This window comes from Carassius auratus, chromosome 29, assembly GCF_003368295.1.
Source record: "Carassius auratus strain Wakin chromosome 29, ASM336829v1, whole genome shotgun sequence".
NCBI classification, from domain to species: domain Eukaryota; kingdom Metazoa; phylum Chordata; class Actinopteri; order Cypriniformes; family Cyprinidae; genus Carassius; species Carassius auratus.
In genome coordinates, this window is record NC_039271.1 from 22,861,230 (window position 1) to 22,933,318 (window position 72,089).

A 72,089-nucleotide genomic window follows, 5' to 3' on the forward strand; every position below is an offset into this window, starting at 1 on the left:
AACTTTAGCTATGCTTCTGTAGCCTTCATATGGTATGAGTCATATCAAGCATTTTATAATGCCACTGTAAAAACAATATTTAGCCTAGGCATGTGCATTTACTAAACATTTGTGTAATGGCAACGACATGTGTAGACAGAGTGATTGCAGTCAGGTACAAAGCACTGCACCATGTTGCTGACGTTGTTAACAACTTTCACACACGCACACAATATATAAAATACACAATGATAAATATAAAAATCAATACATAATACCTATATAAAACTCTGTTTATTTTTTATCATCTGATTTGGATGTTGCTCAAAAGGCTCGTTGCCTCGTTTGCGGCTGTGGGCTTCAGTCGAATTCAATGAGGTGCGGTGGTTTATGGGATGAGTAGTTCCTGCGCTCGAAATGAAAATATGTACACAGTCTTGTACCTTTGACTTTTTTTGGATTTTCTCTTAATTTTTTCACTCGAAATGATATGTTATATGCTTATGAGTTCAGCTGTAGCTGGCTATCCAAACACATGCTATAAAACTCTTTAGATACGGATTTTTCCGAAGGTCAATGGGAGAAATGAATGGGAAATTTACTTCCGGCTCCAGAGCTCTCTCTGGCTGTGGGCGGGACTGTGATGCTCTATTGCAGGTGATTTTAATATTCACATAGACAATTCCGAAAACAAAACTATAAAATAAATAACAGTTTTAAATACTTTTGACCTGATTCAGCATGTGCATGGACCCACACACAAAGGTGGACTCACTCTAGATTTAATCATCAGTAGGGGTCTAAACATTTCATCCATTGTTATTAAGGACGTAGCACTATCTGATCAATTCTGTATTGATCTCTGCTACCTCTGTCAGAAGGAGATGCATGAACGAGAACACAAGTGTACTATTTATGGAGGCTATATCTTTAACACAAAGCATTTCTGCAGACTCTGTTGATATTCTCCTTGATTCATTCAACTCAAAAGTTAAGAATGTTATTGATGATATTGCTCCAATAATAGTCAGTAAGAAAACAAACAGACAAAAATCAATTAACAAAAATCTAAAATATTTAGTGTTCAAGAAAATTTACTCTTTGGCTTTACTGACTATTGTGAAGAAGAGGAAACCTTCTTTTACTTGATTAATTTACTTTTACTGCTGACTAAATTTTACATTCATACGAATAAATATACCAATAAAAAAACAGTTGAATGGTTTATTTGACTTGTTGGCAGTATCAGAGACGAGATAAATTAGAGAGCTTTAAGAATTTTTAAAGCTTGTGATCTTCATAATACATTAATTTTATTTTTATGTATGCATTTATGTATGTATACGTATATCTTGTATCTGTGTTTTGAATACTTTAATAATGACCTCCCCCCTAGTTATTTTAGATTTTCCTTTTCTTCTTTTTTAATTGCTGTAAAGCAAAGCAAAAGTTAGTGAAATTGAGGAAAAAGGCGGGCTTTATTTATTTATTTGCTAAGAAGGTGCATAGAGGTATGTAATTTTACAGATCACCTTTCACAATCTTCGGTTAATTATTATTATTATTATTATTATTTTTCAAAAATTACATATGGTGCGACCCTGATTATTCAAGCCTTTCTAATGTATTTCACATAAATAAATAAATACATAAATACATAAATAAAATGTATAATATGTGTGAAACAAAGAATGCAATAACGTTATGAAATCGAGTCAGTAAATTTAATCTGATCGCAGGGATTTGTTAACATGTTAGGGACTTTAAGCAACAGCCTCTGGTGGAACCATAGACAGTAAAAGAAATGGACACAGCGACCCCATTGAAACTCAATTGAGTACTTCCGTTTCTGACGCGCAGACTCAAACGAAGCTTGACGACGTCAGCAACCTGTCTGACAGATGTAAATCTTCTAGTAGCTGTGCGTGCAAACTGCCATCGTTAATCTTGCAGAGACGGCGAGCTTGAGCGGGGAGTTCTTTGTCGTGAGTGAGCAGGAGTAAGTATTCTGATTCATTATTTTGTATAGTATTTTAAAATGTAACGCCAGTACGCCATATTAAGTTAATTGCCTGCGAGCTTCTCCTCCTGCCTGTACGGTAATGCGACAGAGAGACGAGTGGTTATGACGCAATCGTTAGCCTATTTTTTACAAAAACTGTTTATACGGGGCCATAATGTAACATAGAAAGTAATGTAGCCCTTTATACATTGTCGTGTATCTTTAGAAATAAATAATGGACAAACGGAGTCTTTAAACGCCTCAGATGTAAAGTTATTCGCTGTCAAAGTGACGCCAAAATGAATGGGAGTCAATGGGAATGCTAACGCAAGTGAAGTTCTGCTAAAAGATGGCAGCCCCCACCCGACTTCAACTTCCGGTCGAGTTCCTTGCCCCCTGGGTGGAACGGCAAGGCCATTCTGGCGTTGTATTGCGCATGCGCGAATTTAACTGCTACTTTGTGACGTTCTATTTTAACGGTCTAGTACGGGAGAACAGCTGATTTGCCGGAGTCGCTACAACGTGAGAGATTAGGTAAATAAACGTTATTTTTTATGGCATATGACACTGTAATTTGCATCAATTTATGATTGTACCACTAGTGTTTTATATAATATGTGTTCAAATGTTTTAAACTTAAGCTAATTTTAAAGATTTTTTCCGTTTGTATAAAGATATGTCTGTTGTTAGCAACAATACCTCAGGCTGCATTGAGATTAGAGATGATGTGAAGCGAACAATGTAAGTATTGCATTTATCCTTCTCAAAATCCATGTTAAATGTATTACTATGCTATTAAAATATTTTTAATTGGGTAAAGTAGATTAACAGATTAGAAATAGATTATTAGTAGATGTAATAGATGTATTAGTTATTTTTATTAGTTATCTATCAAGACTGTTAATTATACTTACTTTTCAAAAATTAGCTATATTTACTTCATGTTTCTTGTTGATTAGAGTCCCTATGGAGTGGAAAGAGCAACACGATGTGCTTCTCTGTAGAGAAATCCTGCTCACAGAACCATACAGGTACAAAAAGGGAAGTGTTGACAAGGGCAAGGCCTGGTCAAGTATAGCAGACACACTGAATTGCTCTCAAGAACCCAAATTCAGAGTTATGCAGAGGTCAGTGAGGGAGAGATTCAACTTGATTCAGACGAAATACAAGGCCAGAAACAATAAAGACGAGAAGAGCAGTGGAACATCTGCAGAAATAACAGAACTTGATGAACTAATTGAAGAAATAACAGAGAAAGAAAGAGCAGCTGAGGAAAACAAAGGGAGTGATGAGAGTATGAGGAAGTTAGAGACGGACAGGGCCAAAGCAGAAGAGGCAAGGAAGAAGGCCATGGAGATGGTTAGCCAGACCAACGGGAGGCTTAGTGGAGAGGGAGAGGACTGGACAAACAACAAACGTAGGAGAAGGAGTGGGAATGACACCATTGAGTTTTTGGGGGAGAGAAGCCAGACTGAGAGGGTTCTAAGAGAAAAGGAATTGGAATTGAAAAAAATACAGGTTGAAGAGCAAGCTAAAGCAGCACAACAAACACAAAAGCAGATGAGTGACATGATGCAACTAATGCAACAACAGCAACAGCAAATGCAGGCAATGCAGACTATGCTACTTCAGCAACAGCAAGGGCAAGCATTACTTAGCCTCATTGAAAATATGTCAAAGAAATGATTATTCTTTTGCAATTTAAAAACATTTATTTGTGATTTCATTCATAAAACATTTCAATGTATAAATCCTTCTATTAATAATAAAATATTAAATCTGTTAACATAAAATAGCATATTTTTAATAACATGTAGCCTATACTTATTACTTTACTTTATGTATATTGTGTATTTGTGTAAACTAACTATGTATACTATATTTTTGTTAATAATAAAATAAAAAATGTGTTATTAGAAAATGTCTCATTCTTTTTAAATACAATTCTGGTTTTATATTGTGTGTTTGTATACTATGTAATATTTATTTATCTTTATTTTTAAATGTATTTATATATACATAGGCCTACATAGCAGTGTATTTTTGCATGTATGTGTTACCTCATGAAAAATAGTCACGAATGTGTGGAGGATCCAAGTTAAAAAACTGCGATGTCTGATTACCGTACAGACAAGTTAGTGCATTTCTTAACAAAGCAGATACAACATACAATTTTCCAACACTACTCAAACCAATTTTTAAATTCTTTTTGAAGTCCATGAACTTGAAGTAGTTTGCTATGTCCCCAAACAACCACTCCACAGACACTCTGACATCACTCATTCGTTTGTTGTATTCCATCATTTTAGGGGTGAGATGAACATGTCGAAATGGGGCTTGTAGATGCACACGCAGTGGGTATGCTGGGTCCCCATACACACACATTGGATGGCCATCTACAGAGATGGCATGACGTTGCAGCAATGCCAACAGCCCAGACTCTGCCAGCATTCCAGAGTCATGCTTCTTTTCCTCTGTTAAAATATATTTTTAAATTAAAAAATGTTTTTATTTTTTGTTTTATAAATTTTAAAGGGAATGACAATGTTTCCATAGATGGTAAATTATTCAGACATACCTACAGGGCCGTACAGATGGGCAATCAAACCATTAGGGATGGCTACAGCCTGGTATTTTAGACTGTGGATGCGTTTGTGTCCATTATATAGGATCCTCTGTGTTACACCTGGTCTGGCAATGGGTCGTACGTACAGTGCCATCAATAAACCCAAAGCAATTATCCAGAGGGGCTCCCATTTGGAGGATGCAGTCAGCATAGTTTCTCAATGCTACAGGGTTCAGTATGTTTACATTCCACTGCGTGATCCTGTGATGATGTGCAGAATATATATAGTCCAGCACGGAGTTTGTGGCCATACACAGGACTGGGACTTGTCAGTGACCAAACCTTTGCATCATGTCACTGTACCGGCAAGGGTATGCCAGCCTCTTAAGGAGCATACACAGCGCCTCGACTCCTCCCACAACATTTCTCTGATCACAAACGATCTCATTGGGAATCCCGGGAACATCTAGCAGAATTGGTAGGTCACATTTTCTGACACGCAATTCATTTAAGCATTCGTCTTCCTCCATGTAATCAAGGTTAAAAGGCAAGTATTGCTTACATGGTAAATCTAGGTTTTTAGACTTATTTACATCATACAATATTAAAAACTCCTCTTCTGACAAAAGATTGTCATTTAATGCCAAAAGCAATCCTTCTCTTGCTTTTTTAAATGACATTTTTTTGTATCTCAATAAATGAATTAATGCTGCGTTGCGCTGTCCTGTTTACCGTTGCTTAGTGATTTTTACGTTCTTGGCTACGGCGGTGTGACAGCAAACGTCCGGTCGCTGTAGCCGTTCCATTCGCAGCTGTTGCTTAAAGTCCCTATTTCGTGAGATTAAACTCCGCTGTTTTAGCAAACATCCTGTTTCCATGGTAACTTTGGAACTACTAGAAGCGCCGCTTGATTACGTCATAGAACAGGTATACGCGCTTAGAAACGATCAGTACAGACCACAGAAACAGACGCCAGCTCATTTAGATAGACTGTATATTGATTTATAGACCATCTGTACAGACACAGAGTGAAGTGCTGGGATTTGAAGGGATCTGAAGATATGACTGAGCCAGCAGGAAGCAGCAGTGGGAATGATCAGGGAGGCATGGACACTTCTCCTACAACCACTGAGAAGACCAGCCCAACAGGTGAATGTCAATAAAACATGTGAAATACATATTATAGTGAAATGTGGACTTTATTACTTAGCTCTGCATCAGTACATTTGATTGCCACATTGGCCTCGTGAAAATCACCAATGTCAAGTAGCACAATATATTAGGCCAATTTTATAAGATGGACTAGTTTTTAGTGTTTAATCTTTGGCTAGATATGTTTAAGTTAGCTGCTTATTTGGTTGTCTGGTTTTCTTTTGCTTCTTCTTTTGTCAGAAAATACCAAAGTGAGGAAGAGCAACAAAATCTGTGCATTCTTCCGAAGAAGATGGAAGGCTGTGAAAAAAATCTTCCAGAAAAACAGAGTGGCGCCCATTGGGAGCTCAGCACAGCCTGATCCAGAAACAGTATGTGTCCCAGGTCCAAGCGATCCTAAACCAGAACTTCAGATGGATCTGGTCGAAGCAGAGCAATTGTGTGTCCCAGGTCTAGTCTGTCTTAAAACAGAACAGCAAGTGGAAACAGAGCTTTCAATATTACAAATGTATATCCCACAAAGTGCGATCCAACTTCAGGATCGCTTGGAGCAATGTACACTGGACTGGACACCTATCACCGAGGTCTGGTGCAATGTCTTCATTGGAAATGAGTAAGTCATCACATTTAATGAAACATATATGACATAATACCAAACATTGTGATAAAGTAATAATGTACTGCAGCAGCAAGCACAATGCAGTTATGTTTATCTCACTGTCAGTGGTGTTTTATACATTGTACATATTTATTAAAAGATTGGGGTGTGCTCAATCATCTTCCTCTGTCTCAATCGCAAAATCCATGCAGCACACTGAAATTTTCGCTCCCTAAAAATCCCACAATGCACTGAAAAAACAAAAGAGCCGAGCTATGTTTTTTTGACTCGTATTCGATCACTTTTTTAAAGCATGATTGTTCCTGTGGCTCAGTGGTAGAGCATTGCGTTAGCAGTCTAAAGAGTTGTTGGGTTCCCAGGGAACACTCATACTTGTAAAAAAATAAATAAAAAAGATATAGACGGAATGCACTGTAAGTTAAAATCATCTGCTAAAATGCATAAATGTAAATAAAACATAAATTGAACAAGCCAACTCAATAAACATGACACATTACACATTGACACATCTATTAAAAAGACAAACAATATAAAAAAAAGAAAAGAAACTTGAAATAACACATTGCTAGGCAGGTAGTACACATACTCTACTTAATATTTATGCATACAGTTTGACAAAAATGTTGCAGGAACATAACATAAACAAAACATTTAAAAAGCACATAAAACAATGTCAACCTGTTTTAAAAAAATTCCAGAGGTAATGTTTTACAACATGAACGCATTTTCATGTCACTGGAATCAGTGTCTGTGGAATCATTTAGCAATCAGTGTCCCAGTGTGTAGTGAGCTAGGACCCTGTACTAATGCCCAAATTTGTATACGCGATTTACTGGTTCACAAGCTAGGGAGCTGATTGCAATGTAAACCTAATCTAGCCTGTTGGGTTTTGTGCAGGGAGACAGCAAAGGACCGAGCAAAACTGAAAGAGATGGGTATAACCCACATCCTGAACGCTACAGCAAGTGAGGAAGATCTTTATGGAAAGATCAGTTCAAGGGAGGAATATTACCAAGGTATGAACATCACTTACTACAATGTGCCTGCAGTGGATGAAGTCTTGTTTGACATCAGCAAGTACTTCTTCCCAGCTGCGGAATTCATCCACAAGGCCCTGAGTAACCCAGAGAGTAAGAGTTGACACACACACACCATGTATCATCTATTATTTATCAAGTCTCTTATGATGATAAATAGTCTGGGATTTGTTTTGAGTGTTGAGATTTGTTTGAAATTCTGTTGCATTTCCACAGATAAGGTGTTGGTGCACTGCATACATGGTGTCAGCCGCTCTGCCACACTTGTCCTGGGATACCTGATGATTTACCATGACATGATGGTGGAGGATGCCATTGACCATGCCACAAACGTGAGATGGATTGGGCCCAACGTGGGCTTTTTGAATCAGCTGACAGTCCTCAATTCAGATCTTGTAGAGCAGCAAAAACTACAATTAAGAAAGCAGTTAGACAAATCTAAAGAAACAAGGTTTTGAAACAAGGTTTTGAAGCCTGTTTTAAAGCCCCAGGCCCAAAACAAGAACCTCAAGGTAAAACAGAACTTTTGCTGTTAAAAAAGCATGGACTGGACACCTGTCACTGAGGTCTGGCCCAATGTCTTCATAGGAAATGAGTAAGTCTACAACACTTTAACTGGCATGTAAGTTACCATAAATTATAGGAAACCAAGTGATAGAGTAATAATGTAATGCATCATTGTCCTACAGTGACAAACTCTTAAGAGTTTTTGTTTTGTTTTGTTTTCTACATAAGGTGTTGGTGCACTGCATAGATGGTGTCAAAAGATCTCCCACACTTTCTGATGATTCACCATGACATAATGTTGGAGGATGCCATTGACCATGTCATAAAGGTGAGACGTATCAGGCCCAACATGGGGTTCTCGAAGCATCTGATAATCCTCAATTCAGAACTTGTAAGTCAGAGAAAACTACAGTTAAAAACTACATAAAACACACATATAAATAAATTACATGAGCAAAATTAAAACAATTATCCAGCAATCATAAATACTTAAAACCTTTGGACAGAAATTTCAAAAGGAATATATATATATATATATATATATATATATATATATATATATATATATATATATATATATATATATATATATATATATATATATATATATATACCGTATATATATATATATATATATATGAAAAAAAGAAAAAAACATTACATATATAATTTAATTAAAACATTAAATTATACTTAAAAGAGCTTTATTTTTTAAACTGTTTCTCTAACTGTCAGAGCACTTAATCTTTCTTGGGTTTTAAAATAGCTCTAAAGCATTTGCATATGGGAACGTTAAGATCCTACCTGTCCGATCGCTTCCATTTTGATTTTTAAATGGGGAGTCATCTCATTTATCACCAGTAAAATATGGAGTGCCACAAAGATCTCTTCTAGGTCCCTTTCTATTTTCAATCTACATGTTGCCCATTGGTAATATTATTAGAAAATACGTTATGCTGATGATAATCAAGTATATAGCTCAACGAGACCAAATGAAACGTCTAAATTATCTAAGCCAACAGAGTGTTTTAAAAAATGTAAAAGATTGGATGACCAATAATTTTCTCCTATTAAATTCATAGGACAGAAATATTTCTTATTGAACCAAAAAACAGTACACACAATTGAGTAGACTACAGTTTGCAACTAGACGGATGTGCTATTACTTCCTCTATAGTCAAAAATCTGGGTGTTTTATTACAGCAACTTGTCTTTTGAAAACCGCATTTCCCATGTTACAAAAACAGCATTTTTCATCTTACAAACATTGTTATGAAATATGTTGCCTGTTTCTGATGCAGAAAAGCTAGTTCATGCATTCATGACCTCTAGACTGGACTATTGTAATGCACTTCTAGGTGGTTGTCCTGCTTCATCAATAAACAAGCTACAGGTAGTCCAAAATGCAGCAGCTAGAGTCCTTACGAGGTCAAGAAAATATGATCATATTACCCCAATTTTACAGTCTCTGCACTGGCTACCTATTAAGTTCCGTATCAGTTACAAATTATCATTACTTACCTATAATAATAATTGGTTTAGCTCCTGCGTAACTAACTAGCTTATATCACGTTACAATCCACTACGCTCCCTAAGGTCACAAAACGCTTGACTTTTGGTAGTTCCTAGGATAGCAAAGTCCACTAAAGGAGGTAGAGCTTTCTCACATTTGGCTCCCAAACTCTGGAACAGCCTTCCTGATAATGTTCTGGGTTCAGACACACGCTCTCTGTTTAAATCTAGACTAAAAACACATCTCTTTTGCCAAGCATTCGAATAATGTATCTCTTAAATTGTGAGTGTAGTTGCATCTGATCAAATGCGCATTCTTATTCTTTAGCTTGGGTTAAACTAATTAATCTTACTTTGTTAGAACAGCAGCTACGCTAATTATGTCTGTATTTGTTTCTCTGTTTTGCCACGGGATTTACATACTGTATGGTAACCAGGATTTACACAAGCTCAAGTCTGGATCCAGAACACCTGAGAAGAGATGATACCAACTCCTCAGAGCACCCCAGATGATGCTAACCCTGAAACAACATACAGAACTAACAAATGTTGCTACTTACTATGCAATCACATTATAATTGCTGTCAATAGTGTTCATATGCATATAAACTGACAGTCACGACTTATAAGCTACTTCTAAATATTGTAGAAACTAAATTTTCTGTAAAGTTGTTTTGCAGTGATATGTATAGCAAAAAGCGCTATACAAATAAACGTGAATTGAATTTAATTGAACGCCTCTTCTCCAAGTTCAGTTGCTGTTGAACAATAAATAAAGCAGATACCTGTTCAGTTCCATAAGCATTAATAAAAAATAATTAAGCAGCTACTATACATGCAGAAAAGCTAAAATGAGACGTTTGGGCATTTGTCATATTTCATTTATTTAATACTTTTGCTTTAGGTCGTCCATTAAGAACAATTGTAATTTTTATATCCAGCTACAGAAGAAAATTCACACTTTGTATTCAATGCATTATGCATTTAAGAAAATTACTAGTAAAGTCCAATAAGTGCCAGTAGTCTAAATACAATTTATTTAACAAAATTAGCATACAACATAAATAATTATAAACAGAGGTACACAAGTATGAACTAAAGTACATAAGTATGTCATGAAAAAGTTGTATAAAAATAAAGCATATATCTTTGCACTGCTATCAAAACTGTCGATGAAAAACAAAAATGTCTTCTGCTCTTGTTCAATATAGAGGAAAGACTTCATGATCCTGTATACAAACACAGATAAAATAGATACAATTACATAAGATCACACGGAGCCCCTCTGGTCCCACTTTGTCAAAAAAAAAAAAAAAAAAATTATAACTCTTGTTTTATATATATAAAGAATATGGATACATAAGTCTAAGTAAAACAAACACATACTTACCTTTATAACAAGTTGTTGTAAATGGGGTAAAGAGGGTTATCTTGTTGACAGTGAAGTTTTCGAGCCCTCAAAACATCCCGCACACACTGATGGATATAAGCATATTGAGACTGCAAAAGAGAAGTCCATCTTATTAGGGTGCTTATAAACCAATTCACACATTTCATGAAACCTACAGAGGCAAAATAGTGTAACTAAATTATTATGCAATTCTGAAATCACTATGTAAACTGAATTCAGGCGACTTATTATGAAATTATTTGGGTGACTATTATGAAAACTGACTTATGGCTGATTCACGCTAAAGACGACAACCCTAAGGGCCCTATCATATACCCGACACAAGGCACAGCGCAAGTGTTTTGGGCAGTTTTAGCCCGATGCAGTTCTCATTTTCACATCCCGCGCCACATTGTTTAAATAGCTAATGCATTTGTGCCCATTTGAGCACCCATGGGCGTGCTGATCTAAAAAAAGAGGTATGTGTTCAGGCGCATTTTTGGTGCGTTGCTATTTTGAGTAACTGAAAATAGACTGTGCCATAGACCAACTCAAACCTGGTCTAAAGTCTGCCATTGTATTTTTTCTTTGATTTTTGCACAACGGGTGTACACTTTGCGTATTACATTGGGATGCGCAGCAGCACACACATTTAAAAAAAAATTTAAATTACATTCCGCCATGTAAATAGCGAACCCGCCATGCTGCGAGCACAACTGGCTTTTAAAAGGGGATGGGAGATGAGACTTTGATTGATTTATCAAAAACATCCATTACTCTTTAAGAGAATAGGGACAACCCATTTAGACCATGCCCTCGGGCACGCCAATTGTTCTTCCATCATTAAACTAGCAAAAGTGAATTCGGACATGCGAGTACACCTGCAACGTGTGTATTAGTCCATGTGCTTATATCACTCAAATAGGGCCAAAATTCTATTCTATTCTCTTTAATGACAGAAAATCTATCAAAAAGGCATTTTTCTCAGTTCCAGTGTTGCCATAGATACTGTGTTTTACTCTTGTATGGCAGCAGTAATTTAGATTTACTTCAACTGAAATTATTTTGTTAAGCATTGCTAGTCTGACACCAGTATAAACGTTGCTGATGTCACTGTACAGATATACTCATACCTCAGTTTGTACCATGTATGAGCGATGCAGGCGTAGATCAAACACAGATCCATAAATGTCCACTGTGCAGTTCCTGTCAAGTTGCTGTAAAACACGATCCAGCACAATGAAAGTGCCAGTCCGACCCACACCAGCACTGAGGTTGAGAAAAGCATATCCATTGTAAATATAATTTTGAATGTAAACACCCTAAAATGTCTGTTAAAGATGTTTAGATGATACACAGATACCTGCAGTGTACTACAGTGACTCCAGGACTGGTTGTCCTGTCAATGTATTCTCTGACTGTTCGCACAAACTGAACAAGTGATTGGGTTGTTTCTGGTACACCATGATCTGGCCAAATGGTGTAATGGAACTGACGCACCGTCCTGGGATATCTCAACTGACCCTCCTGAAAAAAGACAGTGCATCATGTCACCTCATCTTCCAAAACTATCCTAAATCTACTACTAGTTGCTATTTTCTTCATTCATTCAGTCATTTCATTTCTTTATACAGTATATGCTTAAAAGTGTTTCTGTACCACTAAATTGCAAATTACAAAGTTGCAAAAATAACTTTCCAAACCTGTGGAATCTAGCAAAGAAATGTCTAGATCAAACTTTACCCCAAAAAGGAAAAATACAATTAAGCATGATTTAATTACTTGAGTACACAGTGAGTAAATGAGCGAAAAACAAAGAGTGAAAATCATGTCACAATGCAAAAAAAACCCTCATTTGTTTATATTTTTCTTTTGATTAAGTCAAATATGACCCAACATTTTTGTTTTACAGTTTACCATTAAAAAAAAGACACCATTAAAGGGATAGTTCACCCAAAAATGAAGTTTTTTATGTTTATCTGTTACCCCCAGGGCATCCAAGATGTAGGGGACTTTGTTTCTTCAGTAGAACACAAACCAAGATTTTAAGCTCAAACCGTTACAGTCTATCAGTCTTATAATGTATCTTCCTGTGTGTGTTCTCATCAGCGGGCATGTGAGGCGTCTTTTTCATCATCCACTTCTTCTTCTTCTTCATCCACCATAAAACAAGAAGAAGAAGACGATGCCTCACACACCTGCTGCTGAGAACACGCTCAGGAGAGTTGTACAGTAACTAGTTCTGCCTGAATCAGAGGTAAAAAAAAAACATAAATACTGTTCAGTTTCTTGCACAGACTGATTGTTTTGTGTCTTTATACATCAATGTATTGCCATTAACCACAGAGTTTAATTCGGTTTTGTTTGTGTATGTTTTTTTTTTAAGTTGTATGTTTTAGCCGTGATTCCCATCCACTTACATTATAATACTGATGGACTGCAACGGTAAAAATCTAAGCTAAAAATCTTTGTTTGTGTTCTACTGAAGAAACAAAGTCCCCTACATCTTGGATGCCCTGGTGGTAAGCAGTTGAACATTTTGGGTGAACTATCCAAGTAATAAATAATTGTTTTTCTGTTCAATATATCAATTTATTTGACACTTACAGATGATATCTTGAAGTCCCGAATGGTCCACTCTGGGAGGATCTTCTCAGATTGCAGCTGCACACCAACATCACCATAATACAAAGGCTCACTGTCAGTTGGCCAGTATCCATCACACTTCACCTGAATCAAATACATATCCACAAAAATATGACATGAAACCAGCGCACATCACCAGCAAAACAGCACCAGAAGCCTCTGCACTCACCATGCCCCTCTCCACACACTGGGTCACCATTACAAGGCTGTGCACTTTCTGTTCCCACACCATGCGCCAGAAATCATCCTTGGTACCTGGGAGAGGCCCTTGTGTGGCAATATACTCTGATCTGAAATTGTTTCCCTGTTAAACAGACAGAGAAATACTTCTGAGCCTGAGGACTAAAAAAAATGACCATTTACTGCTCTGAGAATACAGTCACAGCATTAACTTTCAATGAACAGGGTACAAATATCTAGTTTATTCTTTTAGAAAGAAATTGTCAGTAAAGGAGGTGGTCGACCATAAACCGTAAATGTTGGACTTTCAACCTCAGGAGGGGAAAGTTTTTATGACATTTTCTAATCATTTTCTAGTTTCTGTGGTTATTGAAGCCCTGTAACTAAAATCAAATCTGAATACAGAGTGAAGCGCTGATTGTTGTCAATTTAGTTTTGAATAAACACCAAAGTAAAATACACACACACAGACACAAAAATCTATTACATATTGAGTAACAGGGTTAAATGTTTCAGTGTTTCACAGTTATAAACTGTTTCTTGGTATGTTATATATGTTTTGTGAGTTATCATGCAGTCATTCCTACATTTTAAAATATTAGTTTGAATTTATTTTTGATTTTTTTTGCACTATAACTTGGTTGGTTGAACTTGATGAATGCAGGTAATAAACAGTGTGCTGAAATCGAAGTAGAAATGGTCATAATGTCAGAGATGTCACTCTATTACAATTTTAAGACATTTTATATTACAAATCATGTGGCAATACAAACTGTAACTGTATTTTTTTTTTTTTAACAATAGGGTCCGATGTTGTTTTGAAAAAAATTATAATATCTTCTCATGTGTTCCACAGAAGATAGAACATCACACATATTTAAAATGACATGAGGGCAAGTTCAAACCGAAAGTAGTGATTGTACTTTGAGATCACATTACTAGATGAATATTACTAGATGAATAATCCTCAATAAACCTCCAAAATCAGATGAAGAACAACTCACAGGTATGTAGTTAGCATTGATGTAGTCTGAATAGGGGTCCTCCTCCAAGTAAGACAGTCTTACCCGTGTTGAGTCGTCTGCAGTTAAATCAGTAAGAAGGTTAATGAGCAGAGGGACTAAACTACAAGTAGTCCATGTTTAATTTGACCACACAAATAAAAGGATTACAACTTTTTAATAAAAAAAATAGTTCAAGCTGCTTTGCATTTGGAAAAGACCACAAAGCACCAGCTAAACCAGCACTAACTATACTGGTATAAGTAGAAGTCTAGTATACTTTGAGTTGTAAATGTATAATACTTGTATTTTACTTAAGAATCATTTGTCTTTACTTACAGGGCAGTATATTGTTGTAGCGATTTTTGCTTCGGTTTTCGGGTAGACGTGCAGCATTCTGAGCTTGGGTCCGTCCCACGTCCTTTAGGCCCTTTTCAACATTGCATAAATGTTGAATGCAATAATCAATAATGCATGCAGATGTTAAAGTTTGGCTTATTATCTGATAAATGGTCATTTAGATTAAAGTGGAATGATGTCTTGACTAGGCTATCAACTATACTATTCTGTAACTGCTTTGATACATATTTAGTGTTTGATTTTTTATTACCTCAAACTCTTCAGATAGAAGGTAACTGCAATCAGCCTGAAGTTTAGCAAGATGTGACTCAAACTGGGCTGCGTGGACTGGGCTAGTGCATAATAGCGAAAATGCATGCTTACAATAATAATAATAATGTTTAAAATAAATGCTCCAATTTATGAACAAACTTAAAAATATAAAACATCATTATGTATTTTCCTCTCATTTAATTAAACAGATTTTGGTACCTCCTTATGCCTGAGCACATCTGTGAAGTAGGCAACTCTTTCCACATGCACGTTTTCATCACGGGACTTTCCTGCACGGCTCTTGAAGAACAGCAAAACACAAAATAAACATCAGTAACAAATGTGTGTTAACAAGAGTGTTTGCGTGTACTCACATTTTGTGAGCCCTCTTTCTGTAAATTAGTAAGGCAGTCACAGCGAACACCATGGTGACTAGTAACGTAGCAACGGTGATTCCTCCTGTTAGGCCATTTCGTGGAGCTGAATGACAAAAACTTGAGAAATTACACTACATAATAAAAATTAGGCTGGAGTCATGGCAAAGTGGTATTGCACATGGGGAACTGGTTTGTGTCTGACCTGAGTCATGTTCTCATCTCAACAACCCTAAACTCAACTGTCCTGTTGATTCTTAACACTAAAAAAAAAACGTTGACGGTGTCTTACCTGATTGAGTTAATAATGGGAGGGAAAGGTAAGTGTCGGTGTAAAGGGGATGCGCACATTCGTTGTTCTCTTCATCAAACAATTGAGTGAAGGCACGGACACTTAATCTGAGAGAGTAAAGTAAGACGTTTAAGAATTACACATCTTAAACTTAATTTGAAAACTATTTCAGTTAAAAATTGAAAGGTTGTCCTCATTTACTCATATTCACGTCACATTAATACAATAATTTAATGCTGTATCATTTTAGTGATATCACCTTTTGATCATTTTTAGAGCTTGCCATCAACATTCTCGTCACTTTACCGAAAAAGAACACCATGAACATTATTCTAAACATCTCCTTTGATGTTCCACAGAAGAATTAACATCATACAGGTTTTGAAAAATATGACTGACTATGAGCATTTTTAAAAAAAAATGCTTATTATATATTTTGTTATGCTTCAGCATACAATATTTTTATATGAAGACAAACTTATTTTTAATAAAACACAATGATATTGAAATGGATGAACATTAAAATCTTCAGTTTAAAGTAATGTACTACTACAAATAATACATAAAGCTATTCAATAGTACCGATATGAGGTTCTGGGTCTGAGCGGCCCGTCACAGAAATGTGTTCCATGTTGGGTAGATTCTGGATCTCGTTTGCAAGCTCCCCCCAGATGTTTCATCCCTGCTCCGAGGTTGATCTCAAAAACACGGCTCTTGCTGTCAGATCCCTCGGCACACAGGCTGTGAAAGTAGCCGGTCTGGTATGCTCTGATGGAGCGGTTTTGTCTGTAGTCTAGATAAGATGGCAAAGGATGTCTTTGCTCTGGGAGGATATTATCAACATCTGTAAATTAAATGAAATAAGACTGGAATCAGATTCAGAGTTAAGACATAACCACAGACAAACAGCAATAATATTGGCATAAATTCTGCTAATCTCAGTTTAAGAAACGGAAATGTAAAATGATTGGTACCATTTGACTCGGTGACGATTACTGTGAAGAAACGAATAGCCCCATTAGCATCACTGAACCAGCTGCAGTTGAACTTAAACAGGATGGAGAAATGGCTGATGGCCGTGGACTGCTCACTGACCCGTACTGTCACCGGTGGGACAGGGGGCCCTGAAAAACCAATATGGACCTCTTGAGATTCTATTGTAACATTTTGACAATTTAGGTATATCTCAATTATATATTAGAAGTATTCTATATAATTAGGCTATTAAAAGCTGGAATAAATTTAACAACTTTTAAATATGGAACAGATTTTAAAACACTTGGCCTCATAAAGTTTGTCTGCTTACTTTGTAAAGGGTTCAAGACAAAAACTGGCCATCATGAACTAAATGACTGAAGATCACACGGTACTAGACTTTTTTTTATTATTATTGTTTCCAGAAGCAGCAAACCCACAAAGAAAATGGTGCCTTGTTGCTAGGAAATGCAAGACAAATTGAAATAATATACATTCTAAAATTGGCTCAAAATATCAAACATGACTGACAGCCATGATTGAATCGGCTAAAAATCTGGGCAGAAATCAGATCAAAAGTCATATTCCAGCTGTACATATGTCATTCTTTAAATTCATTAAAAAAAATTATTCTAGAAAAGATTGTTTTATTTTCATGGAGTGGGTCACCCTTCACAATGGCTGCCATGTTGAGAACACATTATGCAGTGATGTAGAGCACCAAAGTGACCATAAATCATTCATTTCCATTCATTGGTGCTTTCAAGAAGAAATTTATAGTGTCACTTACTGTCGATCATTGTGATAACGCTGGTTTTTGTGGTTGAACTCTGCTTGTCTCCAGACATCACTGTGATGTAGATGGTGTAGTTTCTAAAGGGTTCCAACCTGTCAAAATGCTGCGAGAGATCATTGTGTCCCAGTGTGTAGTTGTACACCGGCTTCCTGGACCCTTGTTTGTGGCATTCCACGACATAAGAGTCGAAATCAGACTGTGGGGTTGCCCAGGAGCAGGAGACAGAAGTGGAGCTCAGGGGGAAACAGTGGATGTTTTGAGTTGGATGTGGAGCTATAGAGAAAAGGAATCTCTTATGAACACTTTTGTTATAATATTCCCAAAGTCCTTCTCCAAAACCTTCACCCTCTCTGCTCCTCCCAAGTGGAATGACTTGGCACCTAAAGGCATACCTCAAATGCAAGCCTTTAACCACTTAAACCAATGGTCTCGCTTGTAAGTCGCTTTGGATAAAAGTTATTTGCATGTCATGTTTGTGTATCTACCACAATCCAGAACTCACACGCACTTTTCCATAATTTAAACATGAACTGAATAAGAAAGCAAAAACCCAGGATAGAATACTTCCAATTTATGCACACATTTTGCTGAAATTGGTCTCAATTTTATACTTATTTTTATCGACCCTCAAACCTCCCATATACTATGGCTGGAAGTTGATCCAGAAAGTGTACATTATCTTAGTTACCAAACTACTGCACATTCCAGAAGAGCTGGGATGGGAATTATTCATTATGATTTGACACTTTTTTGATTTGATTCTCTTCATCAAAAACACTCATTCAGATTTATTCTCTGCTTAATTTTTAGTTGGATACATAATTACACCAGCAGGTGGCGACCAGTGCACGCTTTCAAGTGAGTGAGCTTTACAGAAATAATACTTTATTTCAATACTGTAGGATGTAAAACTCGCCACAAGTGACTTTCGGCATATATTTTAGCAATGCTGGTGTGATCTCGAGTGGTCGATGATTCTGTACTCACGGATTCTGATGGTGTGGTAAACAGGACTGCTGTAGGTCACAGGACCCTCTTTCGTCCCACTGACAGTCCAGAGGCTGATATTATAGAGCCGCCCTGGATAAAGTCCTTCCAGTGTGCGCCAAGTGGGATGAAGAACAGAAACATGCAGTACATCCTGAGGAAACCATGCCACTTCAAAATCATCATAGTCTCCTGTTTCTGGGACATGCCACTTTATCTGCACCGAGCCGGAAGAGCTGCTGACAGACACCGAAGATGGCGGTGCAGGAACTGTGGTGATATAATAGAAGTCATTTAGCTTTCAGGACTGTGATGCACTGGTTTCGCTTTGGTTTTAGCAAAATGTCCAAGTTGTTCTTTAGCTGCTGAGCTCCAAGAAGACCACAAATCAGTATACAAGCATCACAAATGTTTCATTAATATGACTTGGGCACTATATTTCAAGTCTTTTCAGATTGAATGATGCTTTGAATAACTCATTAAGTCATTATACGCTGGAAATGAATCACAGAAGACATATCTTTTAAACATATCTTCAGGGCTTTACGGTTTGCAGCAGTACTGACCTGTACGCCCTACTGCTGTCGTACTGTTGGTCAGATCTTCACTCCAGCTCTGAAGGGTAGCAGAATAAAGTCGACCAGCTACCAGCCCGTGGAAAACCACCTGTGTGCTCTCTGGACCCAACCGCTGTTTAAAACCATCTACAGTGACAGAATATCCAGTAAGTCCTCCAGGACCACGCATCCAGCTCAGAAGAAGACTGTCCATTTGACCCTGATTCTCAACATGGAGGTTTATGACAGAGGCAGGAGCTGTAAAAAAAAACAAACAAGACTTTAAACATCCAAACAAAAAATAAAGATAAAGATTTTTTTTTATTTTATTTTTTTATTAGAGAAATTAAAAAGAGTAAGAGTCAGAAAGTACCTTAAATTAGGAGGTCAAAGTGAGAAAAATGCCACAGGCTTTCACTGTTAATATACATTTTGATATACGATACAGTACTATCAAATTAAATTCTGCGCCTATTACAGTTTTGTAAATTGGAAGCTTTGGAAGTGTATGTTTTATGTAGTTTTATTTTGTTTTTGTTCAGAAACAGTTTTTAGTTTGTTTGTACTTTTGGAAAATTTGAACTTTTGTCATGTTAGATATTTTACATGCCGATCAAACAGCCATTTATTGTTTAATAGCACAGAATACTGAAAATTGGGTTTGAGAGATTGATTAATTAACTAACTTCGACCACTTAGCACTATTTGAAATTGTCAAAACTAAAGTCATCCTATGCAATTTCGTTCATTTTTATGCATATTCTAGCACACATTTAAGATTTTTTAAATTACTCTTACGCTTTACTGTAGTCAGATATAGTTTACTTCTAATTTTAGTTTTAGTAATCACTTTTTACAATAATATCTTTGATATATACTTATTTGGATTGAAACTAATCAAATATGAAGGGAAACGAAACCTGCCATCATAAAGGTCAAACTGCTCATAAAAATTAAATCCAAGTATTGGTTTTTAATAAATACAATTTCTGAAGAGTGACGGGATACCGATAGCAGGTAAATGCTGTGAAGCATTTTAACTAGGAAACATTACATACAGAGCAGAGCTTTGGTATTCACCTGTACGTGCCCATATGGATGACTGACTACTCAGCTTCCCACTCCTGCTGATGATCTTCATCTTATACAGCGTCCCCGGCAGCAGGTTTGTGAAGGACCATTCCAGGGCATCTTCTCCCAGTGTCCAGTGGGACTGTATTTCCTCAACCTGATCATACAGGTACAGATCAAACCTGTCCACCCGGCCCTCCGGTGCAGCCCAGCAGAACGAAAGTTCAGTGCTCATGTTGGAGCATATGTATAGCCCGGTCACTGCTGCTGGACCTGAGGAGATTAGATTAGGACATCAAGTCGTGTAAACTTGCCATGACGTGATTCTGGGAAACACTTGGAATCTTTGTTTTTCCACTTGTTTGGAAAATCTGTGGAATTCTGCAGAATTGATCTGTTTGAAGTAAAATGTGCTAAACAGAGCTCAAGTGTTTTAAATGCTAGATAGTAAGATATGTTATAGTGTAGATAAAAATGTCATAAGAGCCATTTTGTTCAAATTAAATACATTTGAATAAGATATATATTTGCAAGCTTGTTTTTCCTGTTTTAATACGACATTTCAATAAATCTCAATAATATATATATATATATATATATATATATATATATATATATATATATATATATTCTAGCATTTAAAATAACTTATATATATATATATATATATATATATATATATATATATATATATATATATATATATTAAATATATTTATTTTTAATGTATTTAGACTGTATAAATATTACAGGTTAGTGGTAGGTCTAAGAATGTTAATGTAATGTAATGGTTTGGTTTTATCCATGTGGAATTAACTGGATGCCTCAAAAAAATATCTAAACTCAAAATACATGTATGGGTCTAATTTTTCTTATTTTTTATCATGTGAGAGATTCAGTCATGTGGTGAACTGATGGCAAGATGAGTGTCTTACATGTTTGTCCCTCGGCAGTGATCTCCTTGCTTTTGGCAGTGCCACTGAGTGTCTGAATGTGTGCTGTGTACCACCTTCCTGGAGTTAACTTTTTAAACAGGTGGTGCTTGTTAGTAGCAGGTACAGAAGCGCTGGCGATAACTGTGTCACTCTCATCTAGTAACTGTAGACTGTATCCATCATAAACACCCAGAGCTGCCGTCCAGCTCACTAACAGACTGTGTGTGCCGAGTTCATTCAGTTGCAGGTTGGTGACTGTGGAGGGGTCTGTAACACACATTAGCACACATTAGACTATACTTTCTGGTTTCAAACACTTCTTGTCTCCCTGAGACAACATTATTGTATTAATTAAATTCATGTTTCCACTAAAAAAATCTGGTTTTGACTTGTAAATACAGTTAATATTTGTTTTTCCCACCTGTTCTGCCACTAGCTGTACTGTTGTTTGTATGCGTTCCACTGACCGACTGCACAGTAACTGAGTACAGTCGACCAGGTACCAGGTTGTCAAATTCTGTCTGTGTGATGTGTTTAGGAACATGTATGATGTCCTTGACATGTGTCTCATGAAAGAGATACACTAAGTGAAAGTCCAAGTCTCCTTCACCAGAGGACCAAGAGACTCTGAGACTGTTGTCTGTGGAGCCAGCGCTGAGACGAACACTTCTAACCTGACTGGGTTCTGGGTGGGAAAAAAAGGCACAGCTGTTACACAAAGGATATTGTGATGATGATAATGATACATTAGGGTTCAAATCCTGTCAGGTTCAACTAACATGTGATTCAACACATAATCAGTGTTAAACCTTGAACAATAAAACGTTTTCCACTGTAAAACCTTACAGTACCTGTGTGGCCCTCAAGGATCTCTGCACGCTGGTATGGCCCGCTGTGAGTAGACAGCACGATCTTGTACAGCCGACCTGGTGTGAGCGCGGAGAACGCGTGTTCCCTAGCCGTACTGCTCAGATTCACAGCTGGTGACACCTGCATGTCATTGAAGAGAATCTGAACCTCATAGTTATCGACATCTCCTGGTGCAGACGTCCAGTTCACTCTCAGAAAACTGGTTCCATACTCTGCTAGGGTCAAATTACCCACAGCACCCGGAACTGAAAAACACAAGGGTGAAATAAGATTGTTTATTGTAGTTCACTGATAACCGCTTTACTCCTACTAGAAAGTAGAAAGAAAATAAATAAATACATACATAAATACATACATAAACAGGAATTTAAAGGGGTCATAAAATGGAAAATCTGAATTTCTTTGAAATTTACACATTTGAGATCAAGAACATTTACATAGAAATATAGGATAAAGAGAGTAAGAAAAAATATCAAGAGGATACAAATAAATAAATATATAAGTAGAATATAAATAATGTTATATTTAATGCTAATGTTAGTAATAGTTGTTTGGTCTTTTTATTCATTTATTAATTGTTTGTTTGTTTGTATCTCTCAGAGTCTCAATTTACTCTGATAGGAATGCCTTTGTGCTCTGCCATTGTGAGTCGAACTGTAAGCAGAAGTTTAGGATAAATGTGCATTACATTACAATAGGTGACATACATGATCTATGTCGCCAATGTGAAAGAAGACTTAGTTCTTGTTGGTTGATTGTTGAGACTGTTCTGAACTCTAGAACTGCCTCAATGAGGACAAGAGTACGCTTTGAAATTGCGACTCTTTACTTTGTGGTGCAGAGAACACCAGATGAACTCAGTTAGCTGGCTGATTGATTCAGTGCAAGAGATTTTTCAGAATAGCTTTTCTGCTGAGATATCCCCCCCACCACACTTTAAAGGTTTGCATGACAGCCATCAACCCTTAGGTGATGATTCATTCGGAAATGCAATACAGCTCATCTTCTAAATAACACCATTCATACTATACAGCACTAAAAGTGTTCGATCCTGTTATGGGAGTGTTCCTCTGCAGCATGGACTGCAGCACTTTTCAAAAAATGGATAGGGAAAAATACCATCATATTCTTGAGAAAAATCTGCTGGTCTTCTTCAATCAAAGGAGAAAAAGGTTAATGTGCTTGCATGGCCTAGTTAGAGCCCAAACATAAACCCCACTGAAAATCTGACATGTTGGTGTTCTAGCTTTCACTTGGATGTTATACTGTAATGCCTAGTTTACACTACAGGATTTTAAGTCCTCTTTGGAAATTAACAGCTGGCCGACATCGTGGGGAAAAGAAGACAAAGACTATGATTCATCTCTGCCCCTGATAATGGGAAAGAAGCTAAAAAAGTGATGTCACTCACATGTTCGGCCATGTATAGAGACAGTCGAGTTGTACTGGCCACTCCAGGTGCTGATGGTCACAGTGTAGAGACGTCCTGGAACCAGATCACTGAACTCACATTCACTTTGTGTCCTACTGAGCTTCTGACTCTGAAGACGTGTGCTGTTATACTCGATCACCACTTCATAATAATCACAATCCCCAGATGCATGATTCCAGGAAACCTTTAGAAAGTCATCTCTGGCTGAGTGGATGGCGGTGGGGTTCTGGACTGTAGATGGCTCTGAAAGAAGAAACGGTGCAATTTTAATATTCTCAAATTATTGTGAATATAATGCAATATTTTAATTTTATTTTTTTATTTTTTTTTATAAGTGATTTATTTAATTTCGGTCCTCACAGACAATTAGTCATACAAAAATAAATAAAGTTGTACATAATAACCGAAAAGGTGTATGCTGAAGCCTCTGCCTATTAAGCCTACCCTTTGTACATAATTATCAATCAAATGAGCGGCACTTTTTCACTAGTAGTGAGTTTTACTTCAATTCAATGACAATCTATTATCATCAAACCATTTTTTAAGATCATCAATTCAATTTCCACTGTATTCAGAAGCTGTTCCAATTTTTTTCCTGAACAATATAAATTAGTGTCATCAGCAAACAAAACCATTTTTTATATTTTTGAAACTTCACGAATATCATTTATATACAGTACAAACATTATGGGGCCTAACACCGAGCCCTGTGGAACACCACAAGTAACTTTCATTAAATCTGATCTGACATAATATTAAAAACAACACATTACACTTTAATCTTTGAGGGGAAAATAAGCTTTATGGAAACCCCTCAAAAACATTAAACTTGTCAAGGGCACTAAAATATAATACTTGACAAGATAATTAATGCTACTTCAGTTATTAGTAGCCAAGTGTAAAGGTAAAGTTTAAATGTGGAACAAAATATATATTAGTTGAATTATAAAAATATATTTTTAAAGTACAACTCAAAGTATTTGGGGAGAACAAAATGATTTCATTCATTCATTAGAGTAATGATGATTTAATGAAAAGCATTGTGATGGGAAAGTATGTTCGAAGTTTTTGTTTTGATTTTGCTATGAAATTTCTGTAATTTAAGAACTATAAGAACAATATTATTGCTTACGCGTTCTCTCCTGCACACTTGTTTGGTTTGTGTAACTGCCGCTGTGTGTGGTAATGGAGATGGTGTAAAGTCGGCCAGGAACCAGACTCCTGAACACAGACTCTGCGGTTGCTTTAGACGCAGTGAGTGTGTGTACAATCTTCTCCTGGTACTTTAGCATCACCATGTAATTGTCCACATCTCCTTCTGCTGCCTTCCACGACACATTCAGAAAATCTGGACCACTGTTAGTGACAGTTATGTCAGAAACAGCAGCGGGCACTAAAAAAACCACAGAGAGAAGGATACAGTACAGCAAGAATACTACTAATAATAAATAAATGATCAATCGGTTATTCAAACAAAGGTGCTCGCTGCCATTTGAAATGATTAAACTTCTCAAAATGTTTTTTTTTTTTTTTCATTCAGACAAATCAATGCTTTATTTGGGCATCCCATAGTCCCATAGTGTTAGACTTTTTGGAATATGAGAAAATATTGTAACATAAAAAAATGATACATTACATGTTTAATCAATACAAGTCTCTGGCACATAGTGTATCTAGCTGCTGTAGAATGTGTAACTATCCTGCATTGTTTGGGCAACATCACAAAGAGTTCATTAAACACTGGCTGAAAATAGAAAGAGCATTTCAGCCCGACAGGATGTGTTTATTATGACCTACTCCTATTATGCAGGGCTTCCTGAAATTCCATAAATTCCCCTTGTACTGAACTTCATATTGTTTTGCAGCTCTTTCATAATTTAATCTGTGGGAAAATAGTTACGGGGAAATATAAAATCTATATTAGTAGTTTATTAGTAGAATATTTTACATGACTGGATATATATATATATAACATATACAGTATTGTTCAAAATAATAGCAGTACAATGTGACTAACCAGAATAATCAAGGTTTTTAGTATATTTTTTATTGCTACGTGGCAAACAAGTTACCAGTAGGTTCAGTAGATTGTCAGAAAACAAACAAGACCCAGCATTCATGATATGCACGCTCTTAAGGCTGTGCAATTGGGCAATTAGTTGAAAGGGGTGTGTTCAAAAAAATAGCAGTGTCTACCTTTGACTGTACAAACTCAAAACTATTTTGTACAAACATTTTTTTTTTCTGGGATTTAGCAATCCTGTGAATCACTAAACTAATATTTAGTTGTATGACCACAGTTTTTTAAAACTGCTTGACATCTGTGTGGCATGGAGTCAACCAACTTGTGGCACCTCTCAGCTGTTATTCCACTCCATGATTCTTTAACAACATTCCACAATTCATTCACATTTCTTGGTTTTGCTTCAGAAACAGCATTTTTGATATCACCCCACAAGTTCTCAATTGGATTAAGGTCTGGAGATTGGGCTGGCCACTCCATAACATTAATTTTGTTGGTTTGGAACCAAGACTTTGCCCGTTTACTAGTGTGTTTTGGGTCATTGTCTTGTTGAAACAACCATTTCAAGGGCATGTCCTCTTCAGCATAGGGCAACATGACCTCTTCAAGTATTTTAACATATGCAAACTGATCCATGATCCCTGGTATGCGATAAATAGGCCCAACACCATAGTAGGAGAAACATGCCCATATCATGATGCTTGCACCTCCATGCTTCACTGTCTTCACTGTGTACTGTGGCTTGAATTCAGAGTTTGGGGGTCGTCTCACAAACTGCCTGTGGCCCTTGGACCCAAAAAGAACAATTTTACTCTCATCAGTCCACAAAATGTTCCTCCATTTCTCTTTAGGCCAGTTGATGTGTTCTTTGGCAAATTGTAACCTCTTCTGCACATGCCTTTTTTTTAACAGAGGGACTTTGCGGGGGATTCTTGAAAATAGATTAGCTTCACACAGACGTCTTCTAACTGTCACAGTACTTACAGGTAACTCCAGACTGTCTTTGATCATCCTGGAGGTGATCATTGGCTGAGCCTTTGCCATTCTGGTTATTCTTCTATCCATTTTGATGGTTGTCTTCCGTTTTCTTCCACGTCTCTCTGGTTTTGCTCTCCATTTTAAGGCATTGGAGATCATTTTAGCTGAACAGCCTATCATTTTTTGCACCTCTTTATAGGTTTTCCCCTCTCTAATCAACTTTTTAATCAAAGTACGCTGTTCTTCTGAACAATGTCTTGAACGACCCATTTTCCTCAGCTTTCAAATGCATGTTCAACAAGTGTTGGCTTCATCCTTAAATAGGGGCCACCTGATTCACACCTGTTTCTTCACAAAATTGATGACCTCAGTGATTGAATGCCACACTGCTATTTTTTTGAACACACCCCTTTCAACTAATTCAACTAATTGCCCAATTGCACAGCCTTAAGAGCGTTCATATCATGAATGCTGGGTCTCATTTGTTTTCTGAGAATCTACTGAACCTACTGGTAACTTGTTTGCCACGTAACAATAAAAAAATATACGAAAAACCTTGATTATTCTGGTTAGTCACATTGTACTGCTATTATTTTGAACAATACTGTATAACCAAAATACATAAAAATGTGTTTTTCGCCTATGTGTTAAGATTGTAATACAATTATAACATGGTAACAATTGGGCATGATAACATAGTGTTCCTGTAGCTCATTCGGTAGAGCATTGTGTTATCAAGTGCAAGGTTGGGGGTTCGATTCCCCGGGAACACATTATAGGTAAAAATTGATAGCCTGAATGCACTGTAAGTCGCTTTTGTCTGCAAAATGCATAAATTAAATAACATGCAACCAATTATAATGTATAATATGTTATTATGAATGCATTGGAATCTCTATATAATGCAGTATAGGCTTAAAAGAACATGCCAATACTTATGAAGACATGAAGTCCTGCATAGCAACAGAGTAAGAGAGCATAATAACAACACTTATTTCATTTAATGTGTTCATTTTAGTTAATGTTACCTGTACGACATTCGGCCTCAGCTAGTTTGGAGGTCTGTGATCCGCTGACAGTGGTAACCATCAACTTGTATAAAGCACCGGGTCTGAGGAAGGGAAGCAGGGTGGAGGTTGTGTTTGCTGAAACAGAAATGTTGTCCACTGTGCATCCAACCCGTAACAGCACCAAGTTGTAGAAATCCAGATCTCCATATGGTTTCTCCCAGCTTGCATTCAGACTATCTGATTTCCCCTCGTTCCTTAGATTCAGATGATTCACCTTTAAAGGTACTGAGAACACATCATTTGATTACAATCAGATTCTTTAAATATGTAATTAAACAGTTCTATTTGTTAAAATTTGTTGAAATGTTTTTTTTTCAAGTTCAATTTATAAATGTTACTTTTCATTGTATAATTGACGTTAGTTCATAATGTATTGACAAGCTGAACTATGATGTAAAAATGTTAAAAATAAATGTAGACATCATCAACAACATCATCATGAACCAACATGACAGAATTTTACAGAAGTATTGTTAATTGTTTTCCTATTAGTTCACTAACAGTTCACATGCGTTTATGTTTACATACATCACCCTATTGTTAAGATGTATTGAAAATCTCTTTATATTTTAGTAAGTTTCATTTAATACCTACTCCACAGATGAAAGTAAATTAGGTATTTTTTTATTTTTTTTTACGTTTTATAATAAGGTTTCATTTGTTAGCGACATTTATCTACACAAACTAACCATAAAATACTGCATTTATCTATTCTATAGTTAATGTTAATCTCACCAATTGTTACTACATTATTAAAATCAAAAGCTATATATGTAAATATGATTTCATGGACCTGAGCGAACATAAACAAAACAAACAAAAAAACCTAGAATATTCATCATTTTTGAAATTGGACATGAGCTAGACTTTTAGACGGTTAACAGTTTTTACTTCTAGGATTAGATGAGGGACACTGAATCATTTTTCTTAGAAAATTTTAAGATAACCTTACATGTTCTTCCCATTACTGTAGCAGAACTACGCAGGTTCTTCGTGGTCGTGGTTACAGTAATGTCATACAGGCGACCAGGCGTGAGGACATTAAAAGTGCACTCTCTCATATCACGGCTCAAGGTTCGAGTCTGAATAGCTGTAGTTGTGTTGCTTTGGAAAAGCTGTATGGTGTAGCCATTGCGGGATGATGAGCCAGAGGCGTGAATCCACAGAGCACTTAGGGAGGTCTCATCTGAATGACGGATGTGCAGTTGAGATACTGGCGGAAGACCTGAAAAAAGCAGACCAAAAGAAAGCTACAAAACAACAACTACAATTTGAAACAATGCTATGTTAGGAATAACATACAAAAAATGAGGGCAATTTAGTGAGGATTTATGTAGATGCAGAAATGTGAAGCTTATGTTATAAAGCACTTAATTTTAGGGTTAACTTACTGTATGTTGTCATGAAATCAAAATTGTAAAAATGTAATATTACTTTACAAAGTTAAAGAGTACTACAGTAATAGATGTCTATATTATGGAATATATATGTATGTCAAACTATCTGTCAAACTGGAGAACAGACCACAATAACGCAGTATCTGTTGTCTTTTTCATATATGAAATATGGGAAACAAAATTAGAATATTATGGACAAACAGAACAAATTGGGCTGAAAAGGCTTACAAGTATAGCAATGTTAAAATTAATTAATTATCAACAGAAAACAATTTCAAAAACAGGTGTAATGTGTCTTCTCCTTAACAAAATTTGAGATTTTTATACATTTTTAGAGCAGAAATTCGTAACTGTGCTCCTGGAAACCCACTGCTGTGCACATTTTGTATGTCTCTAGAGAGAGATAATTCAACCATTATCATGCCGTATTTGATTTATCTTGTTTACCACAGGGCACATAATTTTATTAATAAACTGTCATGCACAAAGATTCAATAAAATTATCATAAAAGTATTCTAATTGTATCCAATTCGTCGGTATCCAAGTGATGCTTTGTGTGAGGAACAGATCCAAATTCAACTTCAGTGATATTTATCTCCTTTCTCTGTGGCGCTAGAAACTATTTAAAAATTTGCTGTTTCAAAAAGATTTACAACATATTTTAAGGCAATGATATCAAGTGCTCATTTACTCTTTCTGTGTTTCATCACAAATTGTGACATGCCGTGTTTCTGGAATGTGTGTGTTTGAATGAGAAATGTGCCCCTTCACAGAATGAATCAGGATAGTATTTTCAGTGTTTAACAACTTAAATTATGCTTTTTAAATTATTACACACTAAACTTTTATATTCCACAATGTATCCATGTTTTTATTCCAGATCTGGGCCACTCCAGGGCCATCATTCTTTGCAGTGTGTGGGCAGAGGGAAAAGGGTTTGTGTGGACCAGAAAAAATGACTATGTGGGCAGCCAATGATCTGAATCAGGTGTGTTAAATAAGGAAGACATACAAAATGTGCAGAGTGGTGGGACACCAGGACTGGAGTAACTGGAGTTGAGAACCACAGATTCAGAGTATTGACACATATTGTTACCTATTTCCTCCTCGTAATAGACCGTATTAGCCAGGCCTCCAATCTCCACACTGACCGCCATTCTGTACACTTTGCCAGGATGCAGATTTAGCCATGACAAGAGTGTTCCCTTTGCTGTTCTGTCCACTGTTTGGTTAGCAAGGATTTCACTTCCATTTGAAAGCACCACACGGATGTGTTCCCATTCTCCGGAAGGGGGTGTCCAGGTGATCTTTAGGGCACCACGATCAGACAGGTTCTCCATCACAAGGTCTGACACCTGCCCTGGTTCTAATAGGGAAAACACAATGTTAAAGCTGCAGTAGGTAAGTTTTGTAAAAATATATTTTTTACATATTTGTTAAACCTGTCGTTATGTCCTGACAGTAGAATATGAGACAAATCTGTGAAAAAATCAAGCTCCTCTGGCTCCTCCCAGTGGTCCTATTGCCATTTGCAGTTACGGACCGTTCCCGGTAAGAAAGCAACCAATCAGAGCTGCGGTCCGTAACTTTGTTTGTGTTCAAAATGTAGGAAAATGTATATAATAAGCGAGTACACCATGAATCCATTTTCCAAACTGTGTTTTTAGCTTGTCCTGAATCACTAGGGTGCACCTATAATAAGTGTTTATATTCTGACTATTTTAGATTGCTTCAGGGGTATCGTGGCGGAGTAACCCAGTAGCTTTGTGATTCTTCATAGACATAAACAGAGAGAAGTAGTTCCGGCTACAATGTTCCTCCGCAAGACGCAAGTAGTTCTGTTTATTAACCGCTAGAGTATCAAAAGTTACCAACTGCAGCTTTAAACACACATTCTACTAACTGTAAGTAACTTTGTAACAACAATTCAACTAATTCCCATTTATTCGCAACTACATGTCTACTAACTCTCAGAGTAGACTGTTAGGGTTGGTTTATGGTTAGTATAAGTTGACAATAAGTTAACAAAGATAGTGTTAGAAGATATTAAGCAGACAGTCTACTAATACTACTAATAACTAACTGCTATTTAACGTAGTTGCAAAGATACTTACTGTTGTAGAATGTCTAAAGTGGACTATCAAAAAAAAGTGTTACCAATACAAATTATAAAATGCAGCTTTTAAATATAACAGCCTTTTGAAAGTTTAAACTGACAAGACTTAAAAATGCATGCATGCATTCATGCAAAAAAATTAAAATAAAATAAATGACACTACAGTGTCACAAGAAAATTATTTTTTTGTTTGTGACGAGTGGGGCGGGGCCGAGGGCCGATTGTCCGCCGGTTCTCGCCTTCTTCTTCCTGATGATTAGGAAGTTTTAATTGTTACAGTCACTTTTAAAATCTGGCTTTTGGCTTTCCTGGCCAGTGTTTAATTGCCTTCTAAATGTGGGGAATTAAAAATGTGGGTTTGACTTTGTTCATCCATCACACAGGCCTTGTTCCTGTTTACACCCGGTAATAAGTTGCATAAGTTGCATTTTGGTCAACCGGATTATAAAAGATAAGTAAAACACTTTCAATCTGTCTCACTTGTCCCTTTTGGTGCAGTGGTATATACTTTTAACAACGTTTCTAGTATGCGTAGTAAGACCTTGATTAGACAAAATTGTAATTCTTGTCTGAGTAGCACAACATGTCCCAAAATGATTACGACCACATGAGCATCAACTGTACAAAAGCAAAAAAAAAAAAAAAAAAAAAAAAATGATTGGATTGTTAATCATTTAGATAAACTGTACCTGTTTTAACTGTGATCCATGTCTTATTAGAAAGTTCTCCACTCCTGGTGCTTACTGATACTTGGTAGGTCTTTCCAGGACTCAAACTGTCAAACACCACATCTGTACTATTAGGGGACATGGCTTTTTCAATAGAGTTTGAACCAGGTAATGTCAGACTGACAAGGTAACTGTCCACATCACCAGAGGCCTTATCCCACAAAACTCTGAGGGTGTTCTGGTCACTATTGTTCTCCACTCTGAGGTTAGAAACAGCAGCTGGTACTGTAAAGAGATATGAAAGTCAGTTACATTACTTGCTAAAGATGTTATAATGCCTATGTTTAAAGTCCAAAAAAAGAGAGATCTTCATAATCTTTCATCAAAATGTAACTTGCTCCATTTTGGTATTATATAATACATACTTTTTCAGCCAATTGCTGGATAAAATCAGAACACCATTTGTAATGGGTGTTAATGTTTTATCTGGTCATGCTGGGTGACTGCATCACAGTATGACAAGAGGCGTAACGTTTCCATCACACGCACATGATGAATGACTGAACCTGACCTCATTTGATCTATAGCACTTTATGCAATTCAGATTGTGTCAACGCAGCTTCACAGTGATCATGTTAAGTATGTTTGAGGATTTGCTGTGAAGTTCTCAAAGATTGACAATGAATATAGCCAATCAAACAAAATGGCACAAATTAAATGAATGTAGGAGTTTCTAACCAATGCATGTTTCATGACTGAGACAGCATGATGTAACATTACATAACACAAGGAGACAAAAGTGATGTTTCAGCACTCAAAACAGGAAAGGGTGTTAATATGTCTGCCTAAAATACAGCAGAGGAAATCATACATGCAAATACATGATCACATTCACATTTATTAAAGAGTGATGACAAAAGCAACATTTTAGTGTCTATATTGTCAAAGCGGTTCATTTGTTATTTCTTTCATTACTCGATGCGATGCATAATACCTGTTTGTGCTTGTCTAGATGTTGAATTCTGTAGCTCGCCAACCTCTGAAATAACAGTGACATTGTAGAGTCCACCAGGAATCAGCCCTTTTATTGTACACGAGGTTGCTGTGCTAACAGCTGTTGTGTTCCAGATTGAACCAGTGCCTTTGCTGTCTATAAGCATGATGTGATATCGCTCTGTTTTGCCTGGACCAGGCAGCCATGAAACTTCCAAGCTGTTGGTATCTCCAGAAACCCAGAGATTTTCCACTGCTGAAGGTCCTAACCAAGAGACATAAAGAAATCATATCAATAGTGTGAAGTAGACAAAAAAATAAAAAATAAATAATAATAATAATAATAATGAATAAAAATAAGGATAATTTAAAAATCATATTAACTGAAGCACTAAATATGTTAAAATGCACATTGAAATATATTAATGTGAATCTGTCTGTGCTAGAAATAAACTATAATACACTTTTTAGAACTTTGGCTGTAACTTAACTCTTTAGTGCCATGACTGATGCTGATGCATTTTTCATGTCAAGGTAAAAGTAATTCATACTGAAAACCTCTAAAATTTACTTAAAGCTGCGGTAGGGAACTTTTGACGCTCTAGCGGTTGATAAACAGAACTGCTTGCGTCTTGCGGAAGAACATCGTAACCGGAACTACTTCTCTCTGTTTATGTCTATGAAGAATCACAAAGGTACTTGGTTACTCCGCCGCGGTACCCCCGAAGCAATCTAAAATAGTCAGAATATAAACACTTATTATAGGTGCACCATAGTGATTCAGGAAAAGCCAAAAACACGGTTTGGAAAATGGATTCATGGTGTACTCGCTTATTATATAAATTTTTCTACATTTTGAACACAATCAAAGTTACGGACCGCAGCTCTGATTGGTTATTTTTTACCGGGAGCGCATGACTTTCTGCAAATGGCAATAGGACCACTGGGAGGAGCCAGAGGAGCTTGATTTGTTCACAGATTATCTGTCTCATATTCTACTGTCAGGAAATAATGACAGGTTTAATAAATATGTAAAAAATATTTTTTTTACAAAAGTTCCCTACAGCACCTTTAATTGACTAAAAGCATGTTTTAGAAAGAGTATGTATATGACACAATTACATTTGTTGAAATGAAGTAATATTTATAGACTAAATGGTGCAAGTCATGCAGATGATAATCAGTGATCTTTTTGGTTCTTAGCTTCTGACAGAGGTTATCATTACAATCCTTAAAATATGATAGATTCCATAGAAACAAAAAGGTGTGGACACAATGTGCCCAGTGAATTATTCTCAGTGAAGGGAACAGAATGTCTAACAACCTATGAGCAAACATGATAGCGCTGCTCTTTGCTTTTTTAAGAAAGCTCTTCCTAATGAGGCTTTGTTGGAAGGGCATCGTGAGGAAACAGGATAGGAAAACTTTAAGGTTGAAGGTCAAATTCAGGCAACCTCTGCTAATGACATTTTTCACTCTCTTTCACCTTGAGACCCAGTCATTGTTTATTTAACAATTTTTGATCATGTTAATCATGTTAATTATCTACGATAGCTAATAAAATAGAAATCTGTATGTAGCAGCCTCTGTCTAATATGCCTAGATATATTTTAATGCATGTTTATATTTACAGCTACAGATTTTTAGTCACTTTCTTTTATATTTTGTTCTTAAATGCAACCATAAGTAACCTAAATATATATATATATATATACATATATATATATATATATATATATACATATATATATATATATATATATATATATATATATATATATATTTAAAAAAAACACCTTTGGGGTCCTCACATAGAACTCCAGATCTACATATGTGTGTTTTTTAAAAGTTCTGTCATCTAGTTGCTCCCATTAAGGGGATATAAAGGTCAAAAGTGTGTTAACACTTCAACTTTATACTCAAAGTGTACAGAAATCCAAATTTTGAACATTTTATTTTATTTTTTTATGAAAATATGAATTTAGGAATTTCCTAAATGGGTCAGTTCAGACAAATGTGCCAAGTCATTTTGGGCCGACTCTCTCTACTTGCTGCAAAGAAAGGTTATGTTTACTTAAAAAGATATATAGTGCTGCAGGAATTATATAGTTTTATAGGTAAAAACCTGAAACGAGTTAGAAATTTAGCACTTCCTGTCCCAATGGTCTGAAGAGGGATTTTGAATAGGTTCTTGGTTACATATCTGAAATAATGTCTGTGTCTGGTTTGCACACGTTCAAGATATTTTCATGTTTTATCCTGCAATACCCCTTGTGATTAAAGCTTTTACTTTACTACAAAAAGAGGGTTGCTAACAAGTTAAAAGGGGCTACAGAGTCATTCGGGGTCATAAAATATCAAGTCAAACAGGAAAACTCATGAATCCACCTTTAAATCAATTCATGAATGTGTTTTTTTTTTTTTGGGCTGAAGGCTGAAAGTTGTTGAAGCTTAGTGGTGGTGACATTTAAAGCAATGCAACTGTGGTGTAGTTAGTTTATAGCCCACATTTAACTTGTTACTTAACTTGTTAAATTCATTAAAGTTTTCAGTTTGTGAAAATTATCAAGAAGAACAAAATGTGTATAAGAATAAAAAAAAGAATTGTTGGTCGGGGGTGATGCTAACTTCCAGATTGGCCTACAAAAATATGGCATCACTGCAGCACTTTACTAAGAACATATGTGCCCTATTGATGAGGCTTCAGTGGCTGTGACATATTTAACACAATATTATTTTATAGAATTAGTTTAATTACAAATACTGTTGAAACACGGCAATTTTATTTGATTTTACACTCTCACCTCACACATTGTGCAAATGCATCAATAAGTTTTTTTTATTCATATTATTTATTTTTAATAATTTTTATATAATGTATTACAATAATAAAAATGCATTTGTGATACATCTCATCTTACAACAAATATGGATGCAAAATGGCAAAGAAATATTGTACAGGCATATTATCTTTGCAAGCACAGAACGTTTTAGTTAAAGTAATCTTTCTTTTTTATTTATATATTTATATATATAATGTTTGCATTAATAAATAGATACATATTCAAATATAGGGTTAAAAAATATTGCACAACCACTTCTTTACAAATCTTTTTTATAAACTGACAACAGTGAGTAAATAATGTTCTTTGTGGTAAGTTCTTTGCTTTCCAAAATCACGTCACATTTTTGTGCCAGCCACAAAAAAAAAAAAAAAAAAAAAAAAAAAAAAATTAAATACCATCACTCTATGTCAGCATTAAAATTAGTATTGAAATTACAACATAATTATTTTTGGCAAATTTGACAAAAACAATAATTTTTATCTTTAGAATCACCATTGTTGTGTATCTTTTTAACTGCATCTCTGTAATTAACCACTTCTAAGTATTAATCCTTAGTAAAATAGCATTGCTCTTTTCAATAAACAACATAAAAAGCAGGATTCTTACTAGTTGGCAGAGAGACAGTGTGTTGAGTCTGTTGTTTTTCATCCACTTTTGATATTATGTTGAGGTGATGCCATGTTCCAGGATCTAGATTCTCAGTTTTGCACTCAAAATGTGTGTAATGTTTCTGGTCTCGATGACAGTCTTTTGAATCATTGTGTCTGTCCCTAACAGAAACTGTGTATTGGCATTTTACATCTTCATTGTCCAGCGTGATGCATACTGAGTCCGTGGTAGAAATGGCCTTCACAACTTTAATGCTACATTCCTTTGTGTCTACCACCACGGTACTCTACATAAAAAAATAAAAATAAATACAAGTTAGAGAGACTGGGACTCATTAAACAGTATGCATAAGTCCAACTTATAGAAAAGTATTTTTTTTTTAAAAAGCAATCAAGTTTTTACAAGAAGACTATTAGTATTAGTATTATTTTAAATTTATTTTTATTAAAACTTACCAATATTCCACATGCTACCCAAAGAGCTACATGAATGGTTTTTCTTCTCAGCATTTTTTAAAAATGTTTTTGATTAATACACAGAAATCCACTTCAACAAGGCACATCATCCGTTAGTGTATATTCCAGAGTGTTGTTTTAAAGTACATTTCTGATAATCCAGTCTGGAGGACCTCTGTGGGAACTGCTCACTTTCACTCATTAGCCCACAACAATCAGGAAAGTGTGAAGGAAAACAATCCCGTCTCTAAAGGATATCCTCAAACAAATGTCTACAGAAGCATTGTTTTTTCATAGTCCAGTGGAGACACGTTGCAAAGGCTCTCTGATGGCAGTCTTTTGCCTAAAATACTCTAAACTCCACTATAGTAGCACACAAATGAGACAAAACATTTTCTTCAGCATACATGCTCCACAAGAAGTTTTAAGGTCATAAATGGCAGTGAATTGGAACTTTTGCTGGAACAATAGATGTCAATGACTTTGGGCTCCATGAACATACAGCACAGCCCAACCCCACTTCCTTCCTGTGTCCTCAGTGCTCCCGCAGAAGGATGTGTTGAACAGAGGAATCTTGTACTAGCAATTGGTTTGTTAAGGTTCTTGCATTAAGAGAGATACATAAGGGAAAATTATTTAATTTTCAAGATCATTTGCTAATGATAGATATTTGAATGTAAAAATAAAATGAAACGTTTTTTTAGGAGACATTTCGGATCTAACATCAAAGAACAATTCAAGAATGGTAGACATAATGTATAAAAGTTAGTCCAGTGTATACATTTATGACAGAGTCTTTGAAGGTTCCCTGAGATATGGGAACGAGTACTGCGTCTTGCTAGGACGCTATGACATGCACCAGTCACTTTGTGCATCATTGGTCTGCTCACTACCTCATTCTCCATGGAACTGACATCATTCCACTACCTCATAAGTCAGTTAAATAAAATAACTGCTCTTGAGCCCTTTATCACTTAAATCAGACTTAATAAGCTTTTGTTTTTGCACTAAAAACCTTTTATCTGCACTGTTGTTCACTTCATTGATTTGCACTCTATATGCCTTTTGCCTTGCGCTGCTTTATTTAACTTTATTTTTAATTTTATTATATGTCTTTTTTTAACATTCCCTTATTATTTAGTTGTATCTACATTTTATATTTTGATCTAGATTTTTAGGCTTTAATGTTAATGTTATCTGTGTGCAATGGGGGTCTGAGAGTAACGCAATTTCGATTCTCTGTATGTATGTACTGTACTCATTCCCATATCCCAGGGAACCGAGATTACATTAGTAACAGAGTACGTTCCATGTGGATACTACACTCATACTGCATCTGCAGGACCGTTTGGCCCGCAATAGGGGCATGAAATGGCGCTATTAGCCGCCACAACTTTTTTTGAGAGTGGATGGAGGGTGTCCCTTATCCAGTATCTCTTGCAGGAATGACAACACCTCTGACATATCAGAAGTAGAAGTGTCTTTGCCATGGTTTAAACACCAAGCAGAAAAAATAGACCACTTAAGGGCATGGACGGGGCTCTAGACTCTGAACATGCTGCATGCTCGATCTCTTGCATTTACATCAGGCAACGAGACAGAGTACAAAGCTGCAAAGTACGGACTGAGAAAAGCCATTACAGCAGCCGAGAGACAGTACAGAGAGAAGCTGGACAGTTTCTACTCTAATGCTGATGCTGGTCAGATGTGGCAAGGCATGCAGCACATCACAGACTTTAGACACCAAGAGCTGAGGAAAATCAACACCTGCAAACCAGCAGGGTGTGACAACATCCCGGGACAGGCCCTCAGAGCGTGTGCTATAAAGCTGGCTGATGTGCTCACTTCCATCTTTAACCTCTCCTTCAGTCAGAGCATCATCCCCACCTGTTTCAAGACCATGAACACTGTCCCCCTTCCCAAGAAGAGCCCCCCGACTTGCCTGAACGTCTACAGGCCAGTAGCACTCACTCCAATCACCATGAAATGTTTTGAGAGATTGGTGCTGACTCACGTTCAGAGCAGTATGCCGGACATATTGGACCCACTGCAGTAAGCATATCGGCCCAACAGGTCCTCCTCAGACGCCATTGCTACTACCTTAAACACATTTCCCTTTCTCAGCTGGAAGATAAGGACACTTATATCAGGATGCTCTTTATTGATTATAGCTCCACCTCCAATACGGTCATCCCTCACAAACTCACCAAAGAACTGATTATACTTGGACTAAACCCCACACTTTGTGACTGGCTCCTAGACCTCCTGACTGGCAGACAGCAGTCTGTTAGGATTGGAAATAGGTCCTCAGAAACTCTCATTTACAAAGATTGGCACCCCACAAGGGTGTCTTCTCATTCCCATCCTCTAAACACTGTCCACACATGACTGTGTTGCCTCACACAAAGACAACATAATATTGAAGTTTGCTGATGACACCAGAGTGATAGGACGGATCACTGGTGGGGATGTAGCTGCCTACAGGAGGGAGGTGGCCAGTCTTGTGACATGGTGTGAGAGGTCAACGTTCTTACCCTCAACATGGACAAGACAAAGGAGATGATAGTGGTCTTGAGGAAAAAGAGAACTCATCAGCCACTGTTTATCCGAGAGATTGAAGTGAAGAGGTTGAGCAGCTTTAAATACCTGGGGGTCAACATCAGTGAGGACCTCAGTGAGGATGATATATTAGGCCTAGATACATCTGTGAAAGGGCTATTTCTGAAATCTATACTATAATTAACATAAAACAGTTCCCCTCAATATGTCTATTGAAGGCACTCTGGGAGGAGGAATTGAATATGACGTTTGCGGAAAATATCTGGGATCTAATTCTTGCCAGTATATACTCATCTTCTATAAATGCTAGACACAAACTCATTCAATTTAAGGTGCTGCACAGGGTCCATTGGTCTAAAACTAAATTAAACAAAATATGACCTGATTTTGATCCAACCTGTCTTCGCTGCACAACATTATTGCATTCTTTCTGGTCTTTTTCTGTAATTTTTTTTTCCTTACAGATAGAATTCAACCCCTTAACAGTATTGGTTAGCATTTTGGCAGAAATTGTTCGATTAAGCATATCACAGACTCAGAATGTAGCTTTTGCAAATTTACCTGTTTGGTGACTTATGACTTTGAAGTAAGAAGCTCCACCTCCTTATCGCCGATGGGGTTTTGATTCGGTTTGTGAGAAAACAAAAGTCTAAACTTTTTTTTTTTTGATAGTCTGGAACCTTTTCTGAAATATTTGAAGAGACTGTATCCTATCTGTATCCTAATTAAATTTTTTGTTTATTTATTTATCTTTTTTTTTCTTTCTTTCTTTGTTTGAATGTATAACTATGATTAACTTTTTTTTTTTTTCGTCATCTGAATGAATGTGGTTGCATTTATTATGTGGATATCTATATTACTATGTTTACTGTATTATTACTTTCTGTTTGACCTAAGATAAACCAAATAAAAATGAAAAATAATAATAGTAAAAAAAACAACAACTATAAAACATTAAATAAGTTAAATGATATTTAACACAAGTATTACAAGTATTGTTGGTAAACTCTATCTAAACAACCGTTCACACCATACAATATACATTAAAAATATATTAATTGTTTTGAAATGGTTCTCTGCATTTCCTCGAAGCACAACTGTTTTGTAACATTCTCAGTCTGTTGGCAGTAGACCTTGCCCCTGTATTGGCCATGTCCCATTGCACTTATTTCGAATTGCCCACACTTCTTACGAATGTTCACCTCTACAGTTTCCTTACACAGGTCTTGTGTGCATGGCTTCTGGATTTGCAATTGTTGAATCAGGCTGTGAACTGATGCCTACACCAGCTGTAGGCTGTAACAGGGTCTATATTATTTCCTGGACCATCTGCATTCTCTGGACCATTTAGACACACAGGTAACCAACATCTGACTCTGCGCTGGTGCCTTGGGTCTGAGAGGGAGTCGCCAAACAGCAGTCTGCCTCTGCTTTGCCTGTCCTGCTGCATAGACAGCTCCTGTTCTTCCTGTCTGTTTGTGTACCACTGAATCAAGGTGTTCTGCTTAACTTCCACCAGCTGCATTGATGTTCCTCCCATTAGCAAGCTGTTGCCCAGTACAATCTGATTTATTCTGCAATAGTCTGGAAGGATCAGATAACAATCTCAACAGGGTTCCCTTGCTTTATAGGGCTTGGGTGAATAATGAAAAGCCTGATGAAGATGGTCTCCATCAGATGGCAACAGTCAGATCACTGAGCAGGTGCACACATCAGCTTGGACTCGTCCATGTCAGTTCAGCATCCACACTCCAGGTACAACACAGCAGTTTGATCCACATCAGCCATCTGGTACCTTTTCATGAGACCATCCATCATCATTTCCAGTCCCGCTGTTACCGCACATGGCCAAATTTGTTGCCAACAGAGGTGAGTCAGAGACAGTCTGGTTCCCCTCGCTGTTCCATCCAGCTTCTTAATGTTCTTTAGTAGACCAGATATGAAGCATGATGTAAATCTAATGAAACATCAGATCTAAGAGTGTCATGCTGGGATTGTAATGTTCTACCTGAGATTCCCTGTGTTCACCAGTGGATGGCGCACTTTCATCTCCCGGATCACTATTTTGTTAGAGACTTGTAGCACACCTGTATTGAATCAGTACTAATAGCCAACTTTACTTAAACGCTTGACTGAGTATTGTTCTTGTTCAGTTCTGATGTCTGCTTGACTATGATGCGACCAAGGATTTGTAGTTCGAAACGGTCCTGTCTTCTGGTGAGCTTTTTTTTTTGTTGTCTTTCTCCCTTGCCTGAGAGTTAAGGACATATCTCTGTTTGGATACCCTTTTTATATTTTCTACCAAGCTGTGCTTTTTTGAGTCCATCTGTGGCTCCTGTTCCTGTAGTTCTTGTCATGCCATTTTAAAATGGTAATATTATTTAAAATAATATAGGAATACTACAAACATCTAAATGCATATTATTGCTATTAAAATATTGTAGGGCTACTATATATTACCATTCAGGATGCTGCATACCAGCACTAGCATCTCATTCTGATCACCAGTATACTAGCACCAAAGCGCAACATATGCTGTTCTTGCTGGTATGACCAGATATGCTGGTTTTTCAAGCAGGGCAGCTGTAACATTATACTGTATATAAGATAGTGACTTGTTTCCCAGAAATTAATCCATGAATTAATATGAATTTGCTTACAGACTAAGAAATGTCCAATGCTGTCTTGTGGACCGACAACTTTGCTTGAAGGTGTGCTGAATTTCATCTGTGCTTTTCACACTCCAAAGGTAATATTTAATGTAGCAAGCATTTTTTGTTAGTATTTCCTGAAATGGGTTTCTTTCTGAAATGTCAGGGCTTTTTTTTTTTTTTTTTGGTTGTCTTAAGCAACCCACTTTTTGTATTTTTTTTTAATTGCACTGAAGTATGAGCTCAGTTCAAATTCAAAAGTTCAGAAAGTAAGAAGAACGAAAGCAAAAGCAAGAATGCTATGAGATGCTGGCTGAGACCTAATTTTCAAACCTTTGGAAAAAAGGGGGCAGCTGTTGTCTGCTGATTGGTCGGTTTGAATATCTCAGATTTGATTTAAGTCACATGGTCAAGGATAAATGTAGAATGTAACCTGTCTGCTTTCTCTCTTTCATCTCTGGGCTCTACTCTTGGATTGTCCTCTTCCTCTCTGAGCTAGACTCATGTCCCTCATGGCATCTCTCTCAATACTTCTCATGTGTTAAAGCTACATTTTTTTCTTTTTCCTTTTCTATCTCCATTAACATTCCACATACACACTGGCTATTATTAACCGTACACCTGTTCATAATTATTCCATCATGCAAATACATTGTAGTAATATCAAGAGTCAGTACTGCTGATAAATCATTACTATTATAGAGGTCACTTCCATTCAGAAAGAAGTGCTTTTGAAGGCTGCATTTACTTAAAATAGTAATATTAAAATAGATACTGTAGTTATGCTTGATATTATAACTCATTTTCTCCTCACCTTTTTAGTTTACCAAGCCAAGATTTACTAGCTCCTACATTGCTGCAGCAAAGCCAAATCTCAGTTTGGCCAGAACTTCTCAGGCTGAAGACCAGCCCAGCGCAGCAGTGTCTAGTGCCTCTAGACCAAGCACTACAGTCTCTGTAAGTAATGGCATAACCTATATTGTACTCTATGAAGACACCTTCCACATTACATTCTATAAAGTTTTTTAATAAAGTCATTTTTTTATAAATGGACTTAATACAAACTACCAAAGTTATTGATATTAAGAAATTGATACTTTTGAGAAATTAGGCATTAAATTGATCAACTTTCACAACTTGAAATCTTGTTTCGATCTTAGTTTTTTTTCTTCTCTCTCTCTCTCTCTCTCTCTCTCTCTCTCTCTCTCTCTCTCTCTCTCTCTATATATATATATATATATATATATATATATATATATATATATATAATTGTATTTTTGATCAAATGCAACCTTGGTGACCAGAATAGGTTTCTTTTTATGCACGTTTTTGTAATGTTATATTTACAAAATCTATTCTATATTACTTCATGATTGTACAGACACCGGATCCTACAGTTCGAACCCCTGTCCCCAGAGCCACTGCAGATGTGTCCAATCCCGCTCAGCCATGCAGGATTGTCTCAATTTCCTATTCGGCTTACATGCCATGAAGTGGTTTCTTCAGTTTAAACTGAAAAAGGGTCAATGTCTACTGAGTTTGCTTAAAACTGATTCATTAAATGGGATATCAGAAATATATCATTGTCTTCACTGTTATACCAAATGTATCTAAGTGTAAACTTTAATTTAATGACAATTTCATGTGAAAGAATGTTAAATTCTTAAAGTGCTTAAAAAAAAAAAAAGATGCCCTTCCTTTTTTTTTTTTTTATCACAGACTTCTCCTGGGGCATTATTGCAAGGTTCATCTGTGGTTCCACTTCCTCGTTTGTGGTCTGCGACCATGCCACCACAAAACTGCACATTTCAGAATGGCTTTTTGTTGTGGGCAGCCTAAGGCACACCTGTGCTATAATCATGGTAATCAGCATCTTGATATGCCACAGCTGTGAGGTGGATGGATTATCTCGGAAAAGTGCTCACTAGCACTGATTTAGACAAATTTGTGAACAATATTTGAGAAATAAGCCTTTCGTGTAGATCGGAAAAGTCGTGGATCTTTGTGTTCACAATTCTTTTCAAAATGGCCTGATACTTCAAAGGATTCATGATGTCCTTCATACAGTCATGACTTATCCACATCCAAATTTGACGATGGAGATTGTGTTCTTCTGCTTATGAGCTTTGCCTGTTTTGCAGCAGACATGCTGCATAGGCCCAAAAGATCCTGTTTGGTCACATCACTCCAGAAAATATTCTTGCAGAGCTCCACAGGTCTACACAAATGAATTTTATCAAGTTCAATCTGCCTTTTTGTTCTTGAATCTTGAAGAGTGGTATCCATTGATGTCTCAACGTGAAGGCTGACTTTTCTAGTGTTCTCCTTAAACACTGGATTGAAATGGTTTTCCTCCTTTCATCAGGTCATCTTGCAAGTCTTTGGCTGTACCTAGGTTTTTCCTCAGTTGCTCTGATTAAACATTTTATGATATTGTGCTTCTTATTCAACACCCTCAAAGGCTTTGTGGTAAAACACACTTTAATCTTAGGAAAAAGGCTGAGAACTTTATTTCTAGGAACTTTCAATGTCTTGGAAATCTTCATATAGCCTTAGACTTTCTAAAGTAATACAATATTTATTCTCTTTAGCTTTTGTGAGATCTGACATTTTTGCTACTCAACTTCAACACATGCATGGGCTTAACTGTATGTGTAACCGCTCAAGCTAATTCTGTTTTTAGTAGTTTCTAAAGACTTAATTGTGTTTTGAGACCGTTTATTCCCCACCATGCAAATAGGTGATTTGAAAACGGCAATGTTGAATAGGGGTTGAATAATTATGACACAGCAGTATTAAATCTCATAACTAAAAAATATTACCTTATATATTGACTATCACTTAATATGCCAGTGAACTATTATAGATGCAATTTTTATTTTATCCTGGATCTTCAGAAAATCTTGTATTTGTAAAGTACTGCAGTCTCCGAGAGGTTGAGAAATTTTGATTGCAACTGTGTGTATATGTGTGTGTTCACTGTTAATATTTGTTGAACACTTTTTCACTTTTCACTTTAAACATTTATTACATTTTATTAAACTTTACTGTTTTTAAATACTATTTAATGTGTCTAGAGAAGTGTTTGTGTTTTGCAAAAAGCGTGAGGCTGAGAATGTGCTTATAGTTGTGTAGATCTGGGCTGAGGTTTTGCTCTTTTAATGTAAGGTTTCACGAGCTGTGTGTTCTTAATTTTAGTGTGGAAATCAAGTCACCTTTATATAGCGCTTTAAACAAAGATTGCGTGATCGGTGGTGTCTCAGTTCGGTTTAAAATCTATCTGTGCAATCATTTGCAATCAAGTTAGTAATCACAAAACTAACTTTATTCTTTTTTTTTTAAAATCTTTATTTATCATTTTATCTTATTATTATTATTATTGTTTAAAAACTTAATCTAATTCCATTCTTTTCTGTAAGCATAATTGTAAAATAAATTTAGATTACTTTTTTGTTCAATGTTCTGTTGGCATAATTGTAAAATAAAGACAATATGGAAAATTATGATTTTTATTAATTTCATATAACAATTTCGTCGGTACACTGCAACAAAATAACATATGGCTATAAAAAGATAATTTGTACATTGTCATTCTTGTCACAGACATTTTTCAGCATATTAATTACTTTTTTTTTTCTTTAAGGAAATTCTTTAATGTTACTTAATTGCTTAAGAATAAATATCAATAAAACACATTTCTACTGGTGTGCTTTAATTTTCATTTAAAGAATATAAAACGAAGTACATGCGTACATTCTATTAACCTTGAAACTTAACAATTTTACAAAGTGGTCTTTAGCTGGTGAGCACCGACAATACGAAACAGTGAAATATAAAAGTGCACTTTTTTTTTTTTTTTCATGACGAAACCACCCAGCCATCCTGAAACCAGGTGGATCTCCACCTAAAGGCAAGGACCTAGAAGCTAGTCATTCTCGGTTTGGACCCACTAGCTTCTAGGACCTTGCCTTTCGGTGTAGATCCACTTGGTCCACTCTAGCCGAGCACGGGTGTCAGTATGGCTGGTTGGTTTCATCATGCCCAAACTGCGGAACAATCTGTCAAAGGTGGGGAGGAAAGAGAAGGGGATGAGGAGAAATGAAGGGTGAAATTTTACGTTCAAAGACAGTACCTCATTTAGCATGTGCACAATGAAACGATTTCAGTTTCTTCATGCTGGAAAATCGCACCTTTCTATTCCACCGTTTCCTATTCCAGGTCCTCCCCAAGTCTGGGGTCCGAATCCAGCTAAAACAACTTTCTGCTGATGTTAAATTTACATTTTAATGAAGTTTCTTGGTTAACTAAATGTACATGTGCTTTATTTTTTACACCAATGGAAATGTTTTGTTATTAGCTATTTAGTAGTTGTATTGAGATTTATTCCAGTTAAGCATTATTTGTAGTTGTATTAAATTATTCTCATTAAGCATTTTTTAGGTTACATTCAAGACTTTCAAATTTGTTGTTACTAATGAAAAAATACAAAATGGTAATATGAAAAAAAAAAAAAGTCTGACAAGAATGACAAAATGCTATTTTTTTTATAGACATAGATTCCATTGTTGTTGTTTACTGATGAAAGTTATATTGAAGTACAAATGATGAAAAGAGCAATTATATCAACAGAACAGTAATGAATATAAATTAAATTTTAAAAAAGTATTCCAACAACAAATTAAAAGTAGAAATCCAAAAGCAACCTTTTTTTTTTTCTTTTTTTTTTTCAATTATGCTAACAAAATCTTAATGACTGTAAAATTAAAAAGGTAAATAAAACTAAAGTTTTAAAAACAAGTTAACTGACATATACAGTATTGTTCAAAATAATAGCAGTACAATGTGACTAACCAGAATAATCAAGGTTTTTCGTATATTTTTTTATTGCTACGTGGCAAACAAGTTACCAGTAGGTTCAGTAGATTCTCAGAAAACAAATGAGACCCAGCATTCATGATATGCACGCTCTTAAGGCTGTGCAATTGGGCATTTAGTTGAATTAGTTGAAAGGGGTGTGTTCAAAAAAATAGCAGTGTGGCATTCAATCACTGAGGTCATCAATTTTGTGAAGAAACAGGTGTGAATCAGGTGGCCCCTATTTAAGGATGAAGCCAACACTTGTTGAACATGCATTTGAAAGCTGAGGAAAATGGGTCGTTCAAGACATTGTTCAGAAGAACAGCGTACTTTGATTAAAAAGTTGATTAGAGAGGGGAAAACCTATAAAGAGGTGCAAAAAATGATAGGCTGTTCAGCTAAAATGATCTCCAATGCCTTAAAATGGAGAGCAAAACCAGAGAGACGTGGAAGAAAATGGAAGACAACCATCAAAATGGATAGAAGAATAACCAGAATGGCAAAGGCTCAGCCAATGATCACATCCAGGATGATCAAAGACAGTCTGGAGTTACCTGTAAGTACTGTGACAGTTAGAAGACGTCTGTGTGAAGCTAATCTATTTTCAAGAATCCCCCGCAAAGTCCCTCTGTTAAAAAAAGGCATGTGCAGAAGAGGTTACAATTTGCCAAAGAACACATCAACTGGCCTAAAGAGAAATGGAGGAACATTTTGTGGACTGATGAGAGTAAAATTGTTCTTTTTGGGTCCAAGGGCCACAGGCAGTTTGTGAGACGACCCCCAAACTCTGAATTCAAGCCACAGTACACAGTGAAGACAGTGAAGCATGGAGGTGCAAGCATCATGATATGGGCATGTTTCTCCTACTATGGTGTTGGGCCTATTTATCGCATACCAGGGATCATGGATCAGTTTGCATATGTTAAAATACTTGAAGAGGTCATGTTGCCCTATGCTGAAGAGGACATGCCCTTGAAATGGTTGTTTCAACAAGACAATGACCCAAAACACACTAGTAAACGGGCAAAGTCTTGGTTCCAAACCAACAAAATTAATGTTATGGAGTGGCCAGCCCAATCTCCAGACCTTAATCCAATTGAGAACTTGTGGGGTGATATCAAAAATGCTGTTTCTGAAGCAAAACCAAGAAATGTGAATGAATTGTGGAATGTTGTTAAAGAATCATGGAGTGGAATAACAGCTGAGAGGTGCCACAAGTTGGTTGACTCCATGCCACACAGATGTCAAGCAGTTTTTACAAACTGTGGTCATACAACTAAATATTAGTTTAGTGATTCACAGGATTGCTAAATCCCAGAAAAAAAAACTGTTTGTACAAAATAGTTTTGAGTTTGTACAGTCAAAGGTAGACACTGCTATTTTTTTGAACACACCCCTTTCAACTAATTGCCCAATTGCACAGCCTTAAGAGCGTGCATATCATGAATGCTGGGTCTTGTTTGTTTTCTGACAATCTACTGAACCTACTGGTAACTTGTTTGCCACGTAGCAATAAAAAATATACTAAAAACCTTGATTATTCTGGTTAGACACATTGTACTGCTATTATTTTGAACAATACTGTATAAAAAAGTAAATTGTTATATTAAATTATTATATGTTAAGTTTTATTAAATATGAACAATATTTAATAGTGAACTCTATTTAAAGCACTATATACATATAAAAAGTATATATATAAAAAATTGGGAACAGTTCTCCGTATTTCCTCTTTACCACTGTTCTTTTGTAACTGCCTCAGTCCTTTTACACTGGTTTTGAATTGTCTACACTTCTTGAAAGTGTTTGTCTCTACAGTTCTCATGTGGGGTCGCTTGAACATGGTTTGCAGATTGGCAGCTTTTTGTGAACTGGTGCCCTGCACAACTGTAGACCGTAACAGGGGGATTCCCTGGACCATCAGGATTCCCTGAACCATTGGTATTTCCTGGCATATCGGCAGTCTTTGAACCATTTGCAGACCCTGGGACACTGGCATACTTTGAAGCATCAGCAAACCCTGGAAACCTGGTGCTGCTGATATAAGTATGTTGGGTACCATCTGCACTGATGCTCCAGGTGCTGATGGCGTAACCAACATAGGAGACTGTGCTGGTGCCTTGGGTCTGAGAGGAGGTCGCCCAGTAGAGGTGTGCCTCTGTTTTGCCTGACCTGCTGTGCTCTCTGGAAGCTTGTAATGGTGCTGCTCCACTGGTTGTTCTGGCTCAGTCCGTAGGCGTTTGGCAGCCTGGAGACGTTCCTGAGCTTCAGGGAGGGGCTGAGGCAACTGAATGCCCTGAATCAGCACAGACAGTTCCTGCTTTTTCTGTCTGTTGTCATACAACTGAATCAGGGTATTCTGGTTAACCTCCACCAGCTGCATTGGGCAGGTTCTCCAAAAGTGTAGTTATGGTGTTGGCTTCCTGATTGGAAAGACTGAGGGCTGTGTGACCCTGGAGATTCACCAGATGTTCTGCCAGCCTGTCTACATTTGGTTATCCTATGACATTTTGGGTGTCAGCAATTTTTTTTTTTTTTAAACACATTTGTTTGATAGATGGTTCCATAACTAATTGTATTGATTCTGTTATTTTCAGGTATGTTAATGTGATTGTTTATCAGAGTCCGTATAGTACAAAGCCCTAACTAAATAAAACTGATTTAACTCTATGCGTCCATGTTGCCTACTAATGACTTTAGTTTAAAATCTGAGCAAAGTCTGGATATAAAGCAGTAGCAAGTAGATGTTGAATACAGAGGAGTGGCACTTAGAGTATCTTCATCATCAACATCCTGACCAGCATCCTCTGGCTCCGAGGAGAGTGGTGAAACAGAGGTTTCAGAGGGAAAAGGTGGCACAGCAGTCCCCGAGGGTCCAGGTGATGAAGGAGCAGGTGTAGGATCATGGACCAGTGAAGGGGATGTGGAACCCAGTACAGCCGTGTCACTGCTGGTGACCACGGTGGAAGAACCCAGTGTCAGAGTGGAGGAGGGAGGTGACAGAACATCCTCGGGATCTGCAATTGTGTGATCCTCGCTGACATCACAGAAGCCCTCATCTTCATCTCGCTCCTCCACATTAAGGTCCTCGATGAGCTCTGCCGTCTATTCAGAGTCTGGGTTCATGTCCTGCAGTGCCTGACCAGTCTGCTGGAACAGATACTGCACTCCAAAGAGCTCAACTGGAATATATATATATATATGAACCGCTTTCTAATAATAAAGATTTAACAGGAAAATGACAGGAGTTGAAGGTAGATGTTTGTACAATTCCACTGAAAGGCCTGTTACTTGAAAATATCAATCAGATGACAGCGGGTATGTTTCAAGAAAATTACCTTTTCACCAGACCGTCTTCCATCATGTCCAATCCTGTTCCTTCCTGGGCTGTCAGCACACTTATGAGCACCTGACCAAACTTGTACCAACAGCGGTGACTCCAGGACACATGCGAGGCTCTACACTTTGTACAGATAAGGGTTTCTGTGACCATATTGTATGTTCTGTCAATGTCTAGAACCTACCGTGCCCTTTTGTGCAGACCACCTCCTGTCAGCTGATGTTGTCCGCAGGCTGGATTGGGACCGAGAACCTTAACCCTCCACAGCTTGTATGGCATCCACAGCAGAAGAGAATGACAAAAGAATCTGTCTGGAGCCTGATTGTAAAAAAGTGCTGGTTGTGGGGGGTAATACCAGAGCTGGAGGTCTTCACGAAGTGCTGGCTTTCCTTTGGATCCAATTTTGAAAAGCCTTTTGCCAATCCACTTGTGATCCTCTGGTGGTATGGTCTCAGACCACAAACGAGGAAGTTGAACTACAGATGGACCTTGCAATAATGCCCCAGAAGGAGCAGTCTGTGATGGAAAAAAAGGCAAAACATTAAGGTTGTTTGTTTTAATCACCAAGTATTTTATTTTTATCCCCAATTACTTTCACATAAAATCTTTATTGTAATTATAGTTTTCACTAACATACCTTTGGTATGTTGACAATGAAACTGATAACTTTACATTATACTCTGAAGTCATCCAAAAAAAAGGAACAAAATAATCCTGAAATCCTGTTGAATATCAAATAAAAAAGAATTCTGAGACTTTATAACCAATATCTATTTATTCTGACACATGAATGTTAAAATTATACACTGTTTATCATCAATAAATCAGTATCAAGTAAACTCAATTGACATTATGACAATAGTTTGATTGTTGTTGTTGTTTTTTTCAGCATGAATGTGTTTTAAGGAACTACTGGTTATAAAAGTAATATTCAATTTTCATGGCATGTAAGCCTTTTTACATCTCCATTAAGTGTCTGGTAAAAGCTGATTTAATTACATTTTTGGACCAACAGAATATGAAATTACTTACAGAGACGATCCTGCATGGCTGAGCGGGATTGGACACATCTGCAGTGGCTCTGGGGACAGGGGTTGGAACTGTAGGATCTGGTGTCTGTACAATCATGAAGTAAAATATAGATTTTGCAAATAGAACATTACAATAACTTATACTCGTCATAGATTGCATAATATACTACTGTTGCAAAGTTTGAGGTCCAAAAGTTTATAAAAGAAACCTCCTCGCCAAGGTTGCATTTTATCAGAAACACAGTGAAAACTAAAAAGATAGTAAAATTGTGGAACACTACTACAATTAAAAATTTTAAGTGAAATGTAACTCATTTCTATGATGGCAAAAACACATTTTCAGCATCATTACTCCAGTCTTCAGTGTTACATGATCCTTCAGAAATCATTCTGTAGAACATAAACCTTCATTATTAGTTGAAAACGTGAAAATGGCTGATACTTAATAAAACTGCATTACAGTGGCTGCCACACTAATGGTGTTGGGGAACGCACACAAAGATGAAAATCAAGGCTAAATAATTGATATTTTATTGAAATATGGTTTTCTGGTATTAAAACATATTTGTAATAGTTTAATTTGTATAGAATGGAACATGCAACGTGTCTTCATAGAGTACAATATAGATTATGCCATTACTTACAGAGACTTGTAGTGGATGACACTTCCATTCAGAAAGAAGTGTTTTTGAAGGCTGCATTTACTTAAAATAGTAATATTTAATGTAAATAGTAATGCTTGCTATTATAACACATTCTGTCTTCTCACATTTTTAGTTTACCAAACCAAGATTTACTGGCTCTCACATTGCTGCAGCAAAGCCAAATCTTAGTGTAGCTTTAACACATGAGAAGTATTGAGAGAGATCCCATGAGGGACATGAGTCTAGCTCAGTGACCTTCCAACCAGGCAGAGCTCAGAGAGGAAGAGGACAATCCAAGAGTAAAGCTTTTATATTAAATATTATATAAATATTTATATTAAGTATTATTAGAAAATACGAAATTAGCTTCCACTGTTTTGCTGATGATACTCAGCTATATATCTCAACGAGACCAGATTCAACTTTCTAAATTATCTAAGCTAACAGAGTGTGTTAAAAATGTAAAAGATTGGATGACCAATAATTTTCTCCTATTTAATTAAGATAAGACCGAGATACACAGGATCTTGTAGATTACAATTTGCAACTAGACGGATATACTGTGATTGTAACCAGGATTTACACAAGCTCCAGTCTGGATCCAGAACACCTGAGAAGAGATGATGCTGACCCCTCAGAGGACCCCAGATGATGCTAACCCTGAAACAACATACAGAACTAACAAATGTTGCTACAAGTGTGACTGCATCATATAATAATTGTTGTTAATAATGTTCATCATCTGACTGACTACATCTTGTAATATATTTTTCTGAAAAATTCTGTCATACGTGCACAAACTGACAGTCACCACTTATAAGCTACTACTAAATATTGTAGAAATGTAATTTTCTGTAAAGTTGCTTTGTAACGATTTGTATTGTAAAAAGCACTATACAAATAAACTTGAATTAAATTAAAGCCCACAGGTTACAATCTTCATTTATCTTTGACCATGTGACTTAAACCAAATCTGAGATATTCAAACTGACCAATCAGCAGACAACAGATGCCCCTAATTGTACAAGAGGTGTGAAAATTTGTAGGTCTCAGCCAGCATCTCATAGAATTCTTGCTTTTGATTTAGGTTTTCTTACTTTCTGAACTTCCTCGAATTTGAACTGAGCTCATACTTCAGTGCAATAAAAAAAAAAAATGAAACTATTTTTACCATTGAAAATGATGGTGCAACTCTTGCTTCCACAGGTGCAGTTGGCTGGGGCTGGTGCAGGGGATGAGGCTGGGGGTCAGGCTGACTCTGCTCCATGGCCTTCTTTGCTTCAGCAGCACGAGGTTGTTCCACCACCTTTTGTGCTGGTCCAGTAGAGGCAGTGGGTTGCTTCAGACAACCAAAAAATTAATACAAATACATATAACCATTCAGAAAGAAAACCATTTCAGTAAATAATAATAGTTTAAAAAATGCTTGCTGCATTAATGTTACCTCTGGAGTGAGAACACCACAAATGCATTTCAGCACACCTCCAAGCAAGATTGTTTGGCTACGAGACAGCATCAGACATTTCTCAATCTCTAAGCATTATAACAAATGTAATGCACAATACAAGTTATTACCTTAAAAGAGCATAAAATACTTCTTTAAAGTCATATATTAATTAATTCATTGATTAATTTCTAGGACACAAGTCACGTTTATCTTATATATAATGTTACAGCTGGTATCGCTCTTTAAAGGAGAGAGGTACAAGTTGGGAACATTTCACACCTTCAGACCACCTGTTCATTCATAGTCCCTTCCCCCTCTCAAATCTCTGAATCTCCCAGTACACAAAGGTCTTTGTAGCTTTTTATTAACAGTTTTAACATAAATCTCAAAATACCTGCAACATTACATAAATGTCTATAAACAATTGGCACACTCTGGTTTACACTGTTGTAAGCCATAACATAAAACAACCTGAACCATCACAGGTACATGTTTGTACTAAAGCCTAATAAAACTAATAATTTTTGATTATGCAAGTCAACAAACACTTAAGTCTTTTTTTTATTTCTCTATCATACAAAGGTAACAAACACTCACCCTTTGATAAATCTCGTCCCACTTTTTCTGTTGAGGAGCTGGCCTGTAACCCTCATTTGATGGCCAAATTCCTGTGCTGGCAAACTTTTTTAGCCAGGAAATCAATTCAAAATGCAACATCGCTTCATGTGATTTTTGTTGTTTGCCAGACATTTTTATTGACTGATGAAACAGTTTTGAAAAAAAAAAAACATTTAAATGACACGCTAATAAAAACATGTAGAAGTTTGCAATTAGATGGTAATTGTTTAACTGTTGTCGACAGTAATATCGCGTTATTTAGTTTTAAAATGAATTTTCGCTGTCCTCCGTAAAAATGATGCTGAACTCTGTGGCAATGACACTCGCCTTAGATCACGAACTTCAGTAATGAACTTTTTGACCTCTGTCACGCCCCCTGAGGATTAGGTCATTCTTACAACTTCGGCACGGTTCGGCAACTGCCTATAGCAGGCCTCTCTGCCACACACAACCAACAGTAGAACACATGCCAAACAGCTCAGGGATAAACTGTGCCAGTACTTTAATAATTGGTGCAGTCCCCTTTCAATGGGGCAAAATATAAGACACTGAGTCACTGCAGTGTGCTCCAAAAGTGGGAATGAAAACTCTGTTGTCTCTGTGTGTGTTGTGTAACTTTCACAAAAAAAAAAAAAAAAAAAAAAATCTATAATTTTCGAATTCAAAACATAAGTTTGTAAATATTTGTTCATTGGTTAAAATGCATGTTATTGGTGTGCGAGATTCTAAACTTTCTCTTTTTTTTAAACTTCAGTTGCTTAGTCACAATTTGAGCACACAAGAGCCTCCACACACACACACACACGTCTAACACTTCTCTATGCATTTGCATTTTGTATTTTTTTGATGATATTTGATATCATATTTTATCATATGCTTTAATATGCTCGCAGAAGAAATTTTGTGTTTTATGACAATGGTGTGAATTTGCTCAATAAAAGTCAGGATTTGACATAATAATGTCTTTTGTTATCTCTTTTAACATAAAGAATTGTGAATTCAAGTACATTTTTACCGAAAGTCAGTGTTTTATTTGGCAATGTTCAGAAAAATGGCCCAAAAATTTGCTAGAAGGTAATTATTTAAAAAAAACAAAAATAGAAGAGTCTAAATTCTAAATAGAAATGTACAAGCACTATATTACAACTATAATATAGATTACAAATGTACATGTACAACTTAAAACATAATGCAAACATGGTTACACTTTTGCAATGTAACACATTACAGGTTTGTATACTGATTGACAGATGCATCCAGTGAATGGTTGTGGCCCACTGAATATTTGAAAATGCAATCATCAACCTCATGCTGGAAATGTGGCAGTACATGTGGTGGCAAACTCCGCATTCTGTGCTCTAGATTTTTGCAGAAAGCTGAGATGGCATCATTGGTGTTTTCCTGTGATGCCAACTTTTCCAGAGTTTTGCTGATGGTGCGCATCAAGTATGTGGACTCCTCACTGGAGGATCCATCCTGCGTCTTCCTGCGCTCCCCCAGAGGCTTTGGAGTATTTGGTTTCTTTCTAATGGCTGTGGACTCGGCTGTAGACTCAATTCCACAGATCGTGGATTTAGGCAAGGGTGTACTGGCCTGTAGCTCTGCCTCAATGAAGCTGGGCTCTTCATGGGTGCCAGTCCAGGTGTCACTGTTGGTACCATCTGAGGGTGAACAGGAATCACTATCAGCCGAAGATTCCTTTAAAAAAAAAATTAAAAGATAAAAATCTAAATGCAAATGGTGTGATACCATAGATTCTTACAACTGTTCACCAATCACCCATAACAATAACAGGGCAAAGATACAACAATACCCTGCAAATTGGTGAAATGGCTCTATTCAGAAGCACTTTATGGCACATTCAATTCAATTCAATTCAAGTTTATTTGTATAGCACTTTTTACAATACAAATCGTTACAAAGCAACTTTACAGAAAATTATGTTTCTACAATATTTAGTAGTAGCTTATGGTGGTGACTCTCAGTTTGTACACGTTTGGCAGGATTTTAGAAAAAAAATAATAATAATAATACAAGATGTAGTCAGCCAGACGATGAACATTATCAATATTATTAATTAATAGTTATTATATGATGCAGTCACACATGTAGCAATAATTGTTAGTTCTGTTTGTTGATTCAAGGTTAGCATCATCTCTTCTCAGGTTATCTGGATCCAGACTGGAGCTTGTGTAAATCCTAGTTACAAAACATAGAAACAAAATAGAGACATCATTAGCATAGCTGCTGATCCAACAAAGTAAAATTAGTTTAACCCAAGCTAATGAATAAAAATGCAAATTTTATCAGATGCAACTACACTCACAATTTAAGAGATACATTATTCGAATGCTTGGCGAAAGAGATGCGTTTTTAATCTAGATTTAAGCAGAGAGAGTGTGTCTGAACCCCGAACATTATCAGGAAGGCTGTTCCAGAGTTTGGGAGCCAAATGTGAGAAAGCTCTACCTCCTTTAGTGGACTTTGCTATTCTAGGAACTACCAAAAGTCCAGTGGTTTGTGACCTTAGGGTGCATGATGGTTTGTAGCGTGGTAGAAGGCTAGTAAGGTATGCAGGAGCTAAACCATTAAGGGCCTTATAGGTAAGTAATGATAATTTGTAACTGATACGGAACTTAATAGGTAGCCAGTGCAGAGACTGTAAAATTGGGGTAATATGATCATATTTTCTTGACCTCGTAAGGACGGTAGTTGCTGCATTTTGGACTACCTGTAGCTTGTTTATTGATGAAGCAGGACAACCACCTAGAAATGCATTACAATAGTCCAGTCTAGAGGTCATGAATGCATGAACTGGCTTTTCTGCATCAGAAACAGTTTACATGTTTCGTAGCTTGGCAATGTTTCTAAGATGGAAGAATGCAGTTTTTGTAACATTGGAAATATGATTTTCAAAAGAAAAGATGCTGTCTAATATAACATCCAGATTTCTGACTGTAGAAGAAGTAACAGTACATCCGTCTAGTTGCAGATTTTAATCTACAAGATTCTTTGTAGTGTTTTTTGGTCCAATAATTAATATCTCTGTCTTATCCGAATTTAATTGGAGAAAAATATTTGTCATCCAATCTTTTACATTTTTAACACACTCTCTTATTTATTTATTTTTTCCACAATTTCACACTTAGCATTTGTTACCACGTCAGAAAGCACAATAGTGTTCTATTGTGAAAAAAAAAATGGACTCCCAAGAAGCAAAAAAGAAGTGCAGTTTCTATACTATGGTGGGGCCTAAAACCTGACTGAAATTCTTCATACAGAGCATTTTTATGCAGGAAGGTGCTCAATTGAGCAGACAACTTTTTCTAAAATTTTAGACATAAATGTAAGATTTGAAATAGGCCTATAATTTGCCAGTACACTAGTATCAAGGTGCGGTAGGGGCAGTGCCGTGGAAAGAAGGTCAGGGTTCAAATGCAGGTAAGATTAAATTTAATAGAACAAAAAGGCCAACATGGCAAAAACAAACAGAAACAAATGACCTGGAACAAGCCGAAACAGCACAAGCACTAGAGACACGGTTCACAATTATCATTACAATAATTCAGGCAGGCAGAGTGGTGTGTGAGACAGAACTATATACTAGTGAACAAATGGGGAACAGCTGTGTGTGTGAGTAATTGAACAGGTGTGCAGAGTGAACCAGGTAATGAGTCCAGGAGCAAGGGAGAAACACAGGTGGAGCAACTAAACAGTATTGAGGTGACAAGGTGGGCGGGGTCAGAAAAGGAAATGAGAGAGCACATGGCACCAAATAAACACAACACAAGCCATGTGCTCACAGAAAGACAAAGACAGAAAGACAGAAGGCTGTGACAACTAGGATCTAGTTTTGGTTTCTTAATAAGAGGCTTAATAATCGCCAGCTTGAATTGTTTTGGGACGTGACCTAAAGATAATGACGACTTAATGATATTGAGAAGCGGTTCTTCGGCTACAGGTAACAACTCTTTCAGTAATTTAGTGGGTACAGGATCTAATAAACTTGTTGTTGGTTTAGATACAGTGATAAGTTTATTAAGCTCTTCCTGTCCTATAGTTGTAAAGCACTGCAGTTTATCTTTGGGTGCGATGTACGCTGTAGAATCTACATTCGCTATTGTATTTTTAATGTTATCTATTTTATCAGTGAAGAAATTCATAACGTCATTACTATTAAACATTGGTGGAATATTTGTATCAGGTGGCGTCTGGTAATTTGTTAATTTAGCCACTGTGCTAAATAAAAACCTTGGATTGTTTTGGTTATTTTCTATGAGTTTGTGGATATGCTCTGCCCTAGCAGTTTTTAGAGCTTGTCTATAGCTGGACATACTGTTTTTCCATGCAATTCTAAAAACTTCCAAGTTAGTTTTTCTCAATTTGTGTTCAGGACTTCAAGTTACTTTCTTGAGAGAGTGAGTATTACTGTTATACCATGGCACAGTACGTTTTTCTCTAACCTTTTTCAATTTGATGGGGCAACAGCTTCTAATGTATTATAGAAAATAGTGCCCATGTTGTCAGTCATTTCGTCTAATTCATGTGTATTTTTGGGTACAAATAGCAGTTGAGATAGATCAGGCAGGTTATTTGCGAATCTTTCTTTGGTGGCTGGAACAATAGTTCTGCCCAGACGGTATCGCTGAGACATATAGTTAATATCAGTTATACGCAGCATGCACGATACGAGGAAATGGTCTGTAATATCATCACTTTGAGGTACAATATCTATAGCAGTAAGATCGATTCCATGCGATATAATTAAATCTAGTGTATGATTAAAACGATGAGTGGGCCCGGTGACATTTTGCTTGACTCCAAAGGAGTTTATTAGGTCAGTAAACGCAAGTCCTAATGTATCATTTTGTATTATCAACGTGAATATTAAAATCTCCCATGATTAGCGCCTTATCAACTGTAACTAGAAGGTCTGAGAGGAAATCTGCAAATTCTTTTAGGAATTCTGTATACGGCCCTGGTGGTCTATACACAGTAGCCAGAGCAAGAGATACATTAGATTTCTTTTGCATGTCTGACAGTGTAACATTTAGCAGAAGTATTTCAAAAGAGTTAAACCTGTATCCTGTTTTCTGGGTAACATTGAGAATATCACTATATTTTGTTGCAACACCTCCGCCACGACCAGTCTGACGGGGCTCATGCTTATAACAGTCATTTAGACCAAAATAATCATTTGGTTTTAGCCAGGTTTCAGTCAAGCAGAGTACATCAAAACTATTATCTGTGATCATTTCATTTACAATAACTGCTTTGGTTGTGAGTGATCTAATATTTAAAAATAGTTTTTGTTCATTTACTTTACATTTTTCTGGTTTAATTACGATAAGATTTTTTCTAGATCCTACATTATATTCATATTTTGACCTCACTATTCGGGGAACAGACACAGTCTTAATAGGTTTTACAGCGCAAGTACCCTTAGCATTTAAGCTGTTAGATCAAAACTCATCATAATGGTTACTTGAGAATTGTCTTACTAGTCACATGGAGCGAAGTGTCCTGGAGATGTTGTCAGAGAGAAGCTCCGCTCCAATTCTGCTGGGGTGTAATCCATCAGCGCGAAACAGCCTAGGACGCTCCCAGAAAAGATTCCAGTTATTAACAAATAGCAGTTTCTGTTCTTTACACCATGACAACAACCATTCATTTAAAGCAAAAAGTCTACTGAACCTTTCGTGTTCTCGTCGATACGTGGGCAGTGGTCCTGACACGATGATCGTCGCTGCGGGTGTCGTGCTGCGAACCGTCTCGATCAGACTCCTTGAAGTCCCTCTTCAGCGTCTCCGTCTGCCGCAGCGTGGTGTCGTTAACCCCGGCATGAAGCACGACCGCTCTGGGGCTCTCGTCGGCCTTCAGGACCGCGGGAGAAGTCGTCGCCCGGGGCCCGGCTTGTGTCTCCTCCGCTGTGGATGCACCCAGGGTCCGTGGTGTCCCAGCGTCGGAGTGAAGGACATCTGGACATCAAGATCGTGTCCTGGGTGCACCGGGCCTGTGCAGAGAAACACCCGCTCTCTCAGCTGGGCCTGCCTCACCTCCAGGTCGCGAATCTGCTTCCCCACGGCCTCGAGCTGTCCCCGCCTGCAATCAAAGGTAGACATTCATCTGCCATTAAAGCAAATGACAGTGAGTACAGCAGTGGTACTGTGTGTGAATAGAGTATTAGCAATGTAAGGACAGTTAGCTGAAACCACGCCGCTGATGCTAATGGGCTATAAGCTAATAGCGGACCCAGGAGATCAAAATAAAACTAGTGATAGCGAGGCGCTCTGATTGTTTTTGTTGGAGAATACAATAGAGGATATATTCACACATTATATAAACGGACAATTAATTTTTAAGTTAAAAATAGTCGATAATAAGAATATAGTGACAGAGCTCAAACACAGTACAGACACCAACAACCAACAGGAAGTGACGAATGCACATTGTGTAATATAATGTAACAAAAGAATTTAACGGCTTAATATTAATATTATAATATTCTGAGTTACTTGTAAATAGACCCATCTGAAAAATCAGTGGCCACTTTAAAAAAGCAAAAGGTTTCTTTTTACTGTGAAAAAAAAAAAAAAACACACATAGATTTATTTACCCTGATAGTTAAATTTGAAGTGCTCTCATTCCTTTTTTTGTGTGAGGCTGTAGAATCTACAGGCGGTTCAGGATCCATTGCTGCCTGCCAGTCTTCTGAGATCCAAAACTTCCTGAGGGTCCTTGTTTCTTATAACGCAGGGATAAGGTAAGATTTTGTAAGCATTATGCCTAGTTATTTGTGAGTTTCATGATAATTTGTAATGCCAAATTTTTACTTTTTGCTCTACTGGAAATCTTACCTGATATAACAAGTTTATTTTCGATCTCACGCCACATTTCAGCTTTCACCACACGGTTGGAATAAGATTTTTATTTAATGTCATACAAGGCCGGCCTTTCCTGGATTATGCTGATCTTCATTTGCCTCGTTCCAGCCATATCTTTAAATAATCACGAATGATAATCATGAGAAATGCAAACAAATGAGAAAAGCAACTATGCTCCCATTGATTTCGTTGTTTCCTTGCTTCGTCACTTCCATTTTCTTTTCTAGCGTGCTGGTTCGCTGGTTGAACAGCCAATCAGAATGATCAGATGGCCCGACTGGCTGACAAGCCCCGACGCCGATTCAACACGTTGAGTAGGCCATTACAAAGCCGAGAAGAAGATTTACACACTGAGAAGATTTATTCGGTCAACGGCCGACCCTAGGCTTGGCGTGTTCCAGGCTTAAGGGAAACATTTCAATTTAGCTCAAAGGGAATTATTTAAGATTTTATAGGGAATTTGAACAGAATCACTGTTTCATGGCTGATCACTGAGACACCCTGCAATTCACTGAATGAGCCCTTTAACATCAAATCTGCACTGGATATTAATATCCAAAGTATAGTGAAAACACTATCAGTTAGCACAGTAAAAAGATCGGGAGTTTAAGACATTAATTTGTAAGCACAAAACACAAGATACTTATCTTTTCAATATGAATAAGGCTTTGTTAGATAAATCTAAGACATATAAACTAAACTAACACATAAGCACACACACTCACACATTCACAAGTTGCAGGAAGATAGAAAGTTAGCTAAAGTGTTATACATTTAACATCATGAAGGTATAGTAAAAGCAATGTATTGTAAAGGTTTTTAAGGGTAAAAGCTGAAAGTGTGGAATTGTGTTTTTGGGTGGTTCTTCAACTACAGGCACTTTTGGCCTTGTGAGCTTGAGGGGAAAAAAATGTTCAAATCAAAATTGTCACAATCTAATCGTTAAATATAGTTAGTCTAGTTTAATGATCCATAAGAGAACGCACTTACATTATAAGACAAATTGGTGTTTTTTGACATCTTTTCCGATCCGCACTAAATAAATGTAATTTCCATCACATGTAAATATGTGATTATCATTTAAAATTAATATGATATACATCATTTCTTAACAGTGTAAGACCACTGTCACACATAGTTTTACCAATTTATACCTATATTGCAATTACCATAGATTTGTGGATTAAATAAATTAATTGTCATGAGGCCCAAACGCAAAGCTTACATCCACCACAACCTGAAATATAATATTGAATTGGTTAGATACATTTCTGAAAATTACTACTTGTGTTATTACATTAAGTGAAACATTATCCCATAAACTATGCAGACATTTTTAATGAGTGATTAGAATTTTGTACATATTTTTTAAAGAGTTATGAGGTGGTGGAAATGTCTTGGTGTTGTGGAAATGACAATGAATGGACGTCCATGTAGAAACACAGAAAACATTTATTTGAAACACATTTAACAAATCATTAGTCATTAGTCTGTTTGGTTCCATAACCAGATGAACAGTTACAGCCTTACTGTAAACAACAAACTACAAATAATCACATGAAAAATTTTAATAACACATAAATTGTAATTGTAAAATTATAACATTATAATTGGTTAGATGAACACTGTTTTGAATTTTGGAATACTTAAAAAACACCTAAAAAGTTAGTCATGTCAATACATTGTAACATGAACTAATAAGCATCTTGAGCATGCACACGTTGTATGTGAGTTAGTTTGGTATTGTACAATTCTAATCGGTCTCTCAGATGAACACTGTTCTGAAGAGAACATTTAAAAGACACCTTAAACTATAACATATAAATTATCATATAACATGAAATGTAAAGCACCTAGATCACGAGGGCTGTGCGTGTATGAGAGAGAGAGAGAGAGAGAGAGAGAGAGAGAGAGAGAGAAAGTAACATGGAGGCTTGTCCAGAGGGCAATTATGGTGACCAGACGGTGTGTGTGTGAGAGATAATGTGCATGAAAGTGAGGTAGTGTGTGTGAAAGAGTTTATGAGAGAGGGAGTGTGTGTGTGTGTGAGTGTGTGTGTGTGTGTGTGTGTGTGTGTGTGTGTGTGAGAGAGAGAGAGAGAGAGAGAGAGAGAGAGAGAGAGATGTGATTCAAGGCCAAATCTTGTAGATTTCTTTCCAAACTTCCGTCTTAGGCCCAATCCCAATTATACCCCTTAGCCCTTCCCCGCACTTTAAACGAAGGGGTATGAATTAACTCAGCCACATGGCTGCTACAGCAAACAAAAAGACACATAAATGTAAGCTTTTTTTGGCATATATAAATATTTTAACGAAAAGTAATCTTTTTTTTTATGTTACATTCAATTGTGAGTTCATATTAACGGTCATGTTACTCAAATAAATATTTGCAAAAAAAATTGCTAATATTTGCTACCTTCATATCAGGGCGATAACTGTCGTAGACATAGTTAGAAATCACTAAACCATAAGGGAAGGGGTATAAAATAGAATTGGGATTGGGCCATAATCTCCTTGTGCCGTTTTATCACTGGTTAGGGCTCAGGGATTAGGCCTATTATTTCCATGGGTTGGTACCAGATGACATCATCTCTCAGTGGCAAATAAAAGCGATTGATCCCAATACCGGTAATTGTTTTCACTTGAGCACCACTGAGACCTTTCTCCAGTTGACTTCTGTGGCATCTTAAAAACATATAAAATGAAATTTCAACAAATATATATTTAAAAAACATAAGCGTTGTACATTTCAATAAAAAATAATATTCATATGTAGCCACTCATTCTATGAATTGGACCTTGTAAGCATAAATGTCATTTCCACCCAAGAAGGTAATGTGGTGGAAATGACAGTGATGGAAATGACAATTCTACAGTATTTTGTAAAAAAATCCAAGCTAGTATTACAGTTTAGCTATGAATTGGTAGCAAGCATTCCATGCATGCAAAATAAATGTATTTGTGTTTTAAAAATCAATTTATTTACAGTCTCATTTGATGTTAAGCCATGTTTGGAAATGACACACAATAAAATATTTCATTTCAAGCAACATTTACCTTGAGTTTCCTTCTCCAAGTTGCTGAAGAAATTTATCTCCTCCATGTCAGACATGTGCTGTGATGTCATTGTTCATCTCCATAGAATCTACCCAAACAATCTTTCAAAAAAACTTTTTAAAAGGACATTGCAGCGTTGTGGTGGAAATGACGGCAATACTGTGGGACAACTACATTTTGTATATAAAATCACATTAACAGTTGTCTGACCTTAAAATCCCCAATTATGTTTTGATTCCTATACTGATACTTTATTCAATCATATAAAAATCATGAATCATTTTTTACACTTCTTTTTCATTATTGAAGATCAGAAGTCTGGGCGTGGGACAAGCACAAAACAGCAATATTTGCATGTATTATGATGTTTAAAAAGGTGAAAAAAATAATTATAGACTACTGGTAAAAGGTTCCTAAAGTACTTTCATTGTAAATTTAACTATGAAAGTGTGAATTTTTCAAAATTAAATGTTTTTTATAAAATATGATCAAAGGAGATGAAAGTCCCCATAGTCTAAGAATTGCCATTTTATAGGTTAAAGCTGTTAGGGTTTAAGGGTAAAAAGTATCTTCAATTTTTTTGGGTTCTCTAGATATGGGGTTTTTCTTTCCATTTATTTTCAAGACTAGTTTCTAGTGTTTAATTTTAAGTATTTGATCCTGGGTTATGATGCTTTATTATGGTTACTTGGGCTTATTGTATTTTTTCTTGACCTACTTTTGTTTGTTTAAGTTTTTTTTTACCTGCTTTTGGCCATGACAACTTTCAAATAAAATAAAGAAAAGAAAGAATTGATTCCTGGTAACTGAGTTAAATCCAGTCCAAACCTTCAGAAGCAAGCATACCCTTTCAAGTGGGGGAAACTGCAGGGTTGAACTTCACTAGAGTGAGAGCACTTGACAGTAAAAAAATGGTGTGAAGACTGGAACAGAGAATTCTGAACAGCAACCAGCCAGGCCTGATAAAATGGGTAATCATCTCACCCAATCCTGCTGAAAAGAAGATGGCTGACTCAAAGACACTGGTGCAGCTAAAAGGCAATAGGACATCCGCAAAAGCGACAGTTCTCACGGCTGGCTAACAACGTAGACCGAATGCATGCCATCACACCAGAAGAGGAGCTCAGGGACAGTTTCAAAAAGCTCACAATTGAGGCCAACAAGGTCATGGAGGCCAACGATGACGTCAAGGCCCAGTACCTTGTAGAAGCCAAGCTTGACACAGATTCCGAAGGAGTTCCCAGGTTGAATAAGCAGCAAAAGGCTGATATAGGGAGAACTGCGTGAGTTTGAGATGAAACTGAATGAGCTCAAGGAGCTTACCCAAAAGACACTCTGGGCCAACTTCGGAGAAAAGGAATTGCAATGGCAGTTAAGGCTGCGGAGAAGGAAATAGAGAGTGTGGTGTCCTTTGGACCTGGTGAAAATAAAGAGGTTTTTGACTTGTTACTGGTTAAGTGGGCAAAAGAGATGCACGCACAGTGGAAGTGTTGGGCTCCTCCTGCTGAATGGAAAGATTTCCAGCTGTGGGTCAGAGGTCTCAAGCAGATCATCCCCAGGTTAATGTCAGGAAAAGCAGAGTTCATTCAAGTAAAAGCTAAAGAAGATGCCGAAAGAGTTGTGAGTGCAGCTTCTCTCAGCTATCCAATAGAAGCCGTTAGACTGAAGCCTAGTTCCCTCCCCAAGTTTACTGGCATCAGGTGAGACTTTCATAGCTGGAAAAGGGACTGAGAGGCCCTCCAGAGGCAAGGAGAACCCACTGGTTCAAAAGAAGTCAAAAAGTTTCAGCTTCTTAACAGCTTGGATGAGAAAGTAATGAGAGCTCTTCGAGATTGATGACCTATAACACAGCAGTGTTATACACATTTGTGTCCTAAAGAATCGGTTTGGAAGCCAAACTGCAATCGCTATTGAAATAGTAGAGGAGCTCCAGAGACTTCCAGCTGCCAAATGTCACCAGCCCAAGAAAGTTGTTGAGCTCATCCAAGCCGTGGAGAAGGCCCTTGCAGACCTGAGAGACCTGGGTGACACTGGCACTTTAAGGAATTCTCTGGTGACAAAGTCAATTGAAAGTAAGCTTCCAGATGCACTGAAGAAAAAGTGGCTTCTCCATGCAGCTGAGAGAAGCAGTACTGACCCAGAGAATCTTCTGGCCTTTCTCAAGAGTCAAGAGAGCATCTACGAATAGCTGGATCAATTGAGGGATGCCACTGAGGAAAGAAAACCGACCTGAGCAAGGGCAAGCTAGGACCAGAGCATCAATCCAGTCAAGTAGCAATCTCCTGTGCTCAAGCTCACAGAGAAGAAGGACGCAGTGCGGAAGCTGGGAGACTGCTGGAAATGTCTGGAGGTCCATGACGAGGGCAATCACTGCAAAACTTTGTTTCTGTGCAGAAATCCTGGTTGTAGAGAACAGAGAGTTACATACCATCACTACTATCTGTGTCCCAGTGCTGAGGTATCCAGAGACAATACGGCTCAGAGGAGGAGAAAAACCACAGTGGGAGGTGAGAGCTGGAGGAATTACACCGAGGCTCAGGAGGAATTCTTCAGAAAACTCTCACCCGAATTAGGACAACAATGTCAGGACACATTCTGTAACACAGCAGTGAGCACCTCTCATATTGCAAAGAGTCATTCAAGTCTTCTGGTAGAGAGCAGCCTAGCAGAGTGGCCTGTCATCATGATGCTGTTGGAGGTAACAGCAAATTCTGGGCAGAAAATTTGGACTCTTATCGACCTAACCTCTAATTCTAATTATATCACCCATGAGGCAGCAGGTTGGCTCAATCTCAGAAGTGAAGACATCACACTTGTAGTCCATGGTGTATGAGGCATGAAAGCCTTTGTCAAGACAAAGCGGTACCTCCTGAAATTTTGGGTTAACACCTGAGTGTCGGGTTCTAGAGGAGGACAGCTATGTCAACGATATTTTGACCTCTCATAACAACTTGGACCAGCTCAAAGTTATCACAGAAAATGTGGAGCAGATCCTGGGAGAAGGAGGGTTCAAGTTGAAGCCGTGGGTCTTTTCTGGTGAAAGTAGGAGGGAGTCTTTTGGGAAACAAGAGCAGAAAGCTACTCCAAAGACTGTAATCATGCCAAATTAGCTCAAGGAGGAGGACAACAAAGCTCTTGGCCTCGGCTACACCCTGGAGGATGACAAGCTTCAGGTTATGGTTGGTATAAACTTTTCAAAGAGGAAGAAAAAAATTAGACTTGGCCAAGACCTTCAAAAGGAAGAGGTGAGAGCTCAGACACCAGACCCACTGACACGACGAGAGTTGCTTAGCTAAGTTTCTGGGCTGTATGACCCAGTTGGTCTGATGAACTTGTAAAGCAGAAAGGAGCGATTTTGGTTCGAAGAGCATTTCAAGAGGCCAAACACAAATGCTAAGCAGTTAAGCAGTGTTACCACTTTGTTGATAGCCAAACAGTACTTTGCTCAATTAAACGTGAGAGCTATAGCTTTCAGACCTTTTTTGGCAACTAAAAAATTTGCTGTGGCTCTCACAAGAGCTAAGGTGAAGGAGCCACCAGACCTAGAGCATCGAAGGCCACTTGCTGGAGCTGCTGTCCGAAACCTGGTGGATGAAGGACGGTTCAGCGTCAGCGTCTGGAGGGCAGCAAAATGCTTTGCAGCCAAAAGTAAGATCCTGGGAGCTCCAAAGTGGGAGGTGGTTTCATCAGTCAGGGCCATCACCATTATAGAATGCCAAGATGCTTTAAGGGATCTTTTTCTTGCCACACAAGAGGGGGTGACCTTTCCAGCAACCACAATAGACCAGCTGGTAGTCTTCAAAGAGGAAGAAACTGGGTTACTGGTTTGTGGTGGGCGAGTCCAAGCCTTTAATGAAGACCGAGTTGGTGTCCCTTTCTTACCTTGCAACGCCTGGGTCTCAACATTGCCGGTTCAGGAAGCTCACAGCAAGGGTCATGAGGGTGGGGCTGCGACTCTATTGAAGGTGATAAAGAGAGCACGTGTCATCAAGGGACGAATAATTGCTCAAAGTCATTGAGAACTGTGTGGTCTGCAAGAAAGCCAGAGTGAGAAGATGTCAGCAAGTGATGGGTGGTCTACTTCAAGAGAGAACCAGGCCAGCATCTTCATTTGAGTTCATAGCAGTTGACCTGTTTGGACCCTATCAGGTCAAAGATGATGTTAGGAAAAGAGTCACAATGAAAGTCTGGGAGTTGTATTTTGCTGTATGGTCAGCAGAGCAAGCTTGCCAACACAATGTCAACTGAAAGATTCCTGATGGCTTATCAGAGGTTCACAGCAATTAGAGGCCCCCCTAAGAAGATATGGTCCGATCTGGGGACTAATATTGTTGGGGCCAAGTCTGTTCTGAAGGAGTTGTAACAGTTCCTGGACAGCCTGGATAGTTCTGCTGTGGAGGATACTTCAGCTCAAAATGGAACTGACTGGCATTGGAAAATCCTGCCAGCTGATTCACCTCATCGGAATGGCTCTGCTGAAGTAGCTGTTCGGATTGTGAAGAAGGCGTTCCAGAGTCTGGGAAGAGAGTTCAGATTATGCTTCAGCGAGCCGCTAATCTGATAAATGAGCGGCCCATTGATGTCAGAGTGCAGAGCCTTGAAGATACACCATGCGGTACATCATGCCCAATACACTCCTGCTGGGAAGAGAATCATCAAGTGGTGACTGGAAAACATTTGACTTTACAAGCTATCCCTATAAGAGACTCCAGGAAATGCAGCATCACGTCAACAAATCCTGGAGATTCTGGAGCCAACTTGCTGGTCCTAATCTTTTTGTGAGGAGCAAGTGGCACACTGCACAGAGGAATTTTGCAATTGGAAATATTGTTTGGATCTGCGATCAGAATGCATTGAGGGGCCACTTTACGCTTGGAAGAGTCATCAGTGTCAACCCTAACTCCAGGAACATTATACGGCATGTAAATATTAGAGTTGTGGCAAGCTCCTGTATTCCGGAGGTGAGGCCTGTAACATCAGCATCCAAATATCCTGCAATATCAGTCCACAGTTCTTCACCGGGCCTGGAAAGTGATAGTGCAGGACTAAAGCTTGTTTGAACAAGGAAGGAGTTGGTGAGCATTCGTTTGTGCAGTGTTGTGGATTTTAACATTGAAGTAAATCATGTAATTATACTTAGGGAAAAATGTGTGTATAAGAAAAAAAAAAGTTATGAAAAAATGTGTTTGAATTGTAAGCTAAAGTGTTATACGTTTAACATCATGAAGGTATAGTACAAGCAATGTATTGTAAAGATTTTTAAGGTGTAAGGAAAACAGGTCAATTTAGCTCAAAGGGAATCATTTTAGATTTTAGACAGAATCACTGTTTCATGGCTGATCACTGAGACGCCCTGCGATTCACTGAACGAGCCGTTTAACCCTTATGCGTTATTGGGGACGTTTTTGTCCACTAGGGGGTAAAGCTGAGTCTTATTTTGGCCACAACTTTCTCTGTGTTTGAGCTAATGGAATGATTTTTGGTGCCAAATCTTATTTTGACCCATTTTAGGGGAAATTTGAAATTTTTCAAAAACTCAACAGTATACTGTGGGCAAATTCACTACCCTTTCGTTATGTTTGTGGATGAAAACATCCACTAAATTAAACTGCTGTAAAAATGTATCAGATATTTTTTTTTCTTTTTTTTTTTGCATAAATCTATTAATCAACCTCAGTCCTGATCAAAATTACCAAATGTTTAAAATAATTCCAAGATTTTAACTCTTTAATTGCCAAGTTCATAAATGATGTCACTGATTTGGGAAAAAAACACACACACACAAAATTACATATTTTCAATATAAAAAGCAATTGTGGACTGGATTTTTTTTTTACCTTTTATCACAGTCTTGGGCATGTCAGAGATTAGTAACAAGATTGGCTTTGATGCATTGTTAGTTTTTGTGCAGCATTAGATTTTAATTTTTTCTCCCTCATTTGTTGTTGGTGGCTGTTTTTGCCCTGTTGTCTTCCATTATAACGAAATTTTTTGATTGCAAAGCCATGACACCATATAATCATGCATTCTTGATTGTTTGTGGTTTTCCCTCTTGGGAAGAGGTAAAAATGTTTATTTTTACAGTTGATCACTAGGTGGGACCATTAACCCTTAAAGCTGCAGTAGGTAACTTTTGACACTCTAGTGGGTAATAAACAGAACTGCTTGCGTTTTGCGGAAGAACATCGTAGCCGTAACTATTTCTCTCTGTTTGTGTCTATGAAGAATCACAAAGGTACTGGGTTACTCCGCCGCGGTACCCCCGAATGCAATCTAAAATAGTCTGAATATAAACACTTATTATAGGTGCACCCTAGTGATTCAGGACAAGCTAAAAACACGGTTTGGAAAATGGATTCATGGTGTACTCGCTTATTATATAAATCTTTCAACATTTTGAGCACAAACAAAGTTACGGACCGCAGCTCTGATTGGTTGTTTCTTACTAGGGGGATGAATTTCTGCAAATGGCAATAGGACCACTGGGAGGAGACAGAGGAGCTTGATTTTTTCACAGATTATCTGTCTCATATTCTACTGTCAGGACATAATGACAGGTTTAACAAATATGTAAAAAAATACATTTTTACAAAAGTTACCTCCTGCAGCTTTAAGATAGGCCTGTGTAAAAAAGGCTTAGTTTCTGGCTTGTATATGGAGTTATATGGTGTATAACAGCAAATTATAGTGTTTGTGTGTATGTGAGATTCTTGATTGTTGGTGGTTTTCCCTGTTGAGAAGAGGTAACATTTGTTATTTTTTACAGCTGATCGCTAGGTGGGACCATTAACCCTTTAGATAGGCCTGTGCAAAAAAAAAGGCTTAGTTTCTGGCTTGTATATGGAGTTACGTGGAGTATAATAGCACATTATAGTGTGTCTGTGTGTGTGTGAGAGAGAGAGAGAGAGAGAGAGAGAGCGAGAGAGAGAGAAAGAGAGGGTGTGAGAGAGACCTTTGTGCACTTACCTTGATGTACAGTATCTGAAAAAATCCAAATAAGCACCTCATGCTCTCAGAACTACATGGAGTAAACAATAAACAAAGAAGTGTGTTTATGCACCTGCTGCCTTTTGATGGTGAAAAGTACAGATGGCCTATATGTGAAATGCTCATCTTTTCTTGATGGTAAAGCCAGTTTAAAACCTTAAAATCCTGTAAAAAATCTACTTTGCATCAAATTTATGAACATAATGTATTATGAACCAAAATGCAATACCAACTTCAAATAAGCTACAGCTCGCTGGAGGGGTCAAGCTACATAATAATTTCTAAAACTTTGGTACAAGTCAAGCCCTTTCTCGTGTTGCTTGCTGCTCTTCTCACCATTAAATGACCAGCACAGTGGCATGCAAGTGTTTAAATCCACATACTTTGCTTTCGTTTAGTCTATTCGCTTGTTAAGTCTGATGTCATGTAGCAGCGCTTCCGTGTCCAAACGCTCTATCAGTTACCACGAGAAAACAACAAAATGTGCTAATATAAACTCACAATGTGATAGAATGCTAGCAAAACAGTTATAATCTTACCCTTTAACTCCATACCGAAGTCCCAGATAGCCAGACAATGAAAATATAAATATAAAAAAATTATATATAAAAATTATCTGTGTTTGGGACTGTAGTGTATATCACAAGTTTGAAAGCGTTTAGCTTAAATTATCAATATGAATAAACAGTGCTCATAAACGGCTGTTGAGGTCATATTTTCAAGTGAAGTGAGTTGAGGCCTCTCTCTCACATACTCTCTCTCTCTCTCTCTCTCTCTCTCTCTCTTTCTCACACACACACACAAACACTATAATTTGCTGTTATACTCCATATAGCTTCATATACAAGTCAGAGACTAAGTTTTTTTTTGCACAGGCCTATCTAAAGGGTTAATGGTCCCACCTAGTGATCAACTGTAAAAATAACAAATGTTACCTCTTCCCAACAGGGAAAACCACCAACAATCAAGAATCTCTCACACACACAAACACTATAATTTGCTGTTATACTCCATATAACTCCATATACAAGCCAGAAACTAAGGCTTATTTGCACAGGCCTATTTTAAGGGTTAATGGTCCCACCTAGTGATCAACTGTAAAAAATATATTTTTTTACCTCTTCCCAAAAGGGAAAACCACAAACAATCAAGAATGCATGATTATATGGTGTCATGGCTTTGCAATCAAAAAAATGTCATTATAATGGAAGTCAATGGGGCAAAAACAGCCACCAACAACAAATTAGGGAGGAAAAAATGTAATCTAATGCTGAACAAAAACTAAAAATGCATCAAAGCCAATGTTGCTACTAATCTTCTGATGTCCAAGACTGTTATAAAAAGAAAAAAAAATCCAGCCACAATTA

The 72,089-nt window shown here is 37.1% G+C and overlaps 2 protein-coding genes across 3 annotated transcripts; one reads left to right on the top strand and one right to left on the bottom strand.

The window, feature by feature from the left end:
• Positions 1–4,914: 4,914 nt before the first annotated feature.
• Positions 4,915–8,258, top strand: LOC113048420 (dual specificity phosphatase DUPD1-like). 2 transcript variants are annotated; one of them, XM_026210219.1, is made up of 6 exons: positions 4,915–5,025; positions 5,569–5,696; positions 5,940–6,312; positions 7,216–7,448; positions 7,572–7,950; positions 8,091–8,258. In XM_026210219.1, exons 2-5 carry the CDS (start codon positions 5,609–5,611, stop codon positions 7,811–7,813), a joined length of 936 nt encoding a protein of 311 aa, XP_026066004.1. In that variant the 5' UTR covers positions 4,915–5,025; positions 5,569–5,608; the 3' UTR covers positions 7,814–7,950; positions 8,091–8,258. The 2 variants fall into 2 exon arrangements, with proteins under 2 accessions (XP_026066004.1, XP_026066003.1); XM_026210218.1 differs by lacking the exon at positions 4,915–5,025 and having other exon boundaries at positions 5,056–5,696.
• A 2,132-nt stretch (positions 8,259–10,390) lies between these two features.
• LOC113048390 (receptor-type tyrosine-protein phosphatase beta-like) lies at positions 10,391–37,101 on the bottom strand. The gene is made up of 30 exons (XM_026210172.1): positions 36,649–37,101; positions 36,191–36,479; positions 32,740–33,003; positions 31,767–32,030; positions 30,058–30,327; positions 28,516–28,788; positions 27,522–27,788; positions 24,625–24,885; positions 23,472–23,735; positions 22,042–22,305; positions 21,612–21,875; positions 21,191–21,457; positions 20,265–20,528; positions 19,194–19,442; positions 18,628–18,897; positions 17,635–17,913; positions 16,844–16,993; positions 16,452–16,713; positions 15,870–15,976; positions 15,578–15,683; positions 15,423–15,503; positions 15,202–15,283; positions 14,931–15,021; positions 14,595–14,671; positions 13,580–13,714; positions 13,372–13,494; positions 12,128–12,291; positions 11,898–12,033; positions 10,765–10,874; positions 10,391–10,603 (listed from the first exon to the last, which is right to left on the bottom strand). The coding sequence occupies exons 1-29, from the start codon at positions 36,700–36,702 to the stop codon at positions 10,767–10,769; spliced, it is 5,685 nt and encodes a 1,894-aa protein (XP_026065957.1). The 5' UTR covers positions 36,703–37,101; the 3' UTR covers positions 10,391–10,603; positions 10,765–10,766.
• Positions 37,102–72,089: the final 34,988 nt, after the last annotated feature.

Bases quoted from the DNA above. Each gene is read 5' to 3' on its own strand.
- LOC113048390 (XM_026210172.1), bottom strand. From the start codon at position 36,702: ATGCTGAGAAGAAAAACCATTCATGTAGCTCTTTGGGTAGCATGTGGA. The intron at 18,898-19,193 runs GTCAGTACTGCT...ATATCACCACAG, and splicing joins GACAGCAGTAGGGCGTACAG to TTCCTGCACCGCCATCTTCG. The intron at 10,875-11,897 runs GTATGAGTATAT...TCTCTTTTGCAG, and splicing joins CATACATGGTACAAACTGAG to TCTCAATATGCTTATATCCA.
- LOC113048420 (XM_026210219.1), top strand. From the start codon at position 5,609: ATGACTGAGCCAGCAGGAAGCAGCAGTGGGAATGATCAGGGAGGCATG. The intron at 5,697-5,939 runs GTGAATGTCAAT...TTCTTTTGTCAG, and splicing joins TGAGAAGACCAGCCCAACAG to AAAATACCAAAGTGAGGAAG. The intron at 7,449-7,571 runs GTAAGAGTTGAC...GCATTTCCACAG, and splicing joins GGCCCTGAGTAACCCAGAGA to ATAAGGTGTTGGTGCACTGC.